This window comes from Spinacia oleracea, chromosome 4, assembly GCF_020520425.1.
Source record: "Spinacia oleracea cultivar Varoflay chromosome 4, BTI_SOV_V1, whole genome shotgun sequence".
Taxonomy (NCBI): domain Eukaryota; kingdom Viridiplantae; phylum Streptophyta; class Magnoliopsida; order Caryophyllales; family Amaranthaceae; genus Spinacia; species Spinacia oleracea.
The window spans coordinates 120833246-120905334 of NC_079490.1; the positions used below are offsets into that span (position 1 = coordinate 120833246).

The 72089-nt window shown below is 39.1% G+C and overlaps 1 long non-coding RNA gene and 1 other non-coding gene across 2 annotated transcripts; one reads left to right on the plus strand and one right to left on the minus strand.

Annotated features, from left to right (window-relative positions):
* Positions 1-6493: 6493 nt before the first annotated feature.
* LOC130460433 (small nucleolar RNA R71) lies at positions 6494-6599 on the minus strand. Its single transcript, XR_008920303.1, has one exon. It is a non-coding gene; the product is annotated as a small nucleolar RNA R71 (small nucleolar RNA).
* A 19711-nt stretch (positions 6600-26310) lies between these two features.
* On the plus strand, positions 26311-31131 carry LOC110806056 (uncharacterized). The gene is made up of 3 exons (XR_002538202.2): positions 26311-26613; positions 28386-28629; positions 30914-31131. It is a non-coding gene; the product is annotated as an uncharacterized lncRNA (long non-coding RNA).
* The last annotated feature ends 40958 nt before the right edge of the window (positions 31132-72089 follow it).

Consider the following 72089-nt stretch of genomic DNA (forward strand, 5'->3'; position numbering starts at 1 on the left):
GTTATGGTGTTTGGTGGGCTCCCAACACCCTTCCCTTATGGAATATTCTTTTGGCCCGTTCGAAGCTTATTCTAATTAAATTGTGAGTCAAGAGTCGAGTCAAGAGTCGAGTCTTGTATTCGTGATTTACTTGTTGTTTATTAAATGGTTTTTGCGTGTTGATTAGTACTTAGCGAGTGATATATGTTTATAGTTTTATTTCACTCTAGCCTTGTAAGTACTCAGCTTTTGCTGACTATGTGCTTTGTGTCTTTTGGTCATGTCCTTTGCCTTAATGACCCTATGATGATCCATCATTTGCACTTGCATTGTTGGGGGAGTAGATTAATTTAGCAGGTTGGTAGATCAAAGTACGATCAAAATCATGTAGCTTGGGATGATTGAGAGAGTTGCATTCTTTTGCGCTTTGAAACTATTTTAATACTTTAATCATGTTTTGGGTTTGTTGGATTTTTAAATACTTTGATTTTTGGGCCGTTATGGTTCCAACTTGTAGGAGGCCTCAATAATAATTATTTATGTTGGTTTGAAAGCTAGTCGACATTAAATTCCGCTGCGTAATTCTGGTACTAGCCTTAACCGTTATCACGGTGGCGGTAATACTTTAGTAATTCCTTTATTTTAAGTTGGAAAATGATTTTATAAAAGCAAGGAATTATTAGGGTGTTATAAACTATGAGATTCTTCTATTAGATAGTGAAGAAACCTAATACTTGCAGTCAAACTATTATCAAGAATGGTAATGAGTTTGTGATTTGTGAGAAAGCTATGACGAAAATAGATTCCCTAAAATGGTTAGAAGCCATATATAGACTCAAATGTTTTAGATGGTTAAAGGCCATAAAATATAATCAATGTTTTGATGACAAAATTGAAAATTTGTTGATTTGCAAGAATAGGTTAACACCTACTGATGCAAATTGGTTTTAAGGATGAAAACTATCAAACATGGAAGTGTGTCTTCACACAAAGCTAGATTAGTTTCTAAAGGTTACAAGAAAATTCATGGCGTGGATTGTTTTGAAACCTCATACAAAATCATAATGCTCTAGTCTATAAATCTAGCAATGATTGCATATTGGTACATATGGCAATTGGATGACAAAACGTATTCCTCAATAAAATGTTGGAAGAAACTATGTAAATGGCATGTCATAGGATTTGTGGATCCAAATAAATACTTTAAAAGGAAAGCTAGCTTAAGAAGTCTAAGTACATATTTAAGCAAGCAATTGGGCATTAGAATTGTATTTTAGTGAAGTTAATAAGCATTTTAGTTTCATAAAATGTACATGATTCTTATAGATATATAAGAAGTTTAGTGTGAGTAAAATTCAACTGGTCCATGTGTATTACACGTATCTCTCTATTGTGAAACAAAATTCAAATGCTAATGACTTAGATTTGAAATTATTCATCAATGATGGACCAAGGAGAAACTTAGTACATATAGGGTATTAAGATCTATTTACAAAGATCTTATAATATTGATTTAGATTAAGTAATGGCATTTACTAAATCAAACAAGAAAGACTCTATTGGAGATATTCGACCCATATGAATAAATTTAAGTAATGGATGTTTGAACTATGTATAAGCATTTACCAAGTTAAACATCAAAGAGTGTAAATGAGATTCTTAACCTATATTATATGTCAATTGATTTAGTTGGATTCAGTATCTACTGAAACTGAATGAGCTAAAGTTACATGAATAGAATTCAATTGGGAATTATTTTGCAAAAGAATATATCATGTATGATATAATATAAGGATCGCCAAAAATGTATCGTATGGCTTTAGGCATAACGAACATATACCAATTCTCTATTGGTCTAAGTAAAGATCAAGTAGATTGAGATCAAGAAAACTTATGGTACTTGAAAACGTACATAGGATTAGTTCTTGATTCAAGGAAAACGAAGATATGCTAAATATTGATGCTACACGCATAAACACTGGCAAAGGATCAAGCAATATCCCTTTGGAGTTAACCATTGGCAAGGACAAGCTACAGAGCAGTGTGTTTTGAAATGGCAACATGGAGTGAAGACCATTAGTTATTGCGTGGGAAATTAAAAACTAATTTCTATGTTCAGAGATACAGATGGAAAGTCTTCCACATATCTGTGAACTGTTTGGTTAAATCAATCCAAACAAAGCATCACTAGCAACCTATACAATTGAAGTAAAAGTAATTATTGCCTAAGAAGCAATGTAACCGAGTTGTTTATGTTAAAGAGTTCTTCACTGACCTTGGGTAGATCACATGTCTGCTGGCTTGATGGTTATTCATTGCAAAATGCGTAGAACCACTCTTGAAGCAAGAAAGACTAGATCACAAAATAAACATACTCAAAATATCTGATCATTCTATCTCGAAAGGCATTCGATGAAAAGGATATTAAGATTGGCAAAGCACTATAACTAAACCTATGCAACAAGTGAAATACAACACTCACATTGTGGCACTGGAAGTCAAACATAGTTTTGAATTCCATTAAATTGTTTTAAAGATGGGTTGGAAGCCCATGGTTGTAAAGCATTCGGGTTGAACGTTTATCATATATGACATGTGTTTTAATATTCCATTTAATCTTGGTTTAGTATTAAATGACGAGTCCTTTCAATTTGACGATATATTCAACATAGACTGTCAGGACCAGTCCTGTGACTAAGAAATGTCTATCAAGTGAACTTGAATGTCAAAAGTTGAAAATGGTCCCTGGTCGGAAGTTTTCTATAAAGGTGGACGCATAGAAAACAATAGACGCCTGGAATGCAAGATGACTAGTAGTTTTGTTTCTTGAACTATATGGACATGGCACTGTCACAATCATTTGCATAGATACTTACTTGAAAAGATTAGTATCGGACAAACCTATGAAACTTTACTGTAAGAGATAAAAATCTGTCATAAGTAAATTTCATTACAGTATTAGACACTAATCCTCAATACCGTGATTTGAGATTAATTGTTTGAGAACTGGTTACTTTAACGTTGTCAAGTGTCGCACCGTAAAAGGAGACTATAGCGGCAACGCTCAGGTAATCACCTATCAAACGAAGTCTAACCTCAAGATCACAAGAGTGGGATTGTCCTCCCATAAATCGGGATGAGATGCTGAAAGTTGTATAAGGCCACTCGGAGAGCTAGAAACTGAAAAATGCATGGTCGTGCTCAGATGAATCATAGGCTATGATTATCTGTATATTTGATCAGTTGAACTCTAAAATTGAGAAATACCTCTAGACATAATAAGGATGACTACTCTTACCTTATGTTCATGAGCAAGCATCAAGCGACAAAGGAATTAGGAAATGCACACTTGTCCCTAAGGACAAGTGGGAGACTGAAGGAAATAATTCCGTTGGTCCAAGTATGCATTGAATGCTAAGTCTAATAAATGCAGTTCAATATTAATTCACAAGTTAATACTTCAGTGAGATCAAGTGAACTGAATGCCTAGCTAGAGGTCGCTTCAGTTCAAGTGGAATTAATAATATTAATCCACAACTTACTCTTGACTGAACCCGTAGGGTCACACAAATAGTACGTGAACAGATCAAGTATTTAAGTGAATATATTATCCATTAAGTACTCCATTTATGAACATTCGGAAATGACGGATCTCGGTTTCAGTGGGAGCTGAAATCGTCAAAAGGAAAAATAAAGAATACTCCTGAAATGATGATATTGTCGGAAACGGAAATATGGTTCATGACGGAAATATAAATATTTTCCAAGTCGTAGATGTTGCCGAAAACGGAAACATGGCTCGTATCGGAAATTGAAATATTACCGGAAATGTAAATATTAAATCGAAAATATTGTCGGAAAAGGAAATTATTTCCGGAATAAAAAATATTAATGGAAACGTAAATATTTGTTTGAAACGGAAATGAATTCTGTAATCGGAAAACGAATCAGAAGCTCGACGAGCGACAAGCCGGCCCATCGCTCGACGAGCAAGGCAATAGCCATGGGGCCGCACTCTTCGAGCAAGGTCGCAGCCATGGGCCACGCCAAGCTACAAGCAAGGCAGCAACCTCATGGGCCGCGCCAAGCTGCAAGCAACGCGGTAGCTCATGGGCCGCGCCAAGCCTGCGGCAAGGCAACAACGCATGGGGTGAGCCCAGCCTGCAAGCACCTTGTGCAAGGCCTACCGAGGCATGTACCGAGGCATGATGAGTGGCATTTATGTCGCTCTTAGCTTGGGTTTTCTTATTGTTTTTATTATGATTTTTGTGATTTTAGGTAGTTTTTATGACATTTATATGTTCTTATTCCACTTTGATGCTTTATAGGAAAATATTGAAGAAATGTGGAAATCCGAGTAGAATGGTGCAAGAAGCAGCCCTGTGCGATCGCACAGGAATTCTGAGCGCTCGCACAATGAAGAAGAGGAGACATTGAAGGAAAAGCAAGGTCGTGCGCCCGAGTAACAGAGTGTGTTCGCACCAAGTGGATGAAAATTTCCAGTAGCTCCCCTTTTTTGCATGCGCTCGCACGAAAAATCCATGTGCTAGCACTAAATCCCCATCCCACACAATAGATCCATGCGACCACACAAGAAATCTTGAAGAAGAAAAGCTGAAGTTGGTCTGTGCGACCGCCCAGAATTTTCGTGCGCTCGCACGGCACGAAGTAATTGGTTCGTCGCTCTCTGTGGATGCACAGAATTTTTGTGCGCTCACACACATTAAGCCCGTTCGTTCGCACAGGGGTGTGTGTGCTCGCACACTGACGCGGGCTGGCATATTTTCGTGATTTGAAATTCTATTTCGGGAAACATATAAATGCTCTTTTTCATTTTTATTATTGAGAGTTAGTTTTTAGAAAGTTTAGAATTAGTTTTTCTGATTTTATGCTTTGAGCTTTAGAGAGAGAATTTTCCTAATCTTTGTTTCAAACACTTGCAATTCAAATTCAAGTTCAATTCTAGTTTGCTTTCAAGATTCTTCAAGATTTGAGTAATTTCTCTTCACTTCAATCCTCTCAATTTTTTCTTTAGTTTCTTTACTTGCTTTGATAATTGAATTTTGGATTTGCTTTCTAATTTGATTTCTATAGAATTCTCGGAAATTCTAGCTTGAATACTTGTTTGCTTTGCAATTTCATAATTCTTTTCAAGCACGATGATTTTTGGCTTGATTTCAATTGTTCCATTAATGAGTAGTGAGTAGTCAATTGTTAGGTTTAGGGGTGATATTTGGGGAATGATTGGGGATGTAGAGTTAATTTGTAGAATGATGATGTGATTAAATTGTGACTTGCTATTTTGGATTTCCATGTTTGATTGGTTTAGTAGTTGCAAATACTAGGCTTGTCATTATGGTTGGAGCTTTCTTCATGGACTTGTCAAGAAATTGAGAGCCTATGAGTGAATTTGAAGTGACTAGTTGATTTAGATTCCCAACCTAGTCTAGGGTGACGCGAAAGCGTATCATTAGAGTTAGAATTGGCAAGGTTCGCTAACCGAAAGGGGTGCCGAACCATAATTGTTGGTTGCTTCCATGATTGCATATCCTTACATTGTCATGCTTGCATTGCATCTCGTTTTCCCCAATTTACCCAAGTTGACCCCCGATACCCTAACTCCTTCCATAATTGTTGCCTAATTAGCTTAATTTCCCCAGTTGTGATACATACTTGTGAATTAGCTTTCTAAACTAGCTTGTTGCATAGACTAAAAAACGAACCGTTCTCTATGGACGATACCTTAGCTTACCACTATAATTCATATAGTGTGTTGGTCTAGGATCTTACAAATATTGTTTGGTAGGTTGATTCCGATTCAACGACACGGAAAAAGCCTCATCAAAATGGCGCCGTTGCCGGGGAACAGTTGTTGTTCTTGAGTTTAGTATAGTCGAGTCTAGTTTAACCAAATTTCGTTATTGCTTTAGTCTACTTTTTCATTACTCACGATGTGCTTGAGATTGTATGCAAGATAGGGGCAAACTCGTCATAGGCCTCTCTACCCTCTCGACCTAGAGTTAGAGAGGACTTTGCGAAGCTTGAGACGAATCCGGACCCGTTCATCGAGCTACAATAGGTTTGATCCTTTGAGTGAAGTACCTGATCAAGAGCTATCAAGTCCAATCATAGATAGAATGGCTCTTCCGGCCGGTTAAGAATTTGGGAATACCGGGCACTTTCGAGGCAACTTGTGGCATACAACCCCCGACCACTAATGCCATCAACTTTGAGATAAGGCCCGCCTTGATAACCTTGGTTCAAAGTCACCTGTTTTGCGGAAAAAGTAGTGAATCGGCACACGAACATTTGAAAGAATTTGAACATTATTGTGATACTATTAAGCACAACGGGGTGACTTCCGAATATGTTAGGTTGAAGCTATTCCGGTTTTCTCTATTGGGGCGAGCAAGTGATTGGCTTGATAAGGAGGTCAAGCCAAATTCACTAAGGACTTGGAACGAAGTGACAAGCGCATTCCTTAGTCAGTTCTACTCGCATTGGAAGACGGCGGAGAATCGGCACAAAATTCAATCATTCGAGAAAGAGCGTGATGAATCCCTATTTGAGTCTTGGGATCGATTTAAGGAATACCAAAGGGAGTGCCCTCATCACGGAATACCTAAGTGGCTCCTCCTTCAAACCTTCTACTTAGGACTTAGCCCAACCTCCAAAACAAGTCTTGATGCGGGGGCGGGTGGTCCAATTATGAATACGACGGAGAACCAAATCGAGGAGATAATTGAATATGTCGTGCAAAACTACCAAGCATGGCATGTGGGGACTAGGAATTACAATGGCAAGGGGAAGTATGTGTTAGGTTATGATACATATGAACAACATAAATCATGCGGAAAAACCTTAATGCCAGGAATCATATTAATTGCACATAATCATATAATTAGTCTAGGATGCATACACTTTGTAGCGTGCCCTCCCTAGCTGCGCCCGAACCGAACAAGAACAAGTCTTTAGGACTCCAAATGTCGTCCCTCCGTAGAAAGTCCACAGCACGTCCGGATCCGCCTTAAGATTGACCAACTAGAATCGCCCTTAAGGTACTACTTATTTTCGGCTAAATGGGCAAGAGTTATGGCTGATTTTACTGCTTAAAAATCCTAGCTTTGAATTTGTGACCCTAGGCACATATTTATAGAGTATGGAAAAGGATGTAGAATCCTATTAGAATACCAATTAGTTTAATTAGAATCCCTTTAGGACTCTATTAAATAAATTCTATCTACTAGGATTAGGATTTAATCATAGAACGAATTCAAATAGCTTTAGGATTCGTATCGTACACAACCGCACACGAGCACGAGCACCACACAGCCCGCGCAAGCCTCGCGGCCCACGCGAGCTGCACAGCTCGCAGCCCATTTGCTCGCAGCCCACATAGCTCGCGCGCGCGCCATGCCTTGCTGGGCCTGGCCTTGCGCTGGGCCTGGCGAGGCTTTGGCGTGTGCGTTGGGCGCTTGGCTTGCTGGGCGCGGGCCTGGCTTCGTGCTGGGCCTTCGATTAAATTCCCGATTCCGGAATTAATTTCCGTTTCGAACAAATATTTAATATTTCCGTTTCCGGAATTTTTTTCCGATTCCGATAATATTTCTGATTCTGACAAAATTTCCGTTTCCGGCAATATTTCCGATTCCGACAATATTTCCATTTCCAATAATATTTTCCGATACGTACCATGTTTCCGTTTCCGGCAACATCTACGACTTGGATAATATTTATATTTCCGATACGATCCATATTTCCGTTTCTGGCAACATCATCGTTTCCGGAGTATTCATTTCTTGCTTTTGACGATCTCAGCTCCCACTGAAACCAAGATCCGTCGATTCCGAATATCCATAGATGGAGTATTTAATACCATTAAATACTTGATCCGTTTACGTACTATTTGTGTGACCCTACGGGTTCGGTTAAGAGTAAGCTGTGGATTAATATCATTAATTCCACTTGAACTGAAGCGACCTCTAGCTAGGCATCCAGCGCACTTGATCTCACTGAATTATTGACTTGTTAATTAATACTGAACCGCATTTATTAGACTTATCATTAAATGCATACTTGGACCAAGGGAATTATTTCCTTCAGTCTCCCACTTGTCCTTAGGGACAAGTGTGCATTTCCTAATTCCTTTGTCGCTCGATGCTCGCTCTTGAACATAAGGTAAGAGTTGTCACCCTTATTATGTCCAGAGGTGTTTCTCGGTTTTAGTGTTCAACTGATCAAATAAACAGATAATCACAGCCTATGATTCATCTGAGCACGACCATGCATTTTACAGTTTCTAGCTCTCCGAGTGGCCTTTGTACAACTTTTAAGCATCTCATCCCGATTTAGGGAGGACAATCCCAATCTTGCGATCTTGAAATTAGACTTCGTTTGATAGGTGATTACCTGAGTGTTGCCTTTATAGCCTCCTTTTACGGTGCGACGGTTGGTCAACGTCAAAGTAAGCAGTTCTCAAACAAGTAATCTCAAATCACTCAGGTATTGAGGATTTAGTGTCTAATAATTTTGATGAAATTTACTTATGACAGATTTTCATCTCTTACAGTAAAGTTTCATAGGTCTGTCCTAGACTAGTCTTCCCAAAGTAAGTATCTATGCAAATGATTATGACATTTCCATGTCCACATAGTTCAAGAAACAGAACTACTAGTCATCTTGCATTCTAGTCGTCTAACGTTTTCTATGCGTCCATCTTTATAGAAAACTCCGACCAGGGACCATTTTCAACTTTTGACATTCAAGTTCACTTGATAGACATTTCTTAGTCACAGGACTGGTCCTGACAGTCTATCTTGAATATATCGTCAATTTGAAGGGACTCATCATTTAATACTAAACCAATATTAAATGGAATATGAAAATACATTTCATATATGATAAATGTTCAACCCCAATGTTTTACAACCATGGGCCTCAAACCCATCTTTAAAACAGTTCATCGAATTCAAAGCTATGCTTGATTTCCAGTGCTACAACGTGAGTGTTGCTTCTTACTTGTTGCATAGGTTTAGTTATCATGCTTTTCCAATCTTAATATCCTTTTTCATCGAATGTTCTTCGAGATATGATGATAAGATCTTTTGAGTATGTTTATTTTGTGATCTAGTCTTTCTTGCTACATTAGTGGTTCTATACATTCTGCAATGAAGAACCATTAAGTCAATAGACATGTGATCTACCCAAGTTCAGTGAAGAACTCCTTAACATAAACAACCCTGTTTTATTGCTTCTTAGGCAATAAGTACTTTTACTTCACCTTTATAGGTTGCTAGTGATGCTTTGTTTGGATTTACCCATCCAAGCAGTTCATAGATATGTGGAAGGCTTTCTATCTGTATCTTAGAACATAGAAATTAATATTTGGTTTCCCACGCAACAACTCATGGTCTCCAATCCATGTTGCCATTTTCAAAACACGATGCTCTATAGCTCGTCCTTGCCAATGGTTAACTCCAAAGGAATCTTGCTTGATCCTTTGCCAGTGTTTATGCGTGTAGCATCAATAGTTAGCATATCTTTATTTCCTTGAGTCAAGAACTATTCCTATGTACCTTTTCAAGTACCATAAGTTTTTCTTGATCTCAATCTAGTTGATCTTTACTTATATCAATAGAGATTGGTATATGTTCGTCATGCCCAAAGTCATACGATACATTTTTGGCGATCCTCATATTATATCATACATGATAAATTCTTTTCCAGAATAATTCCCAATTAAATTCTATTCATGTAACTTTAGCTCATCTAGTTTCAGTAGATACTAATTCCAGCTAAATTCTTTGACATATAATATAGGTTAATAATCTCATTTAGATTCTTTGATGTTTAACTTAGTAAATGCTTATACATAGTTCAAACATCCTTTGCTTAGATTTATTCATATGGGTCGAATATCTCCAATGGATTCTTTCGTGTTTGATTTAGTAAATGCCATTACTTAATCCAAAACAATGTCATAAGATCTTTATGAATGGATCTTAATACCCAGTATGCACTAAGTTTCGCCTTGGTCCGTCATTGATGAATAATTTTCAAATCTAAGTCATTAGCATTTGAATGTTATTTCACAATAGAGAGATATGTGTATGACACACATAGGACCAATTAAGTTTTATGTACTCCCACTAAACTTCTTATATATCCATAAGAATCATGTACATTTTATTAAACTAAAATACTTATTAGCTTCACTAAACTACAATTCCAATTCCCAATTGCTTGCTTAAATCTATACTTAGATTTCATAAGCTAGCATGCATTTCAAGCATTATTTGGATCCATAAATCCTATGACATACCATGTACATAGTTTCTTTCAACATTTGATTGAGGAATTCGTTTTTGTCATCCAATTGCCATATGTACTAATATGCAATCATTGCTTGAGTTATAGACTTAAGCATTACAATTTTGCATGAGGTTTCAACACAATCCACACCGTGAATTTGCTTGTAACCTTTAGCAACTAATCTAGCTTTGTGTGTGAACACAATTTCATATTTGATGATTTATATCCTTAAAACAAACTTGCAACCAATAGGTGTGAAACTATTCTTGCAAATCAACAAAATTTCAATTTTGTCATCAAAACATTGGTTTTGTTTTATGGCCTTTAACCATCTAAAACATTTGAGTCTATATATGGCCTTTAACCATTTTAGGGAATCTAGGTTTCGTCATAGCTTTCTTACAGGTCACAAACTCATTAATCTACATGATAATAGTTTGACTGCAAGTTGTAGGTTTCTTCACTATCTAATAGAAGAATCGCATAGCTTCAGTGACCTGAACTCCATGTTTCTTCACTATCTAATAGAAGAATCTCATAGTTTCAGTGACTTGAACTCTATGCCTACTTGGGTATATAACATCAAACAATAGAATATCAATAGCCACTTGAAAGTCCTTTGAATATTCTGTTCTCCTTGAAGCACTTGTAAAGTTTTCTAAGAGATGTCTATTCTTTAAAACAACTTCTAAAGTCCTTAAAGAATAAGTTCGGATTTTCTGAAGCACTTCGAAAAGCCTCCGGAATGTCCGTTTATGTTTGTTGTTCGCCTCGAAGACTTTCGAGGTCTATTTTCTCCCACTTGTCATTTTGGAAACGAATCTCCAAAAGGACATTATTTCGAGCAAACAACCATTATGTTCTCAAAATTTGTGGTAGAAACAATACCTTTGTGTCTCATTTGAATAAATCACAATGAAACATATATCTATACTTGGGCCTTAGTTTGCTGAATAACAAACACTAAGCTCCCACTGGGTTTAGCAACTCTTTAGATATATAATTATGAAAAGATATTCTGAAATTACTTTTCAATAGCTTTGACGAATTTGGTTTAGTTTGGTGGTAGTTGAGCATTTTGTTTTAGAAATTATAGGAAAAGTCTTTATGATTCATCATTGATCGAATCAAGTACTAATTGACTTCGATCATTCCAACTTAGATATGACATATCTTATGGAGCTAGATCGTGAAATTACAACACACAATCATTGATGATCATTCTTGGCTTAAGTAATCATCAACATGATCTAACCTAGATCTTTATGATTTCTTTCCAAGTGGATTTTATACTTCTGAATCTTTGAACTAGCCAAACAGATTCAAATTTATATCACTCAAATCCAGGTGAAATAATAAAGTCATAAAATCTTTCTTTAGCTTTGAACTCTATTGTCTAGGCGTTCTAACAATAGTTCATATCTTTTGTTACTTTCAACAAGTAAGACTAGCTTGTCTTGAATTGATCTAGAAATCAATCAACTTTCAAAAGTCCATCAAAATAGAGCTTATGAATGTTAACTTGCTGATATGGTCTAAGCAACAATGCTAAAGGTTTTTGGAACTCAAATCAAGAGATTGATTTGAATCTAGTAAAGTTCTTATTGTTAAAGAGTTGTTTGTTTTAATCAAGCATATTGACTCAACTCGTAGATGACCATTTATTCAAATAAACAAAAAAATATTGTTTTTGTTTTCCTTGAATGTGAGTCTTTCTCTGTTTGAAACAGAAATTTAGGCATGCTGATTATGGAACAAAATAGCCATTAAGTTCCAGCCTTTGAAAGGACTTAAAAACAAACTAGATGACCCTACAACTAATGTAGCATTGTCATGCTTCATTTCCCACTTGTAGATCATTAGTGTATCCTAGCTTCCATTGTTTGAGTTATTACTGAAGTAAGAACCTCAAGCGGTATATGATACCAAGGAAGTTTAATTGCTAGGTTACTTCTCTTTAAACATAAACTTATAGGTAGAAACGGAATTGTAAATTCCTTTTCACTTGTTCCTTGTTTTCCTATTTCTTGTACCCTTTCCTATAGTCTTAAGAATTGAATTCTTTAGTGTTGACTTTTATACTTTGTTAGACATGTCCAATGTCACTTCAACAAAGTTCTTACCATTTTAATTTATGTTGAATATTTTGTTTAAACTAGATGATCTTACTAGAAGCTTCTAAAGTTCTCTAAGCATCGATCTATTCGAATGTCTAGGGACTAGACTCATTCGAGAATTAAATGGACAAAGATATTAGGTTGTTAACCATTGGTAAAGCAGAGCGTTTAAACTCAATGCTTTATGATCTCAAAACTACATTGTATTTTGAATTCACAAGCACCAATCGGTTCGCCATTCGAATTTGATACTCGAAAACAACCATAAAAGTCGCTAAAAGAAACGTACATTTTGAATTGCTCATTTTCTCTCATTTCCGTGAATCGTTCTTGGATTCACTACCAATCGAGGAAATTTACTGTTACCTTTCTAAAAGGGTTTACTGCAGTGCAAGATATTTAATTATAAACAATAATTAAAACATAAATTGAAGCATGCAAAGTCTAAACATTTATCATGAGTAATCACTTGAAAATTAAAGCATTCATACAATTTAAACAAGTTATTAGCATTTTATTCGAATTTATTGTTCCGACAGGTGTGAATAAAATGATTCCAAGACCCTAAAATCCATTGAAGAATTAAGCACATTATGTATTTAGACTCAATTCTAAAATCTTTTAGGTAAGCAAAAGCCTTTTGCTAATAGTCTAGAAACTACTCTTGGTTGATAGGTACGTCTAAGAACTTATTAGGTAAACCTATCGATTTTTCCACGACATAAAAGGACTCCTTACTTATATCGTTGAGTTTCACCAAAACTAACATGTACTTACAATTATTTGTGTACCTTACCCCTTTAGGATCAATAAGTAACACCTCGCTGAGCGTAAAACTATTACTAGATTGATGTAAAGGTTATCCAAGTAAGTGTTATTTTGGCATGGCACCTTTTAACTCAATTTTTTAAGTTTGGAACTTAAGACTCTTACTATGTTGGTTAGATTTTAAGTGAACTAAAATCCTTAATCATGCAACATAATCAAGCCACAATCGCATGCATATTTAAGACATATTTAAAAGCAATAAATAACTTAAAGCATGCATAAGATAAATGTGATCTAGTATGGCCCGACTTCATCTTGAAGCTTCAACTTCAAAGTCCGTCTTGAAAATGGATTGGAAACTCCGTCTTAAATTTCACCGTGGGAGGCACCATTTTCTTCAAATAGGATCAGCTATAATTAAACTAATTACAACTATTTGATGGTACGCAGACCATATTTGAATTGAAAAAACAAACTTTGGTGCATTAGACCAATTACATTCAAATTAATGGTACACAGACCATATTTTCTATCCTATTTGGGCCATACTAGTCACTTCATAACCTGCAAAATAGTACATATACAATATATACCATTCACCCATTCATTATCATCAATGGCATACATAGCTGGTTAATAAAAACATGTTGTATGCCTCACATAAATATTTCCAGCAATTAATCAAGGGCACCAATAATCTACCAATTATTCAGTCCTTATTAATTCTAATCAAGTTGTTTAACCTTAAAGGATTTGTAGACCTAATCAAGAGTTTATGACTAAAATTGCTCCCACTTAAACCAATAACTTTATATGCTTTACTAATTTTAAACATAAAAATGTATTTCTAGTCTAACTAGAAACATACAAATTTAATTAAAATTTAAAGCTCATATAAAATTATAATCGAATTCATTTATTTAATTTATTTTTCAGTTGAATTAAATGAATTTAAATTAATTCAAGGTTTAATTTAGTAAAATAATTAGTATAAATTAAAATTTATAATAATTATAATATTCAAAATTAAAATCCAAGAAAACAATTTAAATTATTAATTTTAAAATTAATTAAAATTATTTCCGAACTGAAAATTTCAAAATTAAAATTCAAAACGACTCAATCGTAACACGACGAGCACTTGAGCTTGCGCCCAAGTCCCATTGTGTGCACGACGAGCACTTGGGCTTGCGCCCAAGTCCCATCGTGTGCAAGACTGGTCGTTGCACAAGGCACACATAACTCCACGCAACACGTAGCCACAGGCCACACGCACACGCAGCCATCGCTGGCCATGCTGCGCGAGCCAGCGCTCGCTGGCGCAAGGTAGTGCGCGCTGTGGCGCAGCTCGCTTGCTGCCCACACGCGACTGGTCGCTTTGCCCTGCCCCTCGCCCACGCCCATAGCATAGCACACACGGCCAACACCTTTGCTTCGCGCGCGCGCCATGCTTTGCTGCTCGCTGCATTCGTACCACACGGGCGACGAGCTCCCTTGCTCGTCGTCGCGTGCCCGCACTATACAACACCCCTTAAGGGTAACACGTAGCTTCCTTTGCTTTGTGCGTGCAACATTTATTAGCGTTTTCATAAAAATTTAAAATTTTTAATTTAAAATTAACGACAAATTAATAAATTATATTAATTTCATAATTTTAGGACTAAAAATCGAAAATTTATTAATCAATTAATTTCCGATTAACATGGATTCAAATCTAGGTGATAAAAATTTAAAATTTTACATAAATTAACAATTTTTTTGGCGGATTTTAATCATGGATACCTAATTAGATTATTAATTAATTATGAAAAACAAATCAATTCTAAATTATTCGAATTTCAACAAATTAATCATAATTACAAATTAGGTTGTATAATTAACAAGTCTAGGCATTCAAATTTGTTAAACATATACTGTAGGTCAATAAAAAACTCAAGATTTATCAACAAGAATCGCAAATATTCAATTTAACATCTTAAATTTACAAACTTTTGCGTTCGAAAAACTAAAACCTCCGAAAAGTCATAGTTAGGATTCGAATTTGGGAATTCTGGGTTTCCGCGAAAAATAGCAATTTTGTCAAAATCTTTGAATGCCTTTTACATGCGAAATTGACACAAAAATCACTCGATTTGGTTGAGTAACGAATATTCTGCCGAAAAACTGCGTACATATAATTAAACAAAAGCAATTTGTAATTAATTACGAAAAATAATCACCCCTTTTAATTCCTTGCAAATTTGTAAAATTTAACCATGTTCATGCAATTTAGATTATGAAAATAATAAGAGGCTCTGATACCATTGTTAGGTTATGATACATATGACAAAACATAAATCATGCGGAAAACCTTAATGTCAGGAAACATATTATTTACACATAATCATTTAGCATAATTCAGATGCATACACTTTGTAGCGTGCCTTCCCTAGCTGCGCTCGAACCGAACAAGAACAAGTCTTTAGGACTCCAAGTGTCTTCCCTCCGTAGATAGTCCACAGCACGTCCGGATCCGCCTTAAGCTTGACCAACTAGAATCGCCCTTAAGGTTCCTAGGATTTTCGGCTAAATAGGTTGCAAGTGTTTGGCTGATTTTTGCTCCAAAATCTTACCTTTGAATACTTCAATTGTGTGTATAAATCTGTGACCCTAGGCACCTATTTATTGTGTTATGGAAAAGGAATTATAATCCTATTAGAATACAGATTTATTTAATTATAATCCTACTAGGACTCTAATTAAATAAACTTTATCTATTAGGATTAGATTTAATCATATGATGAATCCCGGTATCCTTAGGATTTCGAGTAACACACACGAGTGGCGCACAAGCACCGCACGCAGGCCTTACGGCCCACGCACAGCGCAAGGCCCAGCTTGTCGCTGCCTTTGATCCGCGCGCGCGCCCAAGGCCTTGGCTGGGCCTGGCCTTTGTGCTGGGCCTGGTCGAGGCTTGGCGTGTGTTTGTTGCGCTTTGGCTTGCTGGGCGATGGCCCGACTTCGTGCTGGGCCTTCGTCTGACAAGCCTTGTCCGATGCTAATTCGTACGATACGCTTCCGATTAAATTCTCGATTCCGGAATTCATTTCCGATACGAACAATATTTAATATTTCCGATTCCGGAATTAATTTCCGTTTCGAACAAATATTTAATATTTCCGTTTCCGAAATTATTTTTCCGATTTCGATAATATTTCCGATTCTGACAATATTTCCGTTTCCGGCAATATTTTCGATTCCGGCAATATTTGCATTTCCAACAATATTTTCCGATACGTACCATGTTTCCGTTTCCGGCAACATCTACGACTTGGATAATATTTATATTTCCAATACGATCCATATTTCCGTTTCCGGCAACATCATTGTTTCCGGAGTATTCATTTCTTGCTTTTGACGATCTCAGCTCCCACTGAAACCAAGATCCGTCGATTCCGAATATCCATAGATGGAGTATTTAATACCATTAAATACTTGATCCGTTTACGTACTATTTGTGTGACCCTACGGGTTCAGTCAAGAGTAAGCTGTGGATTAATATCATTAATTCCACTTGAACTGAAGCGGCCTCTAGCTAGGCATTCAACTCACTTGATCTCACTGAGTTATTAACTTGTTAATTAATACTGAACCGCATTTATTAGACTTATCATTAAATGCATACTTGGACCAAGGGCATTATTTCCTTTAGTTTCCTCTAGGTAGCCCACAAGGATACATTTGTCGGATTTCGGTTGAAGTTTGTCTGAAAGTAATCGTTTGACGTATACTTCACAACCTCAAATCTTAAGAAAAGACTTATCATTAAATGTCAGATTTCAAAACCATAACTCATATGTAGTATTTTCGACAGCTTTAGACGGAGCTCTATTTAGTATGAGTGAAGCTGTGTTTAGTGCATGTCCCCAAAATTCTATTGGAAGTTCGGCCTGACCCATCATTGATCGAACCATGTCTAGCAAGGTCCTGTTCCTCCGTTCTGACACACCGTTCTATTGAGGTGTTCTGGGAGGAGTCAATTCTGACAGAATTCCACATTCTTTCAGATGGTCATCAAATTCATAGCTCAGATATTCACTGCCTCTATCAGACCCCAATGCCTTAATCTTCTTGCTTAATTGATTCTATACTTCACTCTGAAATTCCTTGAATTTGTCAAAGGATTCAGACTTATGATTCATTAGGCAGACATAACCATATCTACTGAAGTCATCAGTGAAAGTGATAAAGTAGCTGAAACCACCTCTAGCATTTGAACTCATTGGTCCACATACATTTGTATGGATTAAACCCAATATATCAGTTGCTCTTTCTCCAACTTTAGAGAAAGGTTGCTTTGTCATTTTGCCAAGTAAGCATGATTCACATTTACCATAATCCTCTAAGTCAAATGGTTCTAGAATTCCTTCCTTTTGAATCCTTTCTATGAGTTTCATGTTAATATGGCCTAATCGATAATGCCACTGACAGGTGAGATCTGAATCATTCTTTTTGGCCTTTTTGGTATTTATGTTATAAACTTATTTGTCGTGATCTAGTAAATAAAGTCCATTGACTAATCTAGCAGATCCATAAAACATCTCTTTAAAATAAAACGAGCAAATATTATCTTTTATTAAAAAGGTAAATCCCTTAGCATCTAAGAAAGAAACAAAAATGATGTTTTTTGTAAGACTTGGAACATGGAAACATTCTTCCAGTTCCAAAACTAGCCCAGAGGGCAACGACAAATAATAAGTTCCAACAGCTAAGGCAGCAATCCTTGCTCCATTTCCCACTCATAGGTCGACTTCACCCTTGCTTAACCTTCTACTTCTTCTTAGTCCCTGTGAATTGGAATATAAGTGTGACCCACAACCATTATCTAATACCGAAGAAGTTGAATTAGCAAGTATGCAGTCTATAACAAAAATACTTGAAGATGGAACGATTGTTCCGTTCTTCTAATCTTCCTTATATTTGGGACATTCTCTTTTGTAATGTCCAATTGTGTCACAATAAACACAGCTTGATGTGGACTTGTCCTGCTTTGTCTTCTTTTTGGGAACTGACTCAGCATTGCCCTTGGACTTTCCACCCTTCTTGAAGGGTCTCCTTCTAGCCATGAGTAAATCTTTGGCTTCACAGTCAAGTACTATTTCAGCTTTTTTGACTAGCCGAATAAACTCACAGATTGTCTCTTCTCTTGGTTCACTCATGTAGTATTTCCTGAAGCGTCTAAATCCTTCATGAAGTGAATTGAGTAAGACAGAGACAACCATCCATTCGCTTATTGGTGAACCTAGCAGACTCAAGTGATCAAACTATGACAACATGTAGTTCACATGATCCTTAAGTGGCTTACCAACTCTTTGTTTAGTGCGAAGGACTTGAGCATGCATTTCCTGGACTTCTTGCCTGAAACATCTGTTATGAAGATCAACCTTTAGCCCTTTCATCGATTCAATCAACTCATGGACATTTAGGTCTCTTTCTTTCGTGCTTCCACGACAGATATCCCTTAGATGCCCGAGAAGCATATATGGTTCGTAAGCTACAAACCTTCTATGCCAATCGTCAGGGATGTTGCTCAGCATGAGACTCATGACCTTCTGGAGATCCGCATCCCAGGCGACATGTCTTTCAGGAGTCATGTCTCTTGCATAATAGCTTGGCATGGGGTTGAACAGTGCATACTCAATGCCATTGAGTTTGACTACTTCAACCAGCTTGTCTTGCCATTCAAGAAAATTTTTTAGGTTCAACTTGATCATAAGTTCAGAACCCTTGATGATGTTTTAATTGTTGTTTTCCATAGTTAAAACTACAATTGAAAAGAATAAACAAATAAATAACCATTCATAGTTTCTCTTAATAAACTTAAATTCTAGCATTTATGCATAATTCAATATTTATTAAGCATTTTATTCGAGTTACGTGTTCTGACAGGTGTGAATAAAATGAATCCAAGATCCTAAAATCATCGAAGAATTAAGCACATTATGTATTTAGACTCAATTCTAAAATATTTTAGGTAAGCAAATCCTTTGCTAATAGTCTAGAAAATACTCTTGGTTGATAGGTACGTCTAAGAACTTATTAGGTAAACCTATCTGTTTTGCCACGACATAAAAGGACTCCTTACTTATATCGTTGAGTTTCACCAAAACTAACATGTACTCACAATTATCTGTGTACCTTACCCCTTTAGGATCAATAACTAACACCTCGCTATGGCGGAAAACTATTACTAAGATTGATGTAAAGGTTATCCAAGTAAGTGTTATTTTGGCATGGCACCTTTTAACTCAATTTTTAAAGTTTGGAACTTAAGGCTCTTACTATGTTGGTTAGATTTTAAGTGAACTAAAATACTTAATCATGCAACATAATCAAGCCATAATCTCATGCATAATTAAGACATATTTAAAGCAATAAATAACTTAAATGGTTTTCCTCATGCATAATTAAGCCATAATCTCATGCATAATTAAGCCATAATTAAGCCATAATCTCATGCATAATTAAGACATATTTAAGACATATTAAGATTTTCCATTTATAGTTTTCCTACATGTTTTTGATGGTGGTCACAAATATAATGAGTTGGATGATTTGGAGATATTTGAGGATGTGGAGTAATGGATTAATAAAAGTTACTTTTGTGGTAAATTGTATTGTTCTTATTATATGTTAGCTCTAGTAATAGGTCAAGATTTAAGGAACTTAATCATGTGCTAGAGTTGGGTATATGTAGAGAAAGCGGGTGGAAACTTAGACTTAGTTCTGATTCATAACAGTCTTAATAATCATCACAAGCGACTCTACATAAAGTAGTTGCAAAGGAAAGACACTAACCGCGTTGAAGACTCGCCCCCTCCCCGGTATTTGCTTGTTTGGCCTAGTTTTTTGTGTATCATGATTCTTAAAAGTTTTCTCTTTGGTTTTTGGGCTTATAATTTCAATCAGTTTATCTTAATCATGTTGCTCATAGATATCCATCTGTGTAAGATTGAGCTGACACATCAAAATCTAAATTCTGTAATTGTTTTTGAATCACCGTTGGACCTATTGAACCCAACCAAGGATTTTGAATATTTTAATCCTATGGGAACTAGGCTTTACTTATACTTTGAGTGTTATTTTTTTCGGTTATCAATTTTAACATCCTTAATTGATTGATTAACATCTTTAATCTTTGCCTCTCATCCCACTTTAATTATGCAGTCTATTGGCATAACATGCTCTTTGTGGATACATGTCTTTCATATTTTCAAGGTCGCTTGTGTAACTGAAATTCCGGTTTGCAGATCATAGAGAGGTTTGTTTAGAGATGTTGTTTTGGAAGTCTTTTCTTCTCTATTCAGAAAATGCATGTATGCGTTTGTTGAAGATTTTTTTCTAGATTTCTTCCTTCCTGGCTTTACAATTGATAAATTTAGTGCTCAAATATTTATAATGAAAGAATGAATGTGAGACGGTTCAACAAGAGTTAATATTTTTTTTGTTTGTAAATTACGAGTTGTGTATTCAGAATAAATTCTTTATCATAAGCATGCTATAGAGCTTTAAGTTTATAGAGTCAACATCCTTAACTGCATAATTCTCGTGGTATGTATAAGCGATGTTTACAGAATCAACAACGTTTTGCAGGTCATAACTCTTTATTTGTTGATTGTTTTTTGTATTTTAAGGCGATTATTGTGATGAAATGGTTGGTGCTATGTTGTGATTACTGTATGATTTTATTTATGGGAGGGGATAGGTCACGATTCCTTACGGATGCAACCATGTAATAGTCCTTAGGATCTTTATCAGCAGTAACAAGAACACCGATTTCTAATTTGTTGAATTTTTTCTATGCCTCAGATTTGATCGCTATTGGAAGAAAATTGAAGCATTTATTGGCTCAAAGACTGTTCTTCAGGTACAGATTTGAGATCTTATATTTTCAGATATTCCGATGATGGGTTTGGAACTTCTCCGAAATTATCGCCATGTGCTGTTGAACATCCATGATTAACCTTCTGGACTTGAGTTTTGGTTCACAATAAGGTGTTTTTACTTTAATGCATACGTGTGTACACAGATTGTGGGCTAGTTTAGTTTTAGTTTAATAATCGACCTACATGGTGGTGGTTATAGGTTTTTTTGTCCTCGAATCTAAGATATATATATGAGATTAAAGGAGCATCTGGCGACTTGCATTCCTTTGTATTTATTATGTTGTTTCCAACTGATGTTTAGTAACAACTTGTTAGATTTTGGGGTTGAAAAGCTATAAGCAATTACATTGTTGTTCATTGGAGCACCTTAGATTGTATTTTCTATGATGTTGGTGAGCCGGTATTACTCTAGCTAATGTGCTTAATCTAGGCCTTCTTTTTCTCTAATGTGAGCTGGTGGATCATATCACGAATTTATGACTTTGCAGATTCGTAGTCATACCCCCAAAAAGCATCTAAGATATGTTAGGATGCATCTTACTAGCATTTACTTCTTACTGGTGACCTTTGTTTGATAACTTGTAATTCACACACCTGTATTTTTTGTTTTGCAGCTTCAACGGCACTAGTCTTTCTACAGGACAGTATCAGGATTCACCTATTTGTGTTTTGAAACTGGGGTATGTTTACCACCGTGACCAAACATCAGTACTCACTAATCAAAGTGGCAGTGCTCCAACATCGCCCTGGACTTTTGGGTCTATGCCGGTTGTCAAATCAGCAAATATGGGAAGAGGTAGTTTTATAGAACCGAAACTCTGGTATAGGAAACAGAATATAGGGACTAGCTATTTAAGAACATGAGTATCTAGCTACACAAATTAAATGTGACTGGACTTCATTAAGAAATAGAAATAATGTAGTTAAGAATCGAGGATATATTTTTGATTTTGTAAAATATCGTAAAATGTTGGCCCGTGTTATGAAAAGTTGGGATTTTTGTTTGAAAGTTTACGTGAAATGAAACTGTATTCTGGTGAGTCTTCCCTGCAGATGATGCTACATTAGCAATGTCGATGACAATCATTGATTGCAACAGTAACAACAATGAGAGTAGAAGCACTTGGCCTACAGTTCTTACTATGGACCAGAAATACACTTAAAGGTTGGGATTTCTTATCATTTCATTCACAAGAGAAAAACATTCCAATGCAACCATACTTTACTTAGATGTGAGAAAAGGCCTCCCCAACACCCTCTAAGCAACAATAACAAAACAGACAAGCAAAGAAAACTCAAACAAAACTAAACAATTACAGGATATGTTTCCATGTAAAAAACCAACTAATTTTGGTCCTAAAATATGATATTTTTTTCAGGCTAGTTAGGAGTAAATTTTGTTCTCAAAGTTTGAATTGAAGTTAAGTTGATGTAATTGTCTACAACCTTGAGTTAGTTAGAGGAAGCTTGTTTGGTCCAAAGTTTTGAATTAGTTCACTAATATTTGGAGGATTTATAGGTTTTCCTTAGGTTCGAATGAACAAAGAGTTTTAAGTGACCTTTGGCGGTCTACATTACATTAGTTCATACTAAGCATATGTTATAGTGACTCCTCAATGCGTCAACACTCATATAATTCCATCTGTACTAGAGATTATCCCACTGTCCTGGTATTTTTTTTTATCATATAGTTAGATAATTCAAGTTGCCTGATTACTTGGTTTGATAGAGAATGAATGAAATTACAAGATCGAAGTGAAGCAACAATCAAATGCTCGTGTTGACTTCGTAACTTTGATTGATCATTTCTATTATGTTCCTTAATTTTTTTTTGAATGGTTTGAATGTTACCTGTTCAAAACACCATTATATACTTTCCTCATCTATCCAGATTTTCCCAAAGTTTTGCTCGTTCAGGCTTGTTTTCCCTAAGATGGGAAACTTGGTTACTTTTCTTTTTGATTATATGAATACACACTTTGGGTTTAGTTGCAAAAAACATAGAGAGAACCTTTTTCTATTTAGTGTAACTAATGCATCTTGATTTACATTTCATGTTGGAGCTGTGAGTCTGTGACCGTAGAATTGTATTTTAATAAGTTAACTCTCTTTTCTTTACAACATTCTTAGGAATTCCTAAAGATTACGTGATTATATCAAAAATCTGATGTACTGAAAGGAAATATTTTTATAATCACCTCATGTTTCCTGTTTTTTCCGTCTCTTTTTGGGGTTCAGAAATCTGCTTCTATATAATCTATTCACATGATAAAACAGTCTAGGATTTTCATATCTAATCACACAGTTACTATTGTTGTGTGTGTGTTCTTGATATACATCTTCTAACTAAAGCTAGAAAAAGATCGGATAAGCCATTATATTTGAATTTGGAATCGGAATTTCGGATGTATCTTGTTTCAAATTACAAAACCAAAACCTATCACTTGGGCTAACTTCCCTCCCTATGTCTCTGCTAACTTTCTAAGTATATTAATTATAGTATATATTGACCATATGTTTCCTATGATCCCTTCTTTGGCTTGCCCTTGGCCTGGCTTCACTAAACAGTTTTGGGCCTTCTTGAGTAATTCAATTTTGTATTTTTCTGCTGGGGAAGCAATCAGTTGCATGCACGCATATATACACGTCCTCTACCACTAGCTCTAGCTAGATTAATTATGTGTTGAAGCTACTATAAGTTTTTAACAACAACAGCAATCATAAGATGATAAAAGAGGAGCCAATACATCCTTGAAGGAGCACTGAAAAAACCAGCCAAGTCTCCCCTCTCATTTCTTAATTTGTGTTTTACATTGATGAAACTTAAAATGTTTAGCTGGTTATGTTTGGTATGTACATCTGGTTGCATGGACTATATATGTTGGAGTTTATATTTTAGACACGTGTTTAAAAACACAGCATATTCATATCTAGAAATGCCATGTTATAGATGTTATGTTGCTGTTTCTTTTGCTACATTGGTTGGTTGTCTAATTCCACCAAATAATCACCTGCCTATTGTTTAAGGTTAGCAGTTAAAACTGCTTCTAGACCTATGCTTGTCTATGCCAATTACCTATTCCTATGTGCTGACAGTTAACCTCCACTTGATTGTTGCTGGCCACTACATGTGCCTAGAACCTCTGCATTACTTTAAAAGTATCTGGTATTGTACTTCAGTTACTTTAGGGCCAAGCTTCCTCTCTTGTGTGTTCTAGGGAGCTTACCACAGTACCACCTTGCTTATACTTGATCAAATGAGGGGGATCTCTATCATATACAACTTTGAAGGGGGTACAAAGGGTGGAAGTATGGAACGTTGTATTGTACCAGTACTCTGCCCATGCTATCCAATTTGCCCAAGTCTTTGGCTTCCCTCCAATAAAACACCTAAGGTAGGATTCCACTCATTTGTTCACCACCTCAGTCTGTCCATCGTTGTACTTCTGTTGACACAGTTCTTTCTTGCCATATACTATACAGAATATGACACAGATTTAGGTAGGATAAAAACCAGATTCTTTCTTGCCATATTTTGTACAGAATATGACACAGATTTAGGTAGAATATTTTGTATACTGAAATATGATACCACATGTAGAATAATCTGTCACTTCTCATCTTTGTTTCCTGTTTTTCTGCGTTTATGAGCTTATTGATGCTAGTATACTTATATCATTTTGAAGCGCTGATTACATTTCTTATAATGGTACGAAGCATCCGCTAATGTTGTTTGCCTAAAGTTGTTTGCCTAAAATTGTTTTAAGGTTGTACAAACGAGGTTTCACTTTTTAAAAAAAAAATAGATTGCTTGTTTACCAAAACAAATTTGACATATTAGAGTTTCTTTGCAGATTAATGATGATTCAAGTGGTAATGGTGAAACGTAACACTTCTTTTTAATAGATTGCTTGTTTACCAAAATAAATTTGACATATTAATTTTTCTTTGCAGATTAAGGATGATTCAAGTGGTAATGGTGAAACGTAGATGAAGGGATCAACAAGTTATCTTCAAGCTAAGCTATAGTAGCGATAGGATTTACTCGCTTAATTAGTACTTAGTTAGGAAGATGTTTAGTTTTTTTACTATGTTGATTAGTGTAGAAAAATATGCTAGAACGTCGTTTTTGTTTCAAAATATTTCTTTTATTTCAGTTTGAGTCGACAATGCAAATTAATGAGTGAATAATTGTTAGCATTTTTTGTAAACTACATTGTCGTTAATTCGTATAAATTAGATGAGTTATGTTGTTTTATGATAATGTAGTACATTAATATTTAAAGTTTTATTTTTCATTATATATGATTTAATATATATTTTGGAGATATATGCAATCATGGTATTATTAATAACTATTTTATTATTATGCAAAGGAATGAAGAACAATGGTTTGAATTTGTGACACTTAGAAGGGTCTAAATTTGTTTGACGGAAAAATATTGTATCAAATTGTGACCCTCAGAAGGGTCTAGATTTGGGGGAACAAAAAACGTAAACACAAGAAATGACGGAGCAAAGGGTCGAAAGCTGCATCTGTGTTGCGCGAAAGTAGAGTAAATAGCAACCCCATAGAGAGTCGAAAAATTTCGACCAAATGAAGCGTCGAAATATGGCAACTAGTGACTACAAAAAGCGTCAAAAATCGAGCAATTAGCGAAGCTTTAAAGCGTTGGGATATATCGACCATGAACATTTCGACGCTTCAAAGAAGCGTTGAAATACAAAATTTCGGTGCTTTAAAGCGACGATATATGGCCAAAAAAGCGTCGAAAAGTGTCGTGTTTTTCCGTAGTGACCAATATTACATTCAAATTAATGGTACGCATACCATATTTTCTATCCTATTTGGGCCATACTAGTCACTTTCCATAACCTGCAAAACAGTACATTTACAATATACCATTCACCCATTCATTTATCAATGAATGACCCACATAGCAAGTTAGTAGAAACAAATCATGCATCACAGAAACATTTGCAGCAACTAATCAAAGGGTTCCAATAATCTATAAATCACTAGTAGAAAAATCGACATGTGCTTCCCTTCATGTGCGGCTCGTTTAGTAAATTGGCAGCACTTAAGAGGGAAAAATATATACATTTTTACAAGTGCGGGCTCATTTTAGAAAATTGGCAGCACTTGAATCCAAGTGCGGGCATATTTGTAAAATGAGCCGCACAAAACATTTCTAAAAACGTTTCCCCATTTTTTTTTCATTTCCCGCTTATCCTCATTCCTCTTCTCTGGTTACTTCTCTTCCCTCTTCTCTCCTCCTTCTGTTCGACTCCTTCCCCGAATTGCATTACCTTAGTTTTCCCGAACTAAGGAATCCCTTAGATATGATGCAAAATGTCTCTGGTTCTCTAGTCGCGAAATCCAACACTTACATCACTCACAGCATACACCGCACGACTACCCGCGTTGCCGCTGCTGTTCCCCCACCGGCAAAATCGTCCTCTTCCCGCCGCCGCCGCAGCACACAGGAGTCGCTCCTCCTTATCTCTTATAGGTTTGTAGTTTAAATTTAATTATTTGTTCCTATAATCTTGTTAGTTTATTGACGAATGCCTAATTTTTCAATGTTTTTCGATTGTGTGCTCGTTTTGCTTCTACCTTCTCCCAGATCGAACTAATTCAGGTTTGTTCTTCGATTTTTTGTTTTCATTTTTTTTTGACGATTCTTGTTTCTGATCTAATGCTTTGCATTGAGAAGTTCAATTCTAGTGTTTTTTGTGTAATTATTGTTAATTTCTCTTAGCTTTTGATTTTTTAGGGCTTTGTTTTTATTTTTTAACTTTTTTTATTGTTCGAATTGCGATTGTGTTCAATGGTGATGTATGATGGGTTTATATTGTTTGATTTTGGAATTTGTTGATGGTTTTGGATTTGAATTAGATTTTGTTAGCTGTACATGAACTAAAGGCTGGACTTGAATCAGCCAGAGTTGTTCCAAAACTTCTAGCTGAAAAATATTCAATGGATAGGTAATAAATTCAATCTGTAAATTTGAAAATCGACTAGCATCGGGGTGTTGCCGTCCAAGGAATAACTGAATAAGTTTGCTAATTACATCATTAAATGAGAAACTTTTTAGAAGTTGAGATCACTAGGCAGCTTGAGACCCACTCTCAAATCCCATACTGTTACCTATTATAAATGAAATTGTTAGTGAATTCTGGAATGTCAAGTCAGTCTTTGTTCAAAAAAAGTCAGTCCTATAAGCGATGATGTTTATTGCTATTAGTCGTCAATTGTAGTGATGATATTTTGATTTTATTGCTGTTAATCGTCAATTGCAAATGAATTAGAAAATATTTTTATGCAATTCGTTGTATTTTATTGCAATTTGTTGTACTTTATTGCTATTAGTCGTCCATTGTGGTGATGTTATTTTGATTTCTATGCTAATTGGTATCATGGTTGAGATGAAGCTTACATGAGATGCTTGCATAAATGCGAGCTTTAATTACACAATTATATGGGTGTGGAAGATGTTGTGGCTTAACTGAAATCTACTTCAGGTGCACATATGTCAAATTACTGGTAGTTTCAGTTGTTCTTTGTCCTGTAGTAACACTAGGCAGTAATTTCATCCTCACGTATCTTGCAGTAAGACTAGTTAGTAGTTCAACCTTATACTTTCTCCTGAAGTAAGAGTTGTAAGTAGTTTCAGCCTCTATTTGTCTTGCAGTCAGAGTAGCAGTAGTTTCAGCCGTGCTTCGTCCTACAGTCAGAGTAATCATTAGTTTCAGCGGCGCTTTTTTCCTACAGTATAAGTAGTAAGTAGTTTCAGTACAAGATGCAGTGTTGAATTTATAAACCATTATTTTTTAGTCATGTGACTTTTACGAATGATTATTTTGGTTTTGATGTTGAATTTTGTTTCTAAATGCTCATGTTGTTAAGGTTCCTTGCAAGAACGAAGAGCTTCAGGAACTTGTAGAGCATTTTAATGTCAGGAACTTGTAGAGCATTTTAATGTGCGTTTGGCCTTACACATGTTACTTATAGTTTTAAAAATCAAACTAGTTTTTCTAGATGGATCTCTCATCGAAATCAAACTAATTTATCCATTCAGTTCTACTCCTATGCATGCTTCCGCAGTCAAAATCCATTTGTGTGCTTGCTGTAAAAAGAAATGATCTTATCTTTAGCATTAGACCCTATTGACAATCTAGATTATCCGTGCCTGCATTTTATTTTATTTGTATAGTAGGTTGTTTTGTTAGTTCCTAGACGCCTCTCTGATTTGCTGCTTACGGTCTTCAAACTACAATGCAGGGTGACCTTCCTGGCCGCAGAAACATGTTTGGTAGCCTGTTCAATTAGAAATGCATATCACACAAGGTGCCAAGGAATCTTTGGTCAAGAACATTTATCACGCGCCACACATTTATCAAGGTGCATGGGGGGCTGTTGCAACTACAATGACATTGCTGTCAATGATTGGGTATGTCGTCTATTAATGAATCCACTCCAAGGATGACTCTGGTGCGACGTGGTTGGTGGAGACATCAAAATGAAGGTATCGGTAGACTTTAAGTTGAACACTTTAAGTTGGTTAGTCTGTATGGGTGCTTGTCTGTATGTGTATGCTTTCAATTTCAATGAATTTAGTACTAATTGGTGTTAATCTAGGGCTGTTGTAGTCTGTTCTACTGGGTTTATAATTTTGGTTTCGTCTGAGTTTTTGCTGAATTATGTTATGCTTTCTGTATTCTATTGTGGTCTGATCTATACATGGTCTCTTGTTGTTGCATGCCTTGGTAATTTTCTACTGTTGTTTTGTTGTCCCAGTCATGTCTTCATTTTACATGTTACGCATCTACTTTTTTCTTTTAGTTATTTTCATGTTTAGTATTTTAGTTTTTCCATTTTCTGATTTATGTGATTGTGCATCTGAAATTAATATCACGAGAAAAAAGTTTTTAAAGCGTTTTTAAAGCCTAAAATCAGTTTCTGGTCGTGTACATATTTCGTGTTTTTTATGTTGTTCTGATCTGCACATGTTATGAGTTTATGTACTGATGCGCTGCATTCTGAATTGATGCTTGCTGATCTACACTGATGCATAATGGTCTGCTTGGTCTGTTAATGGTCTGCTTGGTCTGTTAATATTCAGCTGACCAAATCTGCTTTCTACTGCTGACATAAGTTGACTTAGGTTTACTTTCTAGTGAATATAAGGCAACTTTGTTACAACTTAATAATGCAAGTGGGTTAGCTCAAAACATACTTTCGTGAAAGCAAACAAACACCTACATTGATCCAATAAACCTTCAATGTGTGTAACTAGCCATAACTAGGTGACATTGAGTTGAAAGTTGGGAGCAAAATGATCCATTTTAGTCAAAATATGACCAATAATGATCAAACGAGCCTTAAATGTGCATAACTTGACCAACTTAGGTGAGAATGAGTCTTAGAAATATAAAAATAAGTACATTAAACATGTAAAGGGTTTTAAATACTTATATAGCTTCATTAGTTGAAAGTTGGGAGCGAAATAAGCCATATTAGTCAATATATGACCTATAACGATCAAACGAGCCTTAAATATGCATAACTTGACCAAAGTAGGTGAGAATGAGTCTTAGAAACATAAAATAAGTATGTAAAACATGTAAAGAGTTTAAAATAATCATTAAGGTTCATTAGTTGAAATTTGGGACTGAAATAAGCCATTTTAGTCAAAATGTGACCTATAATGATCAAACGAGCCTTATATGTGTATAAGTTGACCAAATTAGGCTAGAGTGAGTCTTTGAAACTTTAAACTAAGTCTAATGAGCATGTAAAGGGTTTAAAAACTTATTTAAGTTCAGTAGTTGAAAGTTGGGTGCGAAATAAGCCATTTCACTCAGAATGCGACCTAACGATCAAACAAGCCTTATATGTGCATAGTTTGACCAAAGTAAGTGATAATGAGTCTTTGAAACATAAAAATAAGTTTATTAACCTTTTAAAGCATTAAATACTTATTTAAGTTCATTAATTGAAAGTTAGGAGCGAAATAAGCCATTTTAGTCAAAATATGAACTATATTGAACGAACGAGCCTTGAATGTTTATAACCAATGTGGGTGATTATGAATCTTTGAAAAACAAATGTAGGTTATTTAAAAATATGAAGGGTTTAAAATACTCATTTAGGTTCATTATTTGAATATTGGGACCGAAATAAGCCATTTTTGTCAAAATGTGACTTATAATGATCAAACGAGCCTTAAATGTGAATAACTTGATCAAAGTAGGTGAGAATGAGTCTTTGAAACATTAAACTAAGTCTAATGAACATGTAAAGGGTTTAAAATACTTATTGAAGTTCATTAGTTGAAAGTTGGGAGCGAAATAAGCCAATTTATTCGGAATGTGACCTATAACGATCAAACAAGCCTTATATGTGCATAACTTGACCAAAGTAGGTGGTAATGAGTTTTTGAAACATAAAACTAAGTATATTAAACATCTAAAGGGTTTAAAATACTTATTTAGGAAGTTGGAATCGAAATAAGCCATTTTAGTCAAGGTGGCCTATAATGATCAAACGGGCCTTAAATGTGGATAATTTGACCAAAGTAGGTGAGAATGAGTATTTGAAACATAAAACTAAGTATGTTAAACATGTACAAGGTTCAAATTACTCATTTAGGTTCATTAGTTGAAAATTAGTACCGAAATAAACCATTTTTATTATTATACTGTTCATTATTTCATTGTTAGGAGCAAATTAAGTCTTGCTTTATTATATGATATAATATTTTAATATAACTAAAGTATATTTTTTTTTTGATGTTCGATTCTGTTAAGGTATTCAACAATCCGAGGGAGCAGCCTTTCACCACCATGGAGATAAATGAAGTTCGAGACAAGTTGAAAAACTTCATTACTAGTGATTATCTTTGATATTTTCTTGTAATGAATCATAGATTATGAATGCTAGTTTTTCATATGATTGTAATGTACTCGACTTTTAGATTCACAATTATACTTTTTATTTAATTATCTATATAATTGAATTTTTTTTATCTGATGTATGGAGGGTAACTAATGGCGTGGACCAGTTGTATAATACATGTAACAAGGAAATATAACAAATTTCTAGATCAGGTGCTGCTCATTTTTAGGCCAAGTGCGGCTCATTTATAAGCCAAGTGCGGCTCATTTTATGCTTGTGCTGCCCATTTTTTGTCAAGTGCGGGCTCATTTTCAAATTGAGCAGCACCAAATATGTCAAGTGCGGGCACATTTTCAAAATTGGCAGCACCAAATATGTCAAGTGCGGGCTCATATTATAAAATTGGCAGCACCAAATTAGTCAAGTGCGGGCTCATTTCCAAATTGGCAGCACTTGAAACATCAAGTGCTGCCAATATTTTGGCAGCACTTGAGAAACATCAAGTGCGGGCACGCCATGTGCTGCACATGTAAAAGCCCGCACTAAACCCCTTAAACTGAGCCCGCACTTGAGCTTTTTTCCTCTAGTGAATAATTCAACCTTATTAGTTATAATCGAGTTGTTTTAACCTTAAAGGAATGTAGACCAAATCAAGAGTTTAATGACTAAAAGTTCCCACTAAAACCAAGAAATTTACATGCTTTACAAATTGTAAACATAAAATTTTATTTCCTAGTCCAACCGGAAACTTACAAATTTAATTAAAATTTAAAGCTCATATAAAATAATATTTAAATCCTTTTATTTTATTCCCAGTTGTTTAAAATTAATTAATTTAAATTTTATCAAGGTTTTAATTTTAGTAAAATAATTAGTATAAAATATTTTATAATAATTAAATTCCGAGAAAAAATTAAATTACGAAATTAACTTTTTTAATTAAAATTGTTTTAAACCGAAACATAAAGAAAACGGCCAAAACGTACCAAGGCAAGGCCTTAGGCCGAAGACCAAGCCTCACTCAAGCAACAACTCCGCAGCGCCATGGGCCGCGTGCATATAGCACCGCCCAGGGCCCGCGTCGATGTGGCCGAGTGATGCATCATCGCAGCGCACATCCCCTCGATGTGCCGCTGTAGGGGGTGTTTTTGGAGTTTCCCCTACTGGGGCGGTTGTTTTAGAAACCTTCGTATTTTTGTACTTTGTAGGAGTCGCCACCAAACATTGTTTAGGGTCTTGTTTGGAAAGACCATAAATGACTCTATTTGGATAAGAATTGAATCTTCGAAACGGATGGGTGAGATCCGGGCAAGGGAGCGAGATGCTTATTCCGCGAGCTTTAGAAATAATTCAAGTGCGTGACACAACATTTTCGAAAATACCCTAGTTTAGACTATGTGGGTTTGAATTTAGGACAAATTGAATTTCTACTTTGTATGGCGGTCAATTTGCTTTAAAGTTAATTTAAGGGAACCTAAGATCGGTTTGTCCAAGAAATTATCTTTGTTAAGCGTGATGTAACCTTGTATTTTGTTGTATTTAGCATGTGCGGTGATGAAAGAAATAAAGCAAATAAAGCAACATCACAATAGTAAATAAGTGCGGAATTAGTAAATACAAGACCCCCTAGAGATGGACTAGGGAGTAGGTCCACATTACCTAGAAGGAGTAGGCAAGTAAAGTTGCATAATTGAATGTGCGGAATTGAAATGCGTTATTGAAAGAGCGGAATTGAAAGTGCGGAATTGAAATTGCGGAAGTGAAAGTGAATAATTGAAAGGTGCGTAATTGAAATTGCCATGTTGAAATTTGTACTTGGGCACATGAGATCCGAACGCCAAACGGCTACTTAAAATTAAGTGCGCTCGACATGAATTCAAAGCCAAAAATCTCAAATTGGGAGAAGTTGCTCATCCCAAAGTATCCTAGATTTTGCATATAGGAATTGAACTTGAAAGCTTAAAACTTGAAATATTAAACTTGAAATACTTGAACTTGAACTTGAAATATTAAACTTAAAACTTGAAATATTGAACTTGAACTTGAAATATTGAAATTAAGAGACTTGAATCTCAAAGGTCGGGCCTTTTAATGTTGAAAAGGTTAGATATTTGATGTGCTCTTTCTTTGAAAGGATACTAGTTTAGGGAAGTAGTCATGGACAACCCTAAACATTATTGGATCTTGAGACTTGAAAACTTGGACTTGTATATTTAAAAATGGAGTGTTGAATCTCAAAGAATAAACCTTTAAAAGTTAGAAAGGCATCATCTTTGATTACTCCATGCTTAAGAATGATTCTAGTTCAAAGAAGTGATTACAAACAACTTTGAACATCCTTGAATCTTGAAAGTTTGCGTTTTTGTATTTTGAAAAGTTTGGATTTTGAAAAGATGTATGATTGTTGCAAGTGACATTTTTAAGAGTAAAAATGCCAACTTACTAATCATTTTGAAAATAGAAAATCAAGACATCATTGAATAGATTAAGGTTGGGATTCGGAATTACCTAGTTAGGTTTAGGCAAGCTTTCCGATTAGAACTCCCAATTGCTTAAAGCTTGAAGATTGTATGGTATTTTTGAAGGATTTTTTATTGATTTTTGTATTGAATATTGAGGTGCGATTTTTGTATTACGACGTTATGTCTTGAATCTGCCTCCTCTAATGCTTGGAATTAGGGGGTTTTTATAGGTGGAATGGCTGCTAAACGCCAGCCATTGCCAGCGCAGCACGCCGAAGCAGCGCCCAGCGCTGGTGACGTGGCGTGAATGCTGCCAAAATAAGGACGCGGGCTCCGTCCTTGATTTGTCTTGTATTGATGTACCTTCGTACGAATAGTACGATGTTTGGCACGTAGTGTTTTCTTGGGGGTTAAGACTTGATTTTGCATCTAAAAACAAGCCGTTTGGGGTTTTGAATTTCGGTTTTACGGGACGAGGCCCGGCTTGCTCGGTTTTGTGGGTCGACGCCCGAATTTGACTTGCCTTATATGATTTTGAGTGGAAAAGGCTTAGTAAAACCAATGGAATGGTCTACTAGATGATATTGTACTTGGATTTTGAAATTAGTTTTTTAGAATTGTATTTTGTACCTTGTTCTAGGAGGGGAATGGCCTCGGGGATTGCATGGTGGCTCTTGGATTTTGGACATGCTTTTAGGAATTGGAATTTCCGCACGGAGTTGCTCCAATTACCTAACAAGGATAATGGTATCGTCATCATCCCAATGGGGAGACACAAATTAGGTGTCTACAGAAGCCCCCACTTTGACTGAGCATTCGGTCAGGAAAGCTCAAGTCAAAGTACTTCGAAAGAGACGGAGAATGATCGAGATGTTCTGCAATCAAGACCACTCTTTGTACGCCGGTACCTGCACAAAACAGGCGTTAGAAAAAAGGATAGAGTCTACCTCCGTGCGGTTGTGATGACTCCGATTTGTACTTATATTGTTCTTCCGCCATTGGTTCGGGAAGGAGCTTGGCATCGAAAATTTGAACCTTGAATTTTTGAATCTTGAATTTTGAATTTTTGAATTTTGAACACCCGGAGTTGATCCGTTGGGGGATGTGCTTCACTGGGGACAAGAGCTTTTTATTGGCCCTTAAGATTTCGAAATTTCGGCTGACTTTCCTAGAGCTTGGGTCCGTTGGGAGTCGAACGCCTGACTCGTTGTATTTTTTGGGACTTTGTATCCTTGAAATATTCATCTGTTTGTACTTGGAGACACAGGTGTATACCTGTATTTTCGGAAAATAGCACGATTTGATGTTTGATGCCTGGTGCAGAAAATCGTAGCAGTAAAGGACGTGCAATCAGCACGGGAGACCGCGCGCGCTGAAGATTCCTGCGCATGCAGCAGGCAGCACTGGGTGCTGAGCTCGGAGCTCGACGCGGGGTTGCGCTATATAAGCGCCCCTTGCCGTGCCATTTGAGGAGAAGTCTTCATTCTTTCTTGCTCTATTTCTCTCTCAAAGGTCGAATTTTCTTCCCTTGGTCTTGTTCTTGCCTTGTCCATGTAAGTATTTCATGTTTTGCTTTTGAAATAACTCTAGGATTGTATGTACCTTTGAACTTTCTCGTATTTTGGAATGATGCTTGTATGATAGTAGGCGTCTTGAATCTTGTAGAAGATGTTAGGTTATGATACATATGACAATTCATAAATCATGCGGAAAAACCATAAAGCCAGGAAAACATATTATTTACACATAATCATTTAGCATAGTTTAGATGCATACTCTTTGTTGCGTGCCTTCCCTAGCTGCGCCCGAACCGAACAAGAACAAGTCTTTAGGACTCCAAGTGTCGTCCCTCCGTAGATAGTCCACAGCACGTCCGGATCCGCCTTAAGATTGACCAACTAGAATCGCCCTTAAGGTACTATTATTTTCGGCACTTTATAGGCAATTGTGTAATTGAGTTTTGCTCTCAAAAACTCACTTTGAATACTTGAATAATCTATGTAAATATGTGACCCTAGGCACCTATTTATAGAGTTATGGAAAAGGATTTGGAATCCTATTAGGATACTAATTTATTTAGTTATAATCCTACTAGGACTCTAATTAAATAAACTAAATCTTTTAGGATTGGATTTAATCATATGACAAATCCCGGTAGCTTCAGGATTCGAGTAGCACACAAACACACACGCAAGCACAGCAGCCCACGAGGGGCGCCATGCGCGCGCGCGCAGCCCATGAGCTCGCAGCCCACTGCCGCAAGCCCACACGCTGCCGCAGCCTTGGCGCGCGCTGGGCCTGCCTTGCGGTGGGCCTGGCGCAGCCTTGGCTGGTGCGTTTGTGGCGCGCTGGCTTGCTGGGCGATGGCCCGGCTTCGTGCTGGGCCTTCGTCTGGCAGGCCTCGTCCGATGCTTATTCGTACGATACGCTTCCGATTAAATTTCCCGATTCCGGAATTCATTTCCGATACGAACAATATTCAATATTTCCGATTCCGGAATCAATTTCCGTTTCGAACAAATATTTAATATTTCCGTTTCCGGAATTATTTTCCGATTCCGATAATATTTCCGATTCTTACAATATTTCCGTTTCCGGCAATATTTCCGATTCCGGCAATATTTCCATTTCCGATAATATTTTCCGATACGTACCATGTTTCCGTTTCCGGCAACATCTACGACTTGGATAATATTTATATTTCCGATACGATCCATATTTCCGTTTCCGGCAATATCATCGTTTCCGGAGTATTCATTTCTTGCCTGTGACGATCTTAGCCCCCACTGAAACCAAGTTCTGTCTATTCTAAATATCCATAGATGGACTATTTAATGCCATTAAATACTTGATCCGTTTACGTACTATTTGTGTGAGCCTACGGGTTCAGTCAAGAGTAAGCTGTGAATTAATATCATTAATTCCACTTGAACTGAAGCGGCCTCTAGCTAGGCATTCAGCTCACTTGATCTCACTGAATTATTAACTTGTTAATTAATACTGAACCGCATTTATTAGACTTAACATTGAATGCATACTTGGACCAAGGGCATTATTTCCTTCAGTCTCCCACTTGTCCTTAGGGACAAGTGTGCATTTCCTAATTCCTTTGTCGCTCGATGCTTGCTCTTGAACATAAGGTAAGAGTTGTCATCCTTATTATGTCCAGAGGTGTTTCTCGGTTTCAGAGTTCAACTGATCAAATAAACAGATAATCATAGCCTATGATTCATCCAAGCACGGCCATGCATTTCACAGTTTCTAGCTCTCCGAGTGGCCTTGTACAACTTTTAAGCATCTAATCCCGATTTATGGGAGGACAATCCCAATCTTGCGATCTTGAGATTAGACTTCGTTTGATAGGTGATTACCTGAGCGTTGCCTTTATAGCCTCCTTTTACGGTGCGACGGTTGGTCAACGTCAAAGCAACCAGATCTCAAATCACTCAGGTATTGAGGATTTAGTGTCTAATAATTTTAATGAAATTTACTTATGACAGATTTTCATCTCTTACAGTAAAGTTTCATAGGTCTTGTCCGATACTAGTCTTCCCAAAGTAAGTATCTATGCAAATGATTATGACATTGCCATGTCCACATAGTTCAAGAAACAGAACTACTAGTCATCTTGCATTCTAGTCGTCTAACGTTTTCTATGCGTCCAATTTTATAGAAAACTCCGACTAGGGACCATTTTCAACCTTTGACATTCAAGTTCACTTGATAGACATTTCTTAGTCACAGGACTGGTCCTGACAGTCTATCTTGAATATATTGTCAAATTGAAGGGACTCATCATTTAATAAACCACAAATTAAATGGAAAAATGAATTCTTTTCATTTATTGTGAATGATTAACCAATAATGTTTTACAAAGATTTAAACTCTAAAACTTTAAAACATTAAACAGGGTCATCAAAGCCATTCTCCAATATGCTTGATTCCCATAGCTGCAGTGTGCGAGTTGTGCTTCGCCTGCGGCAGAGGTTTAGTTAATGGATCTGATATGTTGTCATCAGTTCCAATCTTGTTTATCTCGACTTCTTTTCTTTCAACGAACTCTCGTAGAAGGTGAAATCTACGAAGTACATGCTTGACTCTCTGGTGGTGTCTAGGCTCCTTTGCCTGTGCAATAGCTCCGTTATTATCACAATACAGGGCTATTGGTCCTTTAATGGAGGGGACTACACCAAGTTCACCTATGAACTTCCTTAGCCATATAGCTTCTTTTGCTGCTTCATGTGCAGCAATGTACTCCGCTTCAGTTGTAGAATCCGTAATGGTGCTTTGCTTAGCACTTTTCCAGCTTACTGCTCCTCCGTTGAGGCAGAAGACAAACCTAGACTGTGATCTGAAATCATCTTTGTCGGTTTGGAAACTTGCGTCCGTATAGCCTTTAACAATTAATTCATCATCTCCACCATAGACCAGGAAGTCATCTTTGTGCCTTTTCAGGTACTTCAGAATATTCTTGGCAGCAGTCCAATGCGCCTCTCCTGGGTCTGACTGGTATCTGCTCGTAGCACTGAGTGCGTACGCAACATCCGGGCGTGTACATATCATAGCATACATTATTGAACCAATCAATGATGCATATGGAATCCCATTCATTCGTCTACGCTCATCAAGTGTTTTTGGGCACTGATTCTTGCTTAGAGTCATTCCATGAGACATGGGTAGGTAGCCCCGCTTGGAGTCCGCCATCTTGAACCTATCAAGCACCTTATTGATATAAGTGCTTTGACTAAGTCCAATCATCCTTTTAGATCTATCTCTGTAAATCTTGATGCCTAATATGTACTGTGCTTCTCCTAGATCTTTCATCGAAAAACATTTCCCAAGCCAAATCTTGACAGAGTTCAACATAGGAATGTCATTTCCGATAAGTAATATGTCGTCGACATACAATACTAGGAAAGCAATTTTGCTCCCACTGACCTTCTTGTATACACAAGATTCGTCTGCGTTCTTGATGAAATCAAAGTCACTGACTGCTTCATCAAAACGTATATTCCAGCTCCTGGATGCCTGCTTCAATCCGTAGATTGACTTCTTTAGCTTGCATACCTTTTTAGCATTCTTTGGATCCTCAAAACCTTCAGGCTGTGTCATAAACACAGTTTCTGTTAAAACGCCGTTTAAGAAAGCAGTTTTGACATCCATCTGCCATATTTCGTAATCGTAATATGCAGCGATTGCTAACATTATCCGAATAGACTTTAGCATTGCAACTGGTGAAAAGGTTTCATCGTAATCCACACCGTGGACTTGCCTGTAACCTTTTGCAACCAATCTAGCTTTGAAAACTTCAAGTTTCCCATCCTTGTCCTTTTTCAGTTTGAAAACCCATTTGCTTCCAATGGCTTGGTAGCCATCTGGCAAATCGACCAAATCCCATACTTGGTTTTCAGACATGGAGTCTAATGCAGATTGCATGGCTTCTTGCCATTGCTTGGAGCTAGGGCTCGTCATAGCTTGTTTGTAAGTCGCAGGTTCATCACTATCAAGTAATAGAACGTCATAGCTCTCGTTCGTCAAAATACCTAAGTACCTTTCCGGTTGAGATCTATATCTTTGCGATCTACGCGGGGTAACATTTCTAGATTGACCACGATTCTCACCAGATTCTTCTAAAGATCTCTGAGTTTCATCCTGAATGTCATCTTGAGCATTTTCTAGAGTTTGTTGTTCGACTCGAATTTCTTCGATGTCTACTTTTCTCCCACTTGTCATTTTGGAAATGTGATCTTTCTCCAAAAAGACACCATCTCGAGCAACAAACACCTTGTTCTCAGATGTATTGTAGAAGTAATACCCCTTTGTTTCCTTTGGATAGCCCACAAGGATACATTTGTCAGATTTTGGATGAAGTTTGTCTGAAATTAATCGTTTGACGTATATTTCACATCCCCAAATCTTAAGAAAAGACACATTTGGAGGCTTTCCAAACCATAATTCATATGGAGTCTTTTCGACAGCTTTAGACGGAGCTCTATTTATATTGAGTGCAGCTGTATTTAGTGCATTTCCCCAAAATTCTAATGGAAGTTTGGCCTGACCCATCATTGACCTGACCATGTCTAGCAAGGTTCTGTTCCTCCGTTCCGACACACCGTTCCATTGTGGTGTTCCAGGAGGAGTCAATTCTGATAGAATTCCACATTCTTTCAGATGGTCATCAAATTCATAGCTCAGATATTCACCGCCTCTATCAGACCGCAGTGCCTTAATCTTCTTGCCTAATTGATTCTTTACTTCACTCTGAAATTCCTTGAATTTGTCAAAGGATTCAGACTTATGCTTCATTAGGTAGACATAACCATATCTACTGAAGTCATCAGTGAAAGTGATAAAGTAGCTGAAACCACCTCTAGCATTTGTACTCATTGGTCCACATACATCTGTATGGATTAAACCTAATAGTTCATTTGCTCTTTCTCCAACTTTAGAGAAAGGTTGCTTTGTCATTTTGCCAAGTAAACATGATTCGCATTTACCATAATCCTCTAAGTCAAATGGTTCTAGAATTCCTTCCTTTTGAAGTCTTTCTAAGCGTTTCAAGTTTATATGGCCTAATCGACAATGCCACAGATAGGTGAGATCTGAATCATCCTTTTTGGCCTTTTTGGTATTTATGTTATATACTTGTTTGTCGTGATCTAATAAATAAAGTCCATTGACTAATCTAGCAGATCCATAAAACATCTCTTTAAAATAAAACGAACAACTATTGTCTTTTATTAAAAAAGGAAAATCCCTTAGCATCTAAGCAAGAAACTGAAATGATGTTTTTAGTAAGACTTGGAACATGGAAACATTCTTCTAGTTCCAAAACTAGCCCGGAGGGCAACGACAAATAGTAAGTTCCTACAGCTAATGCAGCAATCCGTGCTCCATTTCCCACTCGTAGGTTGACTTCACCCTTGCTTAACTTTCTACTTCTTCTTAGTCCCTGTGGATTGGAACATAAGTGTGAGCCACAACCTGTATCTAATACCCAAGAAGTTGAATTAGCAAGTATACAGTCTATAACGAAAATACCTGAAGATGGAACGACTGTTCCGTTCTTATGATCTTCCTTTAGCTTTGGACATTCTCTTTTGTAATGGCCTATACCATCACAATAAAGACAGCTTGATGTGGACTTGTCCTGCTTTGATTTAGCATTGCCCTTGGACTTTCCACTTTTCTTGAACGGTCTCCTTCTAGCCTTGAGTAAATCTTTGGCTTCACAGTCCAGTATTATTTCAGCCTTTCGGACAAGGTGAACAAATTCTGCAACTGTTTCTTCTCTTGGTTCACTTAGGTATAGTTGCTTGAAGCGACCAAACCCACTGTGTAGTGAATTGAGCAAGATAGAGACTGCCATCCTTTCGCTTATTGGTGTTCCTAGTAGACTTAGGCGATCAAAGTATGAACTCATAAGATCCACATGGAACCTCAGTGGGACCCCTACCCTCTGTTTAGTGCGAAGGAGCTGAACATGTGTTTCTTGGACCTCCATCCTATAACACCTGTTGGGAGAACTAACCTTTAGACCAGACATTGATTCAATCAACTCATGGACGTTCAGGTCCCTGTCCTCCGTGCTTCCACGACAGATATCCCTCAGATTCTTGATGAGCGTAAAAGGTTCATAGGCTACAAACCTTCTAGCCCAATCATCAGGGATATTGTTCAGCATGAGACTCATAACCTTTTTGAGATCCGCATCCCAGGCGTAAAATCTCTCAGGGGTCATGTCTCTGGCATAGTAGCTTGGCATGGGATGTGACAGTACATACTCAAGTCCATTGAGTTTGACTATTTCAACTAGCTTAGCTTCCCATTCAAGAAAATTTGCCAGGTTCAGCTTGACCATAAGCTCAGAACCTATGATGATGTTTTGATTGTTGTTTGCCATTTTTAAAACTACAATTGAAAAGAATAAACAAATAAATAACCATTAACAGTTTTTTTTCTTAATAAACTTAAATTCTAGCATACATGCATAATTCAATGTTTATTAAGCATTTTATTCAAGTTATGTGTTCCGGCAGGTGTGAATAAAATGATTCCAAGATCCTAAAATCATTGAAGAACTAAGCACAGTTTGTCGACTTAATCCTAAAACATCTTAGGTAAGCAAAAGCCTTTTGCTAATAGTCTAGAAACTATTCTTGGTTGATAGGTACGTCTAAGAACTTATTAGGTAAACCTATTGATTTTGCCACGACATAAAAGGACTCCTTACTTATATCGTTGAGTTTCACCAAAACTAATATGTACTCACAATTATTTGTGTACCTTGCCCCTTTAGGACCAATAAGTAACACCTCGCTGAGCGTAAAACTATTACTAGATTGATGTAAAGGATATCCAAGCAAGTGTATATTTTGGCATGGCACCTTTTAACTCAATTTTTAAGTTTGGAACTTAAGGCTCTTACTATGTTGGTTAGATTTTAAGTGAACTAAAATCCTTAATCATGCAACATAATCAAGCTTTTGATCTCATGCATTTTAAGACATATTTAAAAGCAATAAATAACTTAAAACATGCATAAGATAAATGTGATCTAGTATGGCCCGACTTCATCTTGAAGCTTTAACTTCAAAGTCCGTCTTGAAAATCTCCGTGGGAGGCACCATTTTCTTCAAATAGGATAAGCTATAATTAAAACTAATTACAACTATTTGATGGTACGCAGACCATATTTGAATTGAAAAACAACTTTGGTACTTTAGACCAATTACATTCAAATTAATGGTACGCAGACCATATTTTCTATCCTATTTGGGCCATACTAGTCACTTCATAACCTGCAAAACAGTACATATAAAATATATACCATTCACCCATTCATTATCATGAATGGCCCACATAACTGGTTAGTAAAACACATTATGCATCACGTAAACATTTGCAGCAATTAATCAAGGGCACCAATAATCTACCAATTATTCAGTCCTTATTAATTCTAATCAAGTTGTTTTAACCTTAAGGATTTGTAGACCTAATCAAGAGTTTATGACTAAAAGGGCTCCCACTTAAACCAATAAATTCATATGCTTTACTAATTTTAAACATAAAAATGTATTTCTAGTCTAACCGGAAACATACAAATTTAATTAAAATTTAAAGCTCATATATATTTATAATTGAATCCAAAAAGTTTAATTTAATTTCAGTCGTATTTAAATTAATTCATGATTTTAATTTTAGTAAAATAATTAGAATAAATAAAATTTATTATAATTACAATATTCAAAATTAAAATCCAAGAAAATAATTTAAATTATTAATTTTAAAATTAATTAAAATTACGTAAACTGAAAATTTCAAATTAAAATTTCAAAACGATCTAATCGTAACGCAACAATCCCACGCAACGTACGCCCATGGGCCACACGCACACAGCCATCGCTGGCCATGTGCGCGCAGCCCATGCGCTGCGTCGCATCGCTGCTGCTGCTCTCCTTCGCAAGACATCACGCGAGCTGGTGCTCGCTGCGCGCGCGCCAGCGCTCGATGCACGCGAGCCATCGCTCGCTGCGCTCGCTCGCCAGCGCTCGCTGCATGCGAGCCAGCGCTCGCTGTGCGCGCTCGCCAGCGCTCGCTGTATGCGGGCCAGCGCTCGCTGCGCGCGCTTGCCAGCGCTCGATCCTGCGAGCCATCGCTCGCTGTGCGAGGCATCGACGCTGGGCGTAGCACTCGTGGCACGCGAGCTTGCGCTCGCTGCGCGTGAGGCTCCGCACGTTTGCGCGAGGCAGTGCGCGTTGTGGTGCAGCTCGCTTGCTGCCCACACGCGACTGCTGTGCCTTGCTTTCGCCCTCGCCCATGCGTCCATTGCTCACAGCCCACGACACAAGGCAGGGCTGCTGCCTTGTGCTCGTGCACCATGGCCTTGCTCATTGCATTAGTGCCGCATGGGCGACGAGCTCCCTTGCTCGTCGTCTCATGCCCGCACTATACAACACCCCTTAAGGGTAACACGTAGCGTCCATTGCTTTGTGCGTGCAAGTTATATGAACGAATCGCATAAAATTTAAAAATTTATATTTAAAATTAATGACAAATTAATAAATAATATTAATTTCATAATTTTAGGGCGAAAAATCAAAAATTTATTATTCAATTGATTTCCAATTAACATGGATTCAAGTCTAGGTCATAAAAATTTAAAATTTAACATAAATTTATAATTTTTATGGTGGTTTTTAATCATAGGTATCTAATTAAATTATAATTAATTATGAAAATCAAACTAATTCTAAATTATTCCAATTTTCAACAAATTAATCATAATTACAAATTAGATTGCATAATTAACAAGGCTAGGCATTCAAACTTGTTAAACATATACAGTAGGTCAATCAAAAATTCAAGATTTATCAACAAGAATCGCAAATATTTAATTTAACATCTTAAATTTACGAAATTTTGTATTCGAAAAACTAAAACCTTCGAAAAGTCATAGTTAGGCTTCGAATTTGAGAATTCTGGGTTCGGCAGAAAAATACTGTTTTTGTCAAAATTTTAGAATGCCTTTTACATGCGGAATTGACACAAAAATCACTCGATTTGGATGAGTAACGAAGAAACTGCCGAAAAACTGCGTACGTATAATTAAATAAACGCAATTTGCAATTAATTAACAATTACGAAAATTAATCACCCCTTTTAATTCTTGCAAATTTGTAATATTTAACCATGTTCATGCAATTTAGATTATGAAAATAATAAGACGCTCGTGATACCACTGTTAGGTTATGATACATATGACAATTCATAAATCATGCGGAAAAACCATAAAGGCAGGAAAACATATTATTTACACATAATCATTTAGCATAGTTTAGATGCATACTCTTTGTTGCGTGCCTTCCCTAGCTGCGCCCGAACCGAACAAGAACAAGTCTTTAGGACTCCAAGTGTCGTCCCTCCGTAGATAGTCCACAGCACGTCCGGATCCGCCTTAAGATTGACCAACTAGAATCGCCCTTAAGGTACTATTATTTTCGGCACTTTATAGGCAATTGTATAATTGAGTTTTGCTCTCAAAACTCACTTTGAATATTTGAATAATCTATGTAAATATGTGACCCTAGGCACCTATTTATAGAGTTATGGAAAAGGATTTGGAATCCTATTAGGATACTAATTTATTTAGTTATAATCCTACTAGGACTCTAATTAAATAAACTAAATCTTTTAGGATTGGATTTAATCATATGACAAATCCCGGTAGCTTCAGGATTCGAGTAGCACACAAACACACACGCACGCACAGCAGCCCACGAGGGGCGCCATGCGCGCGCGCGCAGCCCATGAGCTCGCAGCCCACTGCCGCAAGCCCACACGCTGCCGCAGCCTTGGCGCGCGCTGGGCCTGCCTTGCGGTGGGCCTGGCGCAGCCTTGGCTGGTGCGTTTGTGGCGCGCTGGCTTGCTGGGCGATGGCCCGGCTTCGTGCTGGGCCTTCGTCTGGCAGGCCTCGTCCGATGCTTATTCGTACGATACGCTTCCGATTAAATTTCCCGATTCCGGAATTCATTTCCGATACGAAAAATATTCAATATTTCCGATTCCGGAATCAATTTCCGTTTCGAACAAATATTTAATATTTCCGTTTCCGGAATTATTTTCCGATTCCGATAATATTTCCGATTCTGACAATATTTCCGTTTCCGGCAATATTTCCATTTCCGATAATATTTTCCGATACGTACCATGTTTCCGTTTCCGGCAACATCTACGACTTGGATAATATTTATATTTCCGATACGATCCATATTTCCGTTTCCGGCAATATCATCGTTTCCGGAGTATTCATTTCTTGCCTGTGACGATCTCAGCTCCCACTGAAACCAAGATCCGTCGATTCCGAATATCCATAGATGGAGTATTTAATGCTATTAAATACTTGATCCGTTTACGTACTATTTGTGTGACCCTACGGGTTCAGTCAAGAGTAAGCTGTGGATTAATATCATTAATTCCACTTGAACTGAAGCGGCCTCTAGCTAGGCATTCAGCTCACTTGATCTCACTGAATTATTAACTTGTTAATTAATACTGAACCGCATTTATTAGACTTAACATTGAATGCATACTTGGACCAAGGGCATTATTTCCTTCAGAAGATTGTTTGATAGCCACTCGAACTTGAAGTGTTGGAACTTGTAGTCTTGAATTTTCGGAATTTTTGAAATTTTTTCTTGAACTTAGATCTGCTTTGGCGAGGGTAGCCTAGGCGTTGATGTAGAACTTGTATACCTGCTTTGGCATGGATATCCTAGGCGTCGGTGTAGAACTTGTGTTTTGAACTAGAGGTCCCTGGCTGAATTTGTACTGCCACTGGGGATTTTTGAATTTTTGACTTCTTACAGGCTAGTATAAGATAGCCTCTGAACTTCTATTTTTGTACGGGCTAATATAGGATAGCCCCCAGTTTAGGATCTTGACACTTTGTACTCTGCTTGATTTAGTATGCCTCGTCATACTCGGAGGAAGCTTGCCGAATCTTGGGTGGTTCGAGCTGAGGAGGACACTTCGGACGATGAAGCTGCTGCGGTAAATGCGCCAGATGGGGGTATGGTTCCCCGGAGAGCACCCACTTTCATCGGTACTAGCTGGAGTCCTTCCGTCTGGTGTTTCGACCGGAGGTTCACTTGTATCAGCGGCCTCGCGCTGGCTTGGTGAGCTAATTCGTATCATGTACTTGTATGGGTTTTGAGCTAATTCGTTCGTCTGTAGGCCGATGGAGAGCCGGTTCGCACCTTATGGTCCTTGGCAGAGCTTCAGAAGGCTTTTAAAGCAATCCGTGCTGACGAGGAGGCTATGGGGATCTGGTTGCAGACGGGCCTGGTCGATTTCTGGCATTCCATGGGAGATACTCCGAGAAGGACGGGGATCAAACCCCGGGTACAGGCTTTGCTAGAGAGGTGGTGAGATACCACCGACACTTTTCTGGTCCTTGGTGGAGGTTCAAAGGGCTTTTAAAGCTCTTCGTGCTGATGAGGAAGCCATGGCGATTTGGTCGCAGACGGGCTTGGCCGACTTCTGGCATACTATGGGAGGCTCTTCGAGGAGAACGGGGATCAAACCCCGACTGTGGGCTTTGTTGGAGCGGTGGTGGGATACCACCAACACTTTTCATATGGCATGGGGGGAGATCACCATTACCCCTTTTGAGTTAGCCATGATTACGGGTCTTCTTTTTTCTGAGAGGAGCGTGACCTTCGATTCGGAGCTGACATGGCGCTCGGCCGCTGCCTGGGACTTACTTGGCCCTGTTGTCGACTTGTCGGATGATGACACCCATGCTTCTGTGATGGTGATCATGGACGCTATCCGTAGCGTGGGTGTGTCCGTAAAGTAGAGGGTTAGTGTAGGGGGTTTTTTTTTTGTGTCAAAATACTTGTTTCCCGTACTACAAGAGGGGCGGTCCTTTAGAAAACCGTAGAATTTTTGTACCTCGAAGGAGTCGCCACCAAAAATTGTTTAAAGTCTCGTTTGGAAAGACCGCAAGTGACTCTATTTTGGATAAGGCTTTGAATCCTTGAAACGAATGGGTGAGATCTGGGAACGGGAACAAAAATGCATATTCCGCGAGCTTTAGAAATATTCAAGTACGTTGGCACAACATTGTTTTCGAAAATAAACTCTAGATTAGACTATGTGGGTTTGTATTTAAAGCAAATTGAATCTCTAATTGTATGGTGGTCACTTTTGCTTTAAAGATTGATTTAAGGAACCTAAGGCCGGTTTGTCCAAAAATATCTTTGTTAAGCGTGATGTAACCTTTGCATTTTGTTGTATTTAGCATGTTGGTGATGAAAGCAATAAAGCAAATAAAGAAACATCACAATACTAAATAAAGTGCGGAATTAGTAAATACATGACCCGCTAGAAAAGGACTAGGGAGTAGGTCCACATTGCCTAGAAAGGGACTAGGCAAGTAAAGATGCGGAATTGAAAGTGCGGTATTGAAATTGCGGTATTGAAATTGCGATATTGAAATTCCGGTATTGAAAGTGCGGTATTGAAAGTGCGATATTGAAATTGCGGTATTGAAAGGTGCGATATTAAAATTGAAATATTGAAAGGTGCATAATTGAAATTTGTACTTGGGCACATGGGATTCGAACGCCGAGCGGCTCCTTAAAAATAAGTGCGCCCGACACGAATTCAAAGCCAAAAAATCTCAACTTGGGAGAGGTTGCTCAACCCAAATATCCTAGATTTTGCATGTTAAACTTGAACTTGAAAGCTTGAATATTGAAGTTTTGAACTTGAAATAATTGAAGTTTGAACTTGAAATGATTGAAATTTGAACTTGAAATGATCCTAGTTTAGGGAAATAACCATGAACAACCCTAAACATGGTGGGATCTTGAAAATTGAAAACTTGAACTTGTATATGGAAAATGGAGTTTTGAATCTCAAAAGACTAAACCTTTAAATGTTAAAAGGTGTCATCTTTGATTAACCCATGTTTGAAGATGATTCTAGTCCAAGAGGTGATTGTAAACAACTTGGACATCCTTCAATCTTGAGAAATTTGTATTTTGCATTTTGAAAAAGTTTGTATTTTTGGAAAACATGTATGATTGTTGCAAGTGGTGTTTTTCAATGATTAAAAACACCAACTTGCTAATCATTTGGAAATCAAAGCAACATAGTAGATTAGAGTGGGATTCGGATTTACCTAGTTAGATTTAGGCAAGAGCTCCCAATTGCTTTTGAATTTAGGAATTTAGGAAGTGTTTTTGAGGAGTTTTTGAGTTGTATTTTGAGGCGTAATGTCGAAATTACGACTGTAACACCCCCGATTTACTAAGTAGAAATAAATAAGAAATAATATAGACTTTATAAAAATATTGCGGAAGCTTATAACTAGATCGGAGGTATCACCGCCACACTTGATCACATTGTCAAGTGCTAAGGCTTACAATACTCAAACTATTACAACTCGATTACTAGGTGGTCTATTTAAACTAAAAGTATTAAACGGTCATACAAGACTAAACGATAAAACTTGTGCTCCTTCAACTTGTAATTGCATCTTTCACGATCGATCTGCTCCAGTCAATCTTGACTGCTCACCATAGTGGACAAATTCCAAAAGGATCGTCGCAGGGCCACCATAAGAAAAAGACATGGCCGCAAACACACATAACAAATAAACACACACGTCAGCAAAAGCTGAGTAATCAACGCTTATTGAATAACCAGACATATAATAATAATAATAATAATAATAATAATAATAATAATAATAATAATAATAATAATAATAATAATAATAATAATAATTTAACAAACACATAAGTACAAATTGATAAACAATTCTTATAAAACTAGTACATATAACCATAAGTAACAAGGGTTTATTTTTAATTTCTTATAAGTTCACCATTTGAGTAATGTGGATCGAGTCCACCACCCAATTGTATATATTGAACTATTGGATGTAACCACCAGAGAGATGTGGATCGCGTCCACCACCCATTAGTATATATTAAACTATTGGATGTAACCACCAGAAAAATGTGAATCTAGCCCACCACCCAATAGTATTGGACTATTGGATGTAACCACCAAACAGGTCTTAGTCTTTAAGTGTGCACACCCCCCATTGAGTGTTTTTAACTCAATAGAGTAGATTAAGCCTAGGGTCGTGCTTATGGCTCCGACCAAATAATAAAGCACAATGTGCTTTCCAACCGGTTCATATATTATCTTAAGAGAAATTGTACTACAAGATGATCAATTATCATCCCAAAATGATTAATCTAAACTTCCATAAAAATAATGTTGTATAGCGTTAAGCTCGGAGACTAATAGAATTAGACGTATGGTACAATATAAAACACTTGTAGCATTACAGTCTCAATCTTATACGGCTACTATGCTAATTCACTTTATTAAGTATTAGAAGTTAACATATAAACAATGCAGCTGTAACCCATATAAGCATATATCAAAGGCAAAATAATCTAAGTCATGTACAAAGATCTCATTGATAAATCAATTAAGCAAACTTCACATATAATATACCTAACAACTTCTAACATTAATAGAGTACACATAATAATTAATATATATAAATAACTCAGTAATTAATATATATAAACAACTAAATAGACTAGGTGCATGTGATTACAACTAATAATATACACGAACAATTAGTAGGGACTAAGTGTGATTACTAACTATTAATTAATAAAGCCAAGAAACTCGATCTAAAACTCTAGAATATATAGATTGACCCAATCCAAATTTCCAATCTCAATCCACAAATAAACTAGACCCTTAGATATCTACCACATATACAAAATAACAGCGACTAATATAATAAGAAATCTAACTCAACAATATTATCCATGAGTTGAGCATTTATCTAATACACGTTATCACATTATTCACTTATAATTAGACATAAAATTTATACTATATATAACAAACAACTCCAAAGACCTATACATGATTATATATAATAATCAATACTAAATTACGAATAATTTAAAGAGACTAAGTGTGCGTGATTACCTTCCAAGATGATAATACCAATATAATACGTAACAATTTCACAATACATCATTCCACCCACAACACACGATAACTAGCGGAACTCATCAGATACGAATTACGGTAGTAGGTTCCAAATTTTGATAAGCAACAATGAAGTATGATAATTAACAGTAGAAAACCAAATGGGTTTGATAAAGAAGAATAGAAGATGGAGTCCTATATGAAAATCATATACGGTGATGTAGGGGGAAAATATCAAAACTTGATTTTCTCTCAAAGTCTCTACGCAAAACAATAGAGACGAGAGGCGGAAGAAACAAACATAAAACAAGATGGAAAATTAATTAGGGTTAATGGGTTATATATAGGTGCTCGTAATAAGAGTCCTACTAATTTTAAAATAGCATTTTTAAAATTCTGAAAATATTAAAAGAGACTAGCTAAAAACGGATATAATTATAGTTTGACTATAAAATATATTTTACAAAATTATAAATTATTGGGGTATTACAACGACGTTGTATTGTTGTTCCCCTCTCATTATGCTGAAAATGAGGGGTATTTATAGAAGGAATGGGTGCAAGGCACCAGCACACGTCAGTGCAGGGCGTTGGACCAGCGCTGGGCGCTGGTGACGTGGCTTGAATGCCGCCAAAGTAAGGACGGGGAATCGTCCTTGTTTCGTCTTGTAGTTTTGTACCTGTTGTACGAATAGTACTAGGTTTGGCGTTTTGTATTTTCTTGGAGGTTCAGGCATCATTTAGCGTCTAAAAACAAGCCTTTCTCGGGTTTTTGAATTTCAGTTTTACGGGACGGGGCCCGACATGCTCGGTTTTGTGGGTCGGTGCCCGAATTTGACTTGCCTTATATGATTTTGAGTGGAAAAGGCCTAGTAAAACCAATGGGATGGTCTACTGGATGAGATTGTATTTGGATTTTGGAAAATTGTATTTTGTACAGAGAACTGAAAGGGGAACGGTCTCGGGGGTTGGATTTTGGATCTTGAATTTTTAAATATTCTTAGCAATTGGGATTTCCGCATGGAGTTACTCCAATCACCTAACAAGGATAATGGTATCGTCATCATCCCAAAGGGGAGACACAAATTAGGTGTCTACAGAAGCCCCCACTTTGACTGAGCGTTCGGTTAGGAAAGCGCAAGTCAAAGTATCTCGAAAGGGACGGAGAATGATCAAGATGTTCTGCAATCAAGACCACTCTTTGTACGCCGGTACCTGCATAAAACAGGCATTAGAAAAAAGGATAGAGTCTACCTCGATGCGGTTGGTGATGACTCCGGTTTGTACTTGTATTTTTCCGCCTTCGGTTCAGGACGGAGCTTGGCATCGAAAATTTTGAATCTTGAATTTTTTGAATCTTGAATTTTTGAATACCCGGAGTTAATCCGTTGGGGATGTGCTTTGCTGGGGATAAGAGTTTTTTACTGGCCCTTAAAATTATAAAATTCTCACTGACTTTCCTGGAGCTTGGGTCCGTTGGGAGTTGAACGCCTTAGTCGTTGTATTTTTTGGACTTTGTATTCTTGAAATATGCATATGTTTGTACTTGGAGATACAGGTGTATACCCGTATTTTCGATGGATGGCTTGATGCGATGTTTGATGCTCGGTGCGGAAGACCGTAGTAGCAAAGGACGTGCAATCAGCACGAGAGACCGCGCGCTGAAGATTCGCGCATGCAGGGGGGGCAGCGCTGGGCGCTGGTACTGCGCTTGGCGCGGGGCTGAGCTATAAAAGCTCCTCTTGCCGTGCCATTTGGAGGCACACTCTCTTGAATTCTTTGCTCTTTTCTCTCAAAGGTCGATTAGACTCTTCCCTTGATCTTGTTCTCGCCTTATCCATGTAAGTATTTCAAGTTTTTGCTGATGAAATAACTCTAGGATTGCATGTAGTTTTGATTTTCTCGTACTTTGAAATGATGCTTGTATGCTTAAGCTTTTTGAATCTTGTGGAAGACTGTTTGATAGCCACTTGAACTCGAACTGTTGGAACTTGTAGTTTTGAATTTTTTTGAAAGTTTTCTTGAATGCATATTTTTTGTATCGGCTTCGGCATGGATAGCCTAGGCGTTGTTGTGGAAATTGTATACCTTCTTTGGCATGGATAGCCTAGGCGTTGGTGTTTGAACTTGTATACCTACTTTGGCGTGGGTAGGCTAGGCATTGGTGTTGAACTTGTATACCTGCTTTGGCATGAGTAGCCTAGGCGTTGGTGTTGAACTTGTACCTTGAACTAGAGGTCCACTGAGGATTTGTCTTGAATTTTTGACTTTGTTTAGGCTAGTGTAGGATAGCCCCAAGTTTGGAATTTTGATACCTTGTACTCCACTTGATTTAGTATGCCTCGTCACACTCGGAGGAAGCTCGCCGAATCGTCGGTAGTTCGAGTTGCTGAGGAGGATGCTTCTGATGATGAAGCGGCTGCAATAAATGCGCCCAACGGGGGTATGGTTCCCCGGGATGCACCTGCCTTTAGTGGTGCCGGTTGGAGCTCTTCCGACCTGGTGCTTCGGCCGGAGTGGCACCTGTCTCAGCGGCCTCGCGCTGGCATGGTGAGTCTTGTATTGTGCTTTGAATTTGTATCTTGTATTTATATAGGTTTGGAGTTAACTCGTTCACCTTTAGGCCGATGGAAAGCCGTTTCGTACTTTCTGGTCCTTGGTGGAGGTTCAGAGGGCTTTTAAAGCTCTTCGTGCTGATGAGGAAGCCATGGCGATTTGGTCGCAGATGGGCTTGGCCGACTTCTGGCGTACTATGGGAGGCTCTTCGAGGAGAACGGGGATGAAACCCCGACTGTGGGCTTTGTTGGAGCGGTGGTGGGATACCACCAACACTTTCCACATGGCATGGGGGGAGATCACCATTACCCCCTTTGAGTTTGCTATGATCACGGGTCTTCCTTTTTCTGAGAGGAATGTGACCTTTGATCCGGAGCTGACGTGGCCCTCTGCCGCTGCCAGGGACTTGCTTGGCCCTGTTGTTGACTTGTCAGATGATGATGCTCATGCTTCTGTGACTGTGATCGTGGAGGCTATCTGCGGTGTGGGTGTATCTGCGGAGCAGAGGGTTAGGCTCTTCCTCCTAGCCTTGGTGAGCAGAGTGATGGTCCCGAGTAGGAACAGTCGGGTGCACATCCGGTTCCTGTCCGTCTTGGGGGACTTGAGAGTTGTTTCGAGCTAAACTGGGGTGGCTTGGCATATAGCCACCTTTTGTATGAGATGAAGCAGGCTTCCCGGGCTGTGGTGGGGAGTGACCCGAGCATGGCTGCTCTGTGGAGTGTGCTGGAGGTATTTAAGACTCCTTGTACCTTGTACTTTGTACTTGTATGCTTGTATTTGAATTTGACTGATGTTTTGCTTGCTTCTTGAAAGATTTGGATATATGAGCACTTTTCGACTTTGGCGTCGGATACGGCTTACCCGTATGCTGCCTCTTGGATAGGAGCGGTGCGCAGTAGTGTGCCGCTGGCGGCCTCTCGCAGAGATTGGAGAGTCCTACCTGCTGACAAGGTGATTTTCTTGTACTGTTGTGCCCTCTTTGTATTTGTATTTGTGTTGTTGCCTGAGTTCTCTGTTTTGCAGGTGGTATGGCGTCCTTTTGCCAACGCGCTTATACTTGCCTCGGCTGCACGTGCCCATTTCCTGTCTGGGCGGCAGGTTTTGCTTCCAGGTGTGTACCGCCATATGTGGTACCTAGGGGAGAGAGTGTCCCCTCAGCACAATTCGGGGAAGAGACTTATCCCTAAGGACCCACCAGGGTCCATGCTGGCGTTGGATGAAGAGTTGGCCCGGCTCTATGTGGAGGCTAGGGGTGATGCTGTTTGTCGCTCTTGGAGGGATTTTGTACACAGGAAGGGGAGCTATGACGTCTTCCTGAGGAGACTGGCTCCACCAGTACGCTTCGTACTGCCGGTGAGCTTTGAACCTTGTATTCTTGTATTCTTGTATTCTTGTATTCTTGTATTGATTGGATGATTGCATGATTGTATGATTGTATGTAGGAGGAGGAGGTTGATCCTGAGGACATTCCCCATGCTGATAGGATCCTCCGTTATGAGAACTCGGACGGGGAAGAGGTGGTGGAAACCATCCCTTTTGCTTCTCCTCCGCACCGGAAATCATATGATGTTGTACCTGAGCATTATGCCGCTGTAAGTACTGTTGCATTTTTTGAAACTGTTTATAATCTTGTACTGGGGAATTTCACTTGGATTTTTTATGCAGGCGCCTCGGGCGAGAGTGCGTCGCTGGATGCTCGTGCTTGATTCTTGGAAAAGGCATTGTACCAAGCTGACCCGGAAGCTTTCTGGCCGGGACAAAGAGGTGCCTTACTTGATCTTGAAATTTGTATTCTGGAAATCCGAACTTGAATGTTGACTCTTGAAATTGTATTTTGTATAGGAGCGCCGTCGAGATCGTAGAGGATCCGTTGACAGAGAACCCCAGGCGGAGACGTCCTTGAGGCAGGAGGGGCCGAGCTTGGATTTGGGACAGGGGTCCGGTGTTGGTGCTCATCAGAGGCATTCTGATGCTGAGCAGGGAGCTTCCCCTTTTGTACATGTTGATCCCACCAGGCATTCGTTTGGAGGTGCAGGCGGTTCACGACCCTTTGTTTCTTCTTCTCGTGGTTACTATTTAGGAGGAAGTGGTCCTCAGCCCTGGGGTGCAGATTCCTGGGCTTACTATGCAGAGATGGAGAGGATGCGCCAGGCTCAGATGTTTGGGTCGTACCAATATATGCCGATGCCGCTGCCATATCAGTATTCCTCTCCTTAGCAGGCAGTTCATACTACCACTGGCACACTTCGTATCTCGGAGCAGGATCCTAGTACACCTAGGATAAGGAGATGGATTAGTATTGTATTTGTATGGATTGGGACTTGAATTTTTGAATGGTTTGTATGGCTTTGAACTTTGAATTGGTTTGCAAAATTTGAAGATTGGTTTTTTGTATGCTTGAATGTTTGGAATTGTATGCGTTGTGTGTGGCTTGAAATTTGTGGCTAGATGCATGCATGAGAAATTTGCCAAAAAATTTTGAAAAAAATTTGCCCATTTTTTCGGGTGTATATACCCACTATAAGCCCCCACTTTGACTGAGGTTTTTTGGTTAGGAAAAGCGCAAGTCAAAGTATATTCAACTTTTGCTATGCATATGCAGACTCGACTTAGGAAGCCGATCTAGGACTTGGATGCTTGAATTTTGAAATGACCCAAAATCTGCCTGAAGCGTTGATCTGGACTGCTTGAAGTTGCGCGATTTGCGGCTTTGGAATCTTGAGTAATGGAGGTTGTACTCTGCTGTCCGAAACACTAAAGAGTGTGTACTCGGAGTCATAAGAGAGGACGGTGGCCTCGTCCTTAGATGCAGGCCCCTGCGCCTGGCGCAGGCTTTGCGCCTGGCGCTCGTGGACTGTCGTGCAAGCCGACTCTTGTATGAATAGGGAGCTTGTTGGATCATTTCTTGCATCAATCCTTCCCTGCTATCATTTCATACTGCTTCCTCTCGAAAAGAAAAGAAAATATGGCTGTGTCCTTTGAGAGTGCCTTGAACTCGTGGCTTGGTTCGCTAAGCAAATTGGAGAAAAGGGAGCTTGATGGCATGCATCTTGGGGTGCTCGTCTCTTTCCGGTTTGTAAAATTGGATTTGCATTTCATTCTTGCTGCTCTGGAGGCTTGGGATCCAAATCATCATGTCTTCCGTTTTGGAAATAATGAGGTATGTCCCCTCCATGAGGAATTTAGTGCTATATTGGGGTGGCCCATCATGCTGGAACCATGCATGCCCAGTGTTGAAGAACACTTTTTCTTGAGTTTTGAAAGGTATTTGGGCTTGAAGCCCCCACTTTTGAGTGCTATTGTATATGGCAGAGGGGTGGATTTGTCCCTCTTTGTCACATACTTTGCTGGGCTTGATATTCCCAAAGTATTCCGCCTGAGAGCCTTGAGTTTTTGTATATTCGCTCGCTTTCTGTTTCGAAACAGGGGTTTGGCAATGGTGATGCCTCCCTAATAGAATTTGTAGAGCAGTTTGCTAATGGTCGGGACCCAATGCCGCTTCTGATTGGCGAAACATTGACGGGCCTTGATATACTGAAATCGGACCCCTCTTCCTTGCCATCGGGAAGTCCGGTGTTACTCCAAGTAAGGATCTAGAGCTTTTTTGTATGTTGAATTTGTACTTGTATTTGAATTTTGAATGTTGAATTTTGAAATGCGCTTCTTGTATACTCCCTAAGGTTTGGCTTATGGAGAGGCTCATGTTGGTGGCACCACCGGAGAACATGGCGAGCTATAATAGAAAAGGATTCACTGTGCGGCCCATGCTGCAAGGCCGGCTTTCATTGGATGAGTAGCGATGCGCACTCTCTGGGGCTGAATCTTGTATAAGGTGGGTAGTTCCTTGGTGGGAAATTGCTGCTATGAGACATGCCCCTGGTTCTACCGCTTTGAGGGTGCCAAGCCTCACAATGCTGGTCTTCTACTCGCCTGCTCGAGTGATGAGACAATATGGCTTGAAACAGAAGATCCCGGACTATACTGAAGAGAACCCGAAACCTTCTGTGCTGAATGTGAATCGACTTGAAGTTTGGAGGCGGTATTGGGTTGCCAAACCGTTCTTGAGTATCCAGTTCCCACCTGAGTCAGTTACTCTGTCTGCGGGGTATATTGTATGGATGAGAGGCCTAAATCAGAGGGACATTTCTTTCTCCGGACCAACTAGAGTCCAAGGTTCTAGAGCTAGATGTCCTGCATCAACTGACTATGAGAGAGGTGACGGGAGTGTGGCCCATCTGGTGCTTGACCGTTTGGAATCCAAAGGAGGTTCGTCATCCTCCCGTCTTTGAAGGCTTGCAAGTTCCTTCTCCCGCCGCTTGGGCAAAGGGAAGATTGATGACTGATTGCGGGAGGAGTCAGGGGATAGTACTCAAGGTGCCAAGACTCGAGAGCATAGTCGCCCGACCCTAGATCTTTGTAGGCAAAATGTGTTTGGAATGAATTGTGTTTGGAATGTGTTTGGAAGATGTGTTTAGGAAGTGAAAAAGACTTTTGAACTTTGCTTCACTTGATCCCGACTTTGTATTTGAATTAGCTTTGAAGGCCTTAGGGCCAAATAAAGAGTTATTGTGTTAGATTCCGCTTGAACATGCTTTGCTTTGAATTGGCACATTTAGAATAACAACAATTTTGATTTGATTTTTAGGATGCCCTTAATTGAGGAAATTTTGAATGTTTTTTGTATTAAAGTGGCCGGGCCTCGAAATGAAGTTGCCTACGTGTCCCGTTAAGGAATCAGGCCGGACGTAGTTCTGACTACCTTACAGGACTTGAATTTGGATTCTTGAATTTGAACATGGAACGTAGACATAGAACTTCTTGAGTTGATCGAGGTTGGTCAGAGATCTGAATTCTGTTTCGTCGATGTCTGTTAGTTGACTGCTTCCCCGGAGAGGATTTTCTTGACAATGTATGGGCCTGCCCAATTGGGTTTGAATTTTCCCCTTGGGTCCATGGTGCTTTTGCGAAGGGCTTTCAGGAAAAGCTCGCCTTCCTTGATGTTTCGGGTTCTGACCCTTTTGTTGAAATGTCTGGCCACTCGGCGCTGATAGACTTGTACATGGTGAGCGGCTTGAAGCCGACGCTCATCGAGCATGACTAGTTCGTCATATCTGGCTTGTACCCATGCAGCTTCTGGGATTTTTCTTTCGAGGACTATCCTTAGAGAAGGTATCTCTAGCTCGATAGGTTGTACTGCTTCCATTCCATAGACCAATGAGAACGGAGTTGCACCAGTTGAAGTGCGAATTGAAGTTCGATATCCCCACAATGCGAAATACAGCTTTTGGGGCTAGTCCTTGTAATTGGTAGTCATTTTCATGATGATGGTCTTGACATTCTTGTTGGCTGCTCCGACTGCCCCATTGGTTTGTGGGCGGTAAGGTGAAGAGTGATGATGTTGAATTTCCCGGAACATGGGTCCGTTGGGATTGTTGTATTGAAGATTATATGGTACCCCCCTGTTAAAGTTTGAACTATTGAGGCTTGTAGATGTTTCTAGAACTTGGACCTTCGGAGTTTGTAACTTGAATTTTGTACTTTTGAATTGTAGATGCCTTGCTTGGCACAACCTTGCTCGGCTAGAGACTATAGAACTTGAATTTTGTACTTTGGAATTGTAGATGCCTTGCTTGGCACAACCTTGTTCGGTTAGAGATAATAGAACTTGAATTTTGAATCTTTGTACTTGTTGAATGGGTCTTGACATTCTTCTTGGAAATGGGTTCCCTGATCACTTGAAATATCTGGATACTTGGACTTCTTGAATAAACCCGTCCTCTAGGTGCTTAGAGACTTCTTCTTGAATTTTGAGGGAAACATCCGGTTTCATGCGATGGAGTTTATGCTTGATGGATTTTGAACCTGGAATGAGGGGAATTGTATGCTGACCGATGCTTGGATCAACCACTGGCATATCATGATAGGACCATGCGAAGACGTCTACATACTCTGAAAGTAGCTTGATAAGATCGTCCCGCTCTGCTTGAGAAAGAGTTAAACCAATCTGAACTAGTTTTGAGTCACCGTTGTTAGAAAGGTTGATTTTTTCTGTTTCCTCAATTATGGGCGTCCTGTTTTCATGATTTTCGATAACTTTTAGAAATTCAAAGTCAGTTTCTTGTAAAGCAAAGTTGTTTGGATTAGGATTGTATTTTGAATTTGGACTCGAAGATTAAGAGGGAATTGAAGTGTTATTGAAATTGGCAATCAATTACATCGACAGTTTTGACTTGAAGCTCGGCCTTTAGAGGCTCTTAATTGATGCAAGACTCTAGTTCTAGACACTTAGACTCATTGCTAGACTCAGATCCAGACTCATCCTCTGACTCGGACTCGCTCATCATAGATCCTTCGCCCACAGTAATCTTGAACATTTTGCCATTTGGAGCAGTTATCTTGAGAGACTTTCTCCAGCCATTGGCCATCTTCTCTCTTGGAGTAATTAGCTTAGATGGGTCGAAATCTTCGATTTGAGTGATCATTTGAACCATGGCGTCTTTGGAAATGATTGGGGTTATTTCCTGGCCAAATAGCAGAACAAAAGCTCATGAGTCAAGGCATTCAGGGGAAGCCTTGTCTTGTATTGGAGGAGCATCCTCTAGAAAGTGACAGTCTTGAAAGATCTCTAATCCAGGGTAAAGGATCCCCTTTCAAGAGTCATAGAAAGGTTCTGGGAAGTCGAAGTACAAGTCATCCTCTCCTTCTTTCACAAATTGCCCATTGAGTGTGAGTTGATGAGGAGGTATTTTGAATTGATCATTGCCAGCTCCACGGGCCTTTAGCTTAGCCTTTTGCTGCTTGTCATCGAACTTAGTCGGCTTGTATCCAAGTCTGCAACAGTTGGTTTGTCCTTGGGCCTTGAAAGGAGATTCGGTGGGTGGTGGCAGAGTAGTGCCCAAGAAGCTCCCACGCTTGATCATCATGCGCTTTGCTATGGGATTCATTCTGGATTCGATGGCTCCAACTTCAGCACTGAATCCCCAAAGGTCTTCGTCGTTGTCATCATGCTCGATTAATATCAAACCCTTGTTGGCTATTTTGGTCCTTGGATGGGACGCATGCAGGGTAATGACGTTTCCTTGGACCTCCATTCGAACCTTCTAGTGGAGTGAGGATGGCACTACTTTGAGGTCATGGATCCAAGGTCTTCCGAATAGGAGATTGAAACTTGCTTTGATGTTGAGCACTTGAAAGCTCACTTTTCGCTCGATGGGCCCTGTGCGGAGTAGTAGAGTGAGAGTCCCCATTGCTTCCCGGCGAGTGTTGTTATAGGCACGAACACCTTGGGAGGAACTAGAAAAGTCACTAGGGGTGAAACCCAGATTTTCAGCAGTGCGGAGAGGACACACATTGATAGCTGATCCATTGTCCACTAGAGTCATGGGGATGATCTTGTCTTTGTATTCGACAGTCAGATAGAGAGCCTTGTGATGGCCTGCCCCCTCAGGTGGGAGGTCTTCATTAGTAAAGGTGATTCCTTCTTCCAGATTTGTAAGCAACCCGATCAATTCGTCAAGAGTGACTTCTGGGATGACATTTAATTTGACCAAAGCATTGATAAGGGCAGTGCGGTGTTCCACGGAGGAAGCCATGAGTTGCCAAATATTAATCTCTGCCTTAGTGCGCTTCAATTACTTGATTAGAGGGTTCTCCTCGGTGGGTAGAGGAACATTAGTTGCCGGTGCCGTTCTGTTGGCTGGCTCTTGAATTCGACCGGACCTAGTCATGACTTGAACACTGTTTTCTGCCTTAGGGTCCAAGTACCAGTCGGCGCTCACGATTTCTCGACATTCATCATCAGAGATGTTTTCAATAGGAGGGTCCTGACATGTGTCTTCATCATCGCTGGCCCAGATCCCGTAAATGTCTCCTTGAGGTAACCCAAATTCCGAGTTTTCACTTGGCTGCACAAGGTGTGGCACGGGCCTTTGGTTGTGAAATATTTCCTCTACCTCGAATGGGCCCACAGCATGGAAAATAGTTTCTTGATTGTCTTCGAGAGCCCTTATGCGAGCCTCCGCTTCCTCAACACGTTCATAGAGCTCTGCTACAGCTGCTACTAGTGAAGTCATCTTGAATAGGATTTTGAGAGGAGGAGTCTGAGCACCTAGTTAGGACATGATTTTGAACTTTAGAACTTGAACTTCCCGACACATGATATGATATGCATGCAATGAATGATACCTAGACTTGACACTAAGTGCCACTCCGAAGATTCGGGATTTTGGATTTTGTACTTGTATTCGGGGTTTGCAACCCGTTGGAAATGTTTGAGAGGAGAGTTCATTCTTTTGTGAAAATTGACTCTTTGTACTAGAACTTGGAATGTCGAAAAGAATATTTCGACCTATTGGAAATTGGACTTATTTGAAGGGGATTTCAACCCGCTCGAGAATTTGGAAATTGGACTGTACTAGAAAATTGAATTTTGTATTATTTCAAGGGAATTTCAACCCGTCAATATTTTAGGGGGATTTCAACCCATTGGACTTGGAGTATTTGAAGGAAGTTTCAACCCGATTGAAAAGGGAATTGACTTTGTATTATTTCAAGGGAATTTCAACCCGTCAATATTTTAGGGGGATTTCAACCCATTTGACTTGGAATATTTGAAGGGAATTTCAACCCGCTTGAGAATTGGATTTTGTATTATTTTAGGGGAGTTTCAACCCATTGGAAAATTGGAATTGTATTATTTTAGGGAAGTTTCAACCCGTGGATAGAATTTGAACTTGTATTATTTCAGGGGATTTTCAACCCGTTGAATGGAATCTCGAACTTGTATTGTTTCTGGGGAGTTTCAACCCGTAGAGAGAATATGGAATTTGAATTTGTATTATTTCTGGGGAGTTTCAACCCGTAGATAGAATATGGAATTTGAATTTGTATTATTTCTGGGGAGTTTCAACCCGTAGATAGCATATGGAATTTGAATTTGTATTATTTATGGGGAGTTTCAACCCGTTGAATGGAATCTCGAACTTGTATTATTTCTGGGGAGTTTCAACCCGATGGAAATGTTTTGAATTTTGTATTGGGGAGCAATGGAAAGCAAGATTTCTTTGTAGCTTTGAGATGAATTTGGAATTTGAATTTGGCTTGAAGCTTGAACGCACTTTGTATGTGGAACATGGGGCTTTGTATTTGGAAAATACGGCATTATGTCGTCGTGGATTTGAAACATTGAATTTAGGAACTTGAAAGTCCGGCATTATGCCGCCGTGGACTTGGAATCTTGAAGCATATGACTTTAAGGTTTGAAATATAGAATAGAAAAGTCGGCATTACGACGGCATGAATTTGGAATTTGACCCTTGAAGATTGAATTTTGGAAGGTCGAGTTGGAAAGTTGGCATTACGCCTGTATGGGCTTGGACATTTGAACTTGAGACTTCGAGATTGGAATTGGCAACTCGAGTTTGAGGTTTGAAGACTTGAAGGATTGAAATAGGAAATCCGGCATGACGCCGTTGGATTTGGGTTTTGAACTTGCAACTTGAAACTCGAAATTTGAACTAGAAAATCCGGTATTATGGCGCCGTTGGATTTGAGGTTTGAGTTTGGAAATGGAAATTTTGACTAGAAGATCCGGCATTATGTGCCGTTGGATTGGGTCTTGACTTGAAACTTGCAACTCGAAATTTGAATTTAGAAAGTCCGGCATTATGGCGCCGTTGGATTTGAGGTTTGAAAATGGAGGTTTTAGAAAATTCGGATTTGAATTTGAAACTCGAAATTTTGACTAGAAAATCCGGCATTACGACGCCGTTGGATTTGAACTTTGACTTGAAAACTTGAAATTTTGACTAGAAAATCCGGCATTATGACGCCTTTGGATTTGAATTTTGAAAATTTAAACTTGGAATTTGGACTTGAAAATCCGGCATTATGACGCCGTTGGATTGAATTTTGGATTTGGCATTTGTGCATGAGGCGTGTTGAAGGGTTTTGAATCAAATGGAGTGACACTCCTAAAGACCCTAAAATCGGCGATTTTGATGCATGAGGTTTGAATGATGCTCCTAGGGGTTTGGCTCCCTAGTTGGAGGCTAATTGGTTTTGGCAAGCTAGAACTCGAGGTTAGCCATTCACGCGTGCAAAGACGCCCACACAATGCACAAGTAGCACGTTGTCACACTAGGCATGAATATAAATACGACATGCAAAGTTCTCAACCTAAGGTCGGTCTAAGTTTTGTATGATGCAAGTGGTCGGCTTTGGGTGTCAAAAGGTACTTGGCTAAGAGACGGATCCGGCGATAAGCTTTCACATCCGCCTAAGGGAAGTGTGTGTCGGCAGACGGCCTCCATATTTGACATCGGGAATGTCAAGTAAATGCCAAGTTTCGGTAGGCGCGGAAATGGTCACACACTTTGGTCGGGAATCGTATGGAGAGTCACCATTCGTTGCCCCCGGGGCTAGCCCGAATGTAGAACACATCCATTTGGGCAAAGGTAGAAATTCATTTTGCACAATATGGTTTTCAAAAAATGCATGAAATGCCAAGAAATTGAAATTGAAGTCGTACTTGAATTTGTATTTGTAAAGCTCGTTTTTCGGCACTTGTTCACGATGTTTGGGAGCGTCCTTCCAGATTCAAAAATAGACTAACTCCCAACACGAAAAGTTGAGCAAAAGTGGGCGACGAGCCACTGTGAGCCAGTGTCCTGGATCCAGGCAGTGGCGTTGGGCGCAAGGGCTGCGCCTGGCGCCAGTGCTGGTATCCAGTACTTAAGCAGATCAGTGGCTTGTTGCTCGAAATCTGCCGGCATTTTCGAATTGAAATTAGTAAAGTCCCTAGTGGAGTCGCCAGAATTGTAGGGGGGGTTTTTTTTTGTCAAAAAACTTGTTTCCCGTTCTACAAGAGGGGCAGTTCTTTAGAAAACCGTAGAATTTTTGTACCTCGAAGGAGTCGCCACCAAACATTGTTTAAAGTCTCGTTTGGAAAGACCGCAAGTGACTCTATTTTGGATAAGGCCTTGAATCCTTGAAACGGATGGGTTAGATCCGGGCACGGGAACAAAAATGCTTATTCCGCGAGCTTTAGAAATATTCAAGTACGTTGGCACAACATTGTTATCGAAAATAAACCCTAGATTAGACTATGTGGGTTTGTATTTAGAGAAAATTGAATCTCTAATTGTATGGTGGTCACTTTTTCTTTAAAGATTGATTTAAGGAACCTAAGGCCGGTTTGTCCAAAAATATCTTTGTTAAGCGTGATGTAACCTTTGCATTTTGTTGTATTTAGCATGTTGGTGATGAAAGCAATAAAGCAAATAAAGCAACATCACAATACTAAATAAAGTGCTGAATTAGTAAATACAAGACCCCCTAGAAAAGGACTAGGGAGTAGGTCCACATTGCCTAGAAAGGGACTAGGCAAGTAAAGATGCGGAATTGAAAGTGCGGTATTAAAATTGCGGTATTGAAATTGCGATATTGAAATTGCGGTATTGAAAGTGCGATATTGAAAGTGCGATATTGAAATTGCGGTATTGAAATGTGCGATATTGAAATTGCAATATTGAAAGGTGCATAATTGAAATTTGTACTTGGGCACATGAGATTCGAACACCAAGCGGCTCCTTAAAAATAAGTGCGTCCGACACGAATTCAAAGCCAAAAAATCTCAACTTCGGGGAGGTTGCTCAACCCAAATATCCTAGATTTTGCATGTTAAACTTGAACTTGAAAGCTTGAATATTGAAGTTTTGAACTTGAAATAATTGAAGTTTGAACTTGAAATGATTGAAATTTGAACTTGAAATGATCCTAGTTTAGGGAAATAACCATGAACAACCCTAAACATGGTGGGATCTTGAAAATTGAAAACTTGAACTTGTATATGGAAAATGGAGTTTTGAATCTCAAAATACTAAACCTTAAAATGTTAAAAGGTGTCATCTTTGATTACCCCATGTTTGAAGATGATTCTAGTCCAAGATGTGATTGTAAACAACTTGGATATCCTTGAATCTTGAGAAATTTGTATTTTGCATTTTGAAAAAGTTTGTATTTTTGGAAAACATGTATGATTGTTGCAAGTGGTGTTTTTTAATGATTAAAAACACCAACTTGCTAATCATTTGGAGATCAAAGCAACATAGTAGATTAGAGTGGGATTCGGATTTACCTAGTTAGATTTAGGCAAGAGCTCCCAATTGCTTTTGAATTTAGGAATTTTGTTTGTGTTTTTGAGGAGCTTTTGAGTTGTATTTTGAGGCGTAATGTCAAAATTACGACGTTGTATTGTTTTTCCCCTATCATTATGCTGAAAATGAGGGGTATTTATAGAAGGAATGGGTGCAAGGCACCAGCACACGTCAGCGCAGGGCGCTGGTGACGTGGCTTGAATGCCGCCAAAGCAAGGACGGGGAATCGTCCTTGTTTCGTCTTGTAGTGTTGTACCTGTTGTACGAATAGTACTAGGTTTGGCGTTTTGTATTTTCTTGGAGGTTAAGGCATCATTTAGCGTCTAAAAACAAGCCCTTCTAGGGTTTTTGAATTCCGGTTTTACTGGACGGGGCCCGGCATGCTCGGTTTTGTGGGTTGGCGCCCGAATTTGACTTGCCTTATATGATTTTGAGTGGAAAAGGCCTAGTAAAACCAATGGGATGGTCTACTATATGAGATTGTACTTGGATTTTGAAATTGATTTTGGAAAATTGTATTTTGTACCGAGAACCGAAAGGGGAACGGTCTCGGGGGTTGGATTTTGGATCTTGAATTTGGAAATATTCTTAGCAATTGGGATTTCCGCCTGGAGTTCCTCTTAGCTCTGATGAGTAGGTTGGTGGCCCCGAGCAGGAACAGTCGGGTGCACATTAGCTTCTTGTCAGCTTTGCAGGACTCGAGGGCTGTCTCGAGCTACAGCTGGGGTGGTCTGGCATATAGCCACCTCTTGTACGAGATGAAGTGGGCCTCTCGGACTGCGCCGGAGAGTGAGCCGAGCATTGCTGCTCTGTGGAGTGTGCTGGAGGTATTTAAGACTCCTTGTACTTTGTGCCTTGTACTTGTATGTTTGTATTTTGAACTGGACTGATGTTTTGCTTGCTTTTTTGAAAGATTTGGATGTATGAGCACTTTCCGACTTTGGCGCCGGATCGTACTGGAAAGGCGGCTTACCCGTATGCTGCCTCTTGGACAGGAGTGGTGCGCAGGAGGGTGCCTCTGGCGGCCTCCCGCAGAGCTTGGAGAGTTCTACTTGCTGATGAGGTAATATTTTTGTATTGTTTTGCTCTTTTGTATTTGTATTTGTATAGTTGCCTGAGTTTTCTGCTTTGTAGGTGGTGTGGTGTCCTTTTGCTGACGCGCCTGTACCTGCCTCGGCCGCTCGTGCCCATTTCTTGTCTGGACGGCGGGTTTTTCTCCCAGGGGTGCATCGCCACTTGTGGTATCTGGGGGAGCGAGTGTCCCTTCAGCACAGTTCGGGGGATAGGCTTGTCCCCAAGGACCCACCGGAGTCCATGCTGGCGCCGGATGAAGAGCTTGCCCGGCTCTATATGAATGCTAGGGGCGATGCCGTTTGCCGCTCTTGGAGGGACTTCTTGAGGAGGATGGCTCCACCAATACGCTTCGTACTGCCGGTGAGCTCTTGAACTTTGCATCTTGTATTCTTGTATTCTTGTGTTCTTGTATTCTTGTATTCTTGTATCATTGTATGAATGTTTGTAGGAGGAAGAGGTTGATCTTGAGGACATTCCCTATGCTGATAGGGTCATCCGCTATGAGAACTCGGACGGGGAACAGGTGGAGGTGACCATCCCTGTAGCTTCTCCTCCGCATCGGAAATCGTATGATGTTGTACCCGAGCATTGTGCAGCTGTAAATACTGTTGCATTTTCTTGAAACTGATTGTAATCTTGTATCTGGGAATTGATATTGAATTTTGTATGCAGGCGCCTCGGGAGAGAGTGCGTCGCTGGATGCTTTTGATTGATTCTTTGAAGAGGCATTATGCCAAGCTGACCTAGAAGCTTTCTGGCCGGGACAGAGAGGTGCTTTTCTTGATTTTGAAATTTGTATTCTGGAAACTTTAACTTGGATGTTGATTCTGGAAATTTGTATTTTGTATAGGAGCTCCGTCGAGACCGCAGAGGTTCCGTTGATAGGGAGCTCCAGGTGGAGACTTCCTCGAGGCAGGAGGGACCGAGCTTGGACTTAGGACAGGGGTCCGGTGCTGGTACTCGTCAGAGGCACTCTGATGCTGATTGGGGAGCTGCCCCTTTTGTATATGCTGATCCTACCAGGAATTCCTTTGGGAGTGCAAGCAGTTCGAGGCCTTTTGTTCCTCCTCCCGGTTACTATTTCGGAGGGAGCGGACCTCAGCCTTGGAGTGCCAATCCTTGGACTTGCTGGCAGGAGATGGAGAGGATGTGTCAGGCGCAGATGTTTGAGGCACAGCGCCAGTTCATGGTGATGCAGCAGCCTTATCAGTACCCTTCCCCTCAGCAGGGACCCTATCGTTCTCCCGGTACTCTTCATATCTCGAAGCAAGATCTTGGTACCCCTGGGACAGAGTTGGATCGGGATTTGGAGCGCCTTAGGAGGCGGATCAGGAACAAGGAGCCCGTGGTTGACATTACAGTTGATGATGACTCGGATTGACCCTGCATGGTAGCGAGTTCCAGCTTGCCTGGGTTGATTTTGTATAGGTTGAGTTGTATTTGTATGGATTTGTATGGTTGGACTTTTTGTACGGCTTGAAATTTTGAATCTTTTATGACTTGAATTGGATTTTTTTTGATGGTTTTGTACTTGAAATTTGCATGGTTTGGAATCTTTGAATCTTGTATGGTTGAAAATTTTAATTTTGTATGCGTTGTGTGTGCTTTGAAATTTGTAGCTATATGCATGCATGGAAAATTTGCAAAAAATTTGAAAACAATTTGCCAATTTTTTCAGGTGTATATACCCACTATAAGCCCCTACTTTGATTGAGGTTTTTTGGTAAGAAAAAGCGCAAGTCAAAGTATCTTCAACTTTTGCTTATGCATATGCAGACTCGACTTAGGACGCCGATCTAGGACTAAAATGCTTGAATACTGAACCGAGATCTGCTCAAAGCGTTGATCCGGACTGCTTGAATTTGCGCGGCTTGCGGCTTTGGAATCTTGAATAATGGAGGTTGTACTCTGCTATCCGAAACACTAAAGAGTGTGTACTCAGAACCATAAAAGAGGACGGTGGCCACATCCTTCGTTGCAGGCCCCTGCGCCTGGCGCTGGACATGGCGCCTGGCGCCAGCGTGCTGTCGTGCTAGCCGACTCTTGTATAAATAGGGAGCTTGTCGGATCATTCTTTGCATCAATCCTTCCTTGATATTCTTTGCATACTACTTCCTCACGAAAAAGTGGAGAGAATATGTCTATGTCCTTTGAAAATGCCTTGAACTCTTGGCTTGGTTCGCTAGGCAAATTGGAGAAAAGGGAGCTCGATGGCATGCATCTTGGGGTGCTCGCCTCCTTCCGGTTTGTAAAGCTGGATGTGCACTTCATTCTTGCTGCTTTGGAGGCTTGGGATCCGAATAGTCATGTCTTCCGCTTTGGGAATAATGAGGTATGTCCCCTCCCTGAAGAGTTTAGCGCAATATTGGGGTGGCCCATTATGCCGGAGCCATGCATGCCTAGTGTTGAAGAACACTTTATCTTGGGCTTTGAAAGATATTTGGGCTTGAAGCCCCCACTTTTGAGTGTTGTTGTATACGGTAGAGGGGTGGATTTGTCCCTCCTTGTCACCTATTTTGCTGGGCCTGATGTTCCCAAGGTTTTCCGCTTGAGGGCTTTGAGTTTTTGTATCTTTGCTCGCTTCCTCTTTTCGAAGCAGGGGTTTGGCAATGGCAATGCCTCCCTGATAGAGATTGTAGAGCAGTTTGCTAGTGGCCGAGACCCAATGCCGCTCGTGGTTGGCGAAAGATTGATGGGCCTTGACATCCTGAAGTCGGACCCCTCTTCTTTGTCGTCGGGAAGTCCGGTATTACTCCAAGTAAGGATCTGAAACTTTCTTGTATATTGAATTTGTACTTGTATTTTGAAAGTTGAATATTGAATTGCTTTTCTTGTATACTCTCCAAGGTCTGGCTTATGGAGAGGCTCATGCTGGTGGCACCACAAGAGAACATGGAGAGCTATAATAGAAAAGGGTTCACCGTGCGGCCCATGATGTATGGCCGACTTTCATTGGACGAGTGGCGAAGCGCACTCTCTGGGATTGAATCTTGTAGAAGGTGGGTAGTTCCTTGGTGGGGAATTGCTGCCATGAGACATGCCCCTGGTTCTACTGCTTTGAGGTTGCCAAGCCTCACAATGCTGGTCTTTTACTCGCCTGCCCGAGTGATGAGACAGTATGGCTTGAAACAAGAAATCCCGGACTGTACTGAAGAGAACCCGAAACCTGTTGCACTGAATGCGAGTCGACTTGAAGTTTGGAGGCGGTATTGGGTCGCCAAACCATTCTTTAGTGTTCAGTTCCCACATGAGCCGTCTGCGGGGTACATTGTATGGATGAAAGGCCCAAGCCAGAGGGACATTCCTTTCTCCGGACCAGCTAGAGTCCGAGGTTCTAGAGCTAGACGCCCTGCATAAACTGATTATGAAGAAGGTGACGAGAGTGTGGCTCGTCCGGTGCTTGACCGATCTGAGTTCAAAGGAGGTTTGTCGTCCTCCCATTTTAGAAGGCTTGCAAGTTCCTTCTCCCGCCGCTTGGGCAAGGGGAAGATTGATGATTGATTGCAGGAGGAACCGGGGATGGTACTCAAGGGGCAAGGATTAAAGAGCATAGTCGCCCGACCCTAGATCTTTGTAGGCTGAATGTGTTTGAATTGTACTGGAAGGAATTGTGTTTGAAGAATGTGTTTGGAAGATGTGTTTAGAAAAAGTGTGTAGGAAGTGAAAAGGCTTTTGAACTTTGCTTCACTTGATCCCAACCTTGTATTTGAATTAGCTTTGAAGGCCTTAGAGCCAAATAAAAAGTTATTGTGTTAAATTCCGTTTGACCATGCTTTGCTTTGAAATTGGCACATTTGGAATAAAGACAACAACAATTAGATTTTGAATTTTGAGTTTGATTTGATTTTTAGGATGCCCTTAATTGAGGAAATTTTGATTTTTTTTTTGTATTAAAGCGGAAATTTTGAATTTTTTTGTATTAAAGTGGTCGGGCTTCGGAATGAGGTTGTCTACATGTCCCGTTAAGGAATCAGGCCGGACGTAGTTCTGACTATCTTACAAGACTTTGAATTGAATTCTTGAATTCGAACATGGAACTTAGACATAGAACTTCTTGAGTTGATCGAGGTTGGACATAGATCTAAATTCTGTTCCATCGACGTCTGTTAGTTCGGTTGCTCCCCCGGAGAGGATCTTCTTGGCAATGTATGGGCCTTCCCAGTTGGGTTTGAATTTTCCCCTTGGGTCCATGATGCTTTTGCAAAGGGCTTTCAGGACAAGCTCGCCTTCCTTGATGTTTCGGGTTCTGACCCTCTTGTTGAAATGTCTGGCCATTCGACGCTGATAGACTTGTACATGGTGAGCCGCCTGAAGTCGACGCTCATCGAGCATGATTAGCTCGTCATAACTTGCTTGTACCCATGCAGCTTCTGGGATTTCGCTTTCGAGGACTATCCTTAGAGAAGGTATCTCCAGCTCGATAGGTTGTACTGCCTCCATTCCATAGACCAATGAGAATGGGGTTGGACCAGTTGAAGTGCGAATTGAAGTTCGATACCCCCACAATGCGAAGTGCAGCTTCTGGGGCCAGTCCTTGTAATTGGTAGTCATTTTCATGATGATGGTCTTGACATTTTTCTTGGCTGCTTCGACTGCTCCATTGGTTTTTGGGCGATAAGGCGAAGAGTGATGATGTTGAATTCTGTACTCGGTCAATAGAGCTTCACACTCTCCTTGAAAATGGGTTCCCTGGTCACTGATGAACTCGCGAGGAACGCCGTATTTGCATATGATGTTTTCTTGTATGAACAGGGCCACTTGCTTGGAACCCAACACTGTGAATGATCTGGCCTCGACCCATTTGGTGAAGTAGTCGATAGCAACTAGTATGAACTCATGACCCCCGGTGCCCGTTGGAGGGACTTTGCCGATGGCGTCGATACCCCAGCCTGAGAACGACCATGGTGATGATTGAGAGTATAGCAATGATGGAGGAATGTGCTTTAGGTTCGCACACTTTTGACAGGTAGGACATTTCTTGACAAAGAAGTAGCAATCCCGTTCGAGGGTAGTCCAGTAGTATCGAGCCCTGATGATCTTTAAGGCCAACATATTCCCATTCATGTGGGTGCCACAGACTCCAGCATGTATGTTATCCATGACTCTTTGAGCTTCGTGCTTATCAACACATCGGAGGTTAGGGCCGCTAAGGGACCTCTTGTATAGAACGCCACCTTCTATGACGAAATTGGCTGATTGTAGTCGTAGAGCCCTTTGATTCTTGCTTGAAAAGTGCGGGGGATACTCTGAATTTTGCAGATACCTTTGAATGCTTGTAAACCAAGGTTCATCTCTGTCTTGCTCGACGTCGTCAATAGCATAGACATATTCTGCTTCTTGATGCGTTTGAAATTTGTACTTGGGCACATGAGATCCAAACGCCAAACGACTACTTAAAAATAAGTGCGCTCGACACGAATTCAAAGCCAAAAATCTCAACTTGGGAGAAGTTGTTCATCCCAAAGTATCCTAGATTTTGCATATAGGACTTGAACTTGAAAGCTTGAAACTTGAAATATTGAACTTGAAATACTTGAACTTGAACTTGAACTTGAAATATTGAACTTAAAACTTGAAATATTGAACTTGAACTTGAAATGTTGAACTTGAACTTGAAATATTGAAATTAAGAGACTTGAATCTCAAAGGTCGGGCCTTTTAATGTTGAAAAGGTTAGATCTTTGATGTGCTCTTGCTTTGAAAGGATCCTAGTTTAGGGAAGTAGTCATGGACAACCCTAAACATTATTGGATCTAGAGACTTGAAAACTTAGACTTGTATATTGAAAAATGGAGTGTTGAATCTCAAAGAATAAACCTTTAAAAGTTAGAAAGGCATCATCGATCTTTTATTACTCCATGCTTGAGAATGATTCTAGTTCAAATAAGTGATTACAAACAACTTTGAACATCCTTTAATCTTGAAAGTTTACATTTTTGTATTTTGAAAAGTTTGGATTTTGAAAAGATGTATGATTGCGTTACAAGTGACATTTTTAAGAGTAAAAATGCCAACTTACTAATCATTTTGAAAATAGAAAATCAAGACATCATTGAATAGATTAAGGTTGGGATTCGGAATTACCTAGTTAGGTTTAGGCAAGCTTTCCGATTAGAACTCCCAATTGCTTAAAGCTTGAAGATTGTATGGTATTTATGAAGGATTTTGTATTGATTTTTGTATTGAATATTGAGGTGCGATTTTTGTATTACGACGTTATGTCTTGAATCTGCCTCCTCTAGTGCTTGGAATTAGGGGGTTTTTATAAGGGGAATGGCAGCTAAACGCCAGCCATTGCCAGGGCAG